Source organism: Microtus pennsylvanicus, chromosome X, assembly GCF_037038515.1.
Source record: "Microtus pennsylvanicus isolate mMicPen1 chromosome X, mMicPen1.hap1, whole genome shotgun sequence".
Classification (NCBI taxonomy): Eukaryota; Metazoa; Chordata; class Mammalia; order Rodentia; family Cricetidae; genus Microtus; species Microtus pennsylvanicus.
The window spans coordinates 80,581,168-80,653,256 of NC_134601.1; the positions used below are offsets into that span (position 1 = coordinate 80,581,168).

At 37.7% G+C, this 72,089-nt stretch overlaps 2 protein-coding genes and 1 non-coding gene across 4 annotated transcripts; 2 read left to right on the forward strand and 1 right to left on the reverse strand.

The window, feature by feature from the left end:
• The first annotated feature begins 23,497 nt into the window (after positions 1–23,497).
• Positions 23,498–50,521, forward strand: Cysltr1 (cysteinyl leukotriene receptor 1). Of its 2 annotated transcripts, none has more exons than XM_075957131.1 (3): positions 23,498–23,971; positions 43,976–44,061; positions 48,299–50,521. In XM_075957131.1, the coding sequence occupies exon 3, from the start codon at positions 48,325–48,327 to the stop codon at positions 49,345–49,347; it is 1,023 nt and encodes a 340-aa protein (XP_075813246.1). In that variant the 5' UTR covers positions 23,498–23,971; positions 43,976–44,061; positions 48,299–48,324; the 3' UTR covers positions 49,348–50,521. The 2 variants fall into 2 exon arrangements, with proteins under 2 accessions (XP_075813246.1, XP_075813247.1); XM_075957132.1 differs by having other exon boundaries at positions 23,498–23,895.
• On the forward strand, positions 39,365–39,527 carry LOC142841913 (U1 spliceosomal RNA). Its single transcript, XR_012909149.1, has one exon. It is a non-coding gene; the product is annotated as a U1 spliceosomal RNA (small nuclear RNA).
• Positions 50,522–51,843: 1,322 nt separating the features above from the next.
• On the reverse strand, positions 51,844–52,666 carry LOC142841531 (AP-2 complex subunit sigma-like). Its single transcript, XM_075958485.1, has 3 exons — positions 52,554–52,666; positions 52,370–52,371; positions 51,844–51,947 (listed from the first exon to the last, which is right to left on the reverse strand). Exons 1-3 carry the CDS (start codon positions 52,664–52,666, stop codon positions 51,844–51,846), a joined length of 219 nt encoding a protein of 72 aa, XP_075814600.1.
• Between the last annotated feature and the right edge of the window lie 19,423 nt (positions 52,667–72,089).

The window sequence follows — 72,089 nt, forward strand, 5'->3', positions numbered from 1 at the left end:
ATTCCGACATATTTCTGGCATGACTCTGCTCCCTTTCTACTAGTTGATTTTGATTGCTTTGTTGGGGTGCTGAAGATTACAGGACTTAGAGTAATCGGGAAGCTGTGTTTCCAAGCGTGAACTTGACAACTACCTTCCTATGAAAATCCATGAATTACAAAAGGAACATGGCATACATCATTTTTATCAGTGAAGGAATAACTGTTATAATTTTAAAAACGGCAGATCCCAAGGGCAGGCCAGTACAGATGCCTGAATACTAACAATAACTCAAGGAAAATTATAGTCTGTGTGTATCAGTGGTGTTGTTTTTGTCTAGATTCCCTATATAGGCCATGATTTCACTTCTCTAGACCAGTCTGATTGTGGTGTTCCTGAAAGAGATGAGGGGAGCACTCTCTTAGCTCTCTCCCCTGACTTCAATATATCCTTGGTTTATTGTGTTCTTCATTACTTTTATAAGAGTAGATGGACACAGTTATCTTCCTCTGTTAGAGGTTTCTTGAAAGGCCCCAGGCTAACAGGTATAATTCTGCTTGACTCTCATAGTAATATCAAGCAATACTCTTAGACCAAAATTTGTGCCTACAGTAAATGTATATTAATTGGGCACATACAAATATGAATGTATCCTTGGGGTACTAGCAAAAGCTTCCTTCCTCAGAGGAGTATACAATTAAATCATGATTACATTGCATGTGCATCTAAAAGAATTGACATTAAAAAATACAGCAGCTTGTAGAGACCCATTCTAGGATAAGAGAGATATATAATGATAGTGGAAACGTGTTTATTGCAGCATGATGTTAAATAAAATATTGGAAAAATCTAATGTTGAACAATATAGTACTGTTTAAATAAAAAATTCTGTAAGACAAAATAGAAGAGTACTATTAAGATTAGATTATGCAGCGTTATTTTTGATATCTGAAGACTAAAAATAACTAATTGTTCCCCACTCCTCACTCCCCTCCCCCTCCCTCTCCAGTCCAAAGAGCAGTCAGGGTTCCCTGCCCTGTGGGAAGTCAAGGTCCTCCCCCTCTCCATCTAGGTCTAGGAAGGTGAGCATCCAAACAGGCTAGGCTCCCACAAGGCCAGTACATGCAGTAGGATCAAAACCCAGTGCCATTGTCCTTTTAAGTAAAAGAAAAAAATAGCCGATATGAAAGAGCTCTATATGCTATGATTCCAACAGTATATCATTATGGAAGAGACAAACTATACAAATAGAAAGACCAGCAATTACCATGAGGTTATAGAGAATAAGGGATGAATAGATAGAGCCCCGAGGATTTTCAGAATAACAAAAACAATCGGTATTGAATAATAATAATGGATAAAAGTCTATACATTTATGTCACACCATAGAATACTCAATTTCAAAATTAATCTTAAGATAAGCTATCAACAATGAGGAATGGCATATTATTCAAAATTTGACAGCTTCAATGATGAAGGACATTGCCTATGATATATCAGTACATCAAGACTGAAGGCGCACGCACGGATACACACGCACAAATTTTCCTACTTCAAAGGGTCAGGAAGTAAAGAAGTGGAAGGAGCAAGCTCTACAATCCCCCTTCAGAAACACATCCCCATTGGGAACATTTTGAGTCTCAACTCTAGTATTCTGATGCTGGCCCCTCTGTTCCTGCTCACTTCATAATGCAACATTCATTTGGTCCTTGTCTAAGAATCCCAGAAGTCTTATCTATTCCAACATTGCTCAAAAGTACAAATCAAAACTCTGATCCTCTAAGGCACAAGGCAAATACAACTGGGAGCTCCTACAAAAACAAAAGATCAAGTTCCTTATTTCCGGGATACAGTGGCCAGCACAAACATTCTAGTACAAAAGGAAGAAACAAGAGCATAGGAAGGTGATACCATACCCATATAAGATTGAAATTCTGAAGACAAACATGAAATCCTAGGTCTCTGTGTCTACAAAATATCATAGCAAGGAACAAGTAAGCCCCTCAGAGCTCACAAAACCTGACAGTAACTTGCTGAGTATAGCACACATAGATAGATACTCTATTGGGCTGGCTATGGATGATGCCTACATGTCCCTCGACAGACATTCCAAATCCCTTGTATCTCTGCTTCCCAGAAAATATTCACGGCTTCTTTGGCTTCACTATCACAGTTACATCATGTTGTTAGTTACTCTTTCAAGGGACTTTAACCCAACCACATACACCACCTGGCCTGCAATGCTTTTCTTTGAAATATTGGTGGAAGCTTCCATGATCCAATAACTCCTGCATTTTGCAGATCTGTGAAATGACTATCACATAGATGATGTCAAGGTTTGCTCTTATAAGGTACACATGAAGATCTTTGAATGTCAGCTACAAAAGCCTCTGGCAGAAGATGGGGCATTCCCTGAAAGCTCCTCTGTGAGCACATGTCCCAGAACTCTCTTCTCAAGTGAAAATCCCTACAAATGTGCACCCTGAGAGCTTTGAGCTCACCTTTGATAAGTGTGGTCATGCCAACTCCTAAGGTACCTTCAAGGCAGGCATTCTTTTCTATTTTTATGTTGCAAAACTAATGAATTTGTTTTAATACATAGGCATTCAGTGGACAAGTGCTAAGCTCTTTAGCAACTACATCCCTCTGTGATGCCTTTTGTTCATTTAAGAACGTACTGTATGCAAATCACTGAGTGAGGTGATAAGCATACAAAGCTGAAGCAATGGAAGTTCCCCTCAAGTTCATGGTCTACCAGAGAAGCCAAGTGTTCTTGTAATTAAGCACTCTAAGTGCTGTAACAGATAATGTAAAGATTCCTTTGGCATGTTATAATGTCAATATATGCCTCAGAATCTTTTGATACCTTTGATTAGTAGAGTAGATAAAAATGTGAATACAAAAATATTATATAATATAAATATAATAGAAGGAATCAATCAAAATTGGAGAGGCTCGATTAAGATCATTTAGGGGGAAAGCACTACCCACACTGGTGAATGATTGAATGTGAACCTACACCGCCAAAAGTACAGGCTGAAACATGCAAAGAAACATTGGCCTAATGACAATATATCATCATCATCGTATATATGGAGTCAGACAACCCAAGGTTAAATAAGCAAATCAGCTCCTATCCAAAGAATCAGTGAGTCAATCATCAAAAATAGAAAAATAATAAAGCCTAAACAATAAAAAGAATGACAGTCTCCCATCCAAGTACTAACCAGGCCCAACCATGCTTAGCTTCCAAGATCAGACACGATCAGGCGCGTTTAGGGTGGTAAAAATGGTATGTACTCATTCAGAAGTGGATATTAGACATGAAGCAAAGTATACCATAAAATATCTGCCATGGTCCATATCGGTTATAGGAGTCCAGCAAGAAGACAAATGAGTTAAAGAACTGCAAGAGGGCATCAAAGAATTGCACAACCTCTATAAGATACTATGCATGTATCAAAGGCAAATGTTAAATTGGTAATTTCAGGCTGATGAGATGACTCTAGAGGTAATGGTGCTTACCACAAACTCTGATGACCTGAGTTTAATTCTCAGAATCCACGTAATGTGAGAAAATAATTGAGTCCCACAAGTTGTCTTCTAACCTCCAATCATACTATGGCACAGAGCACACATACATGCACACATGCACGCACATGTATACACATAATCCCAAACTAAATAAGAAATAAATATAAATAAAATATACAGCTAATGGCTATAAAAAAGGGTGATCCAGGTATAATAATAAAGTAACTATGCTATAATATCAAAATTTTAAATTATACCTTAAAATACAAAGAAAAATAATGAAGTTAAAAAAACAACAATCCAAGGTTGACATGGTACACAGTAACAACTCCAAAGGAGTCTTTCTTGAAGCACATAAACATAGATTTGAAGCTAATTAGAGCAAATCAAGCACTTAGAACTTAATCATAAGGAGTTACAGGAACTTGCTAACTGGACAACTGAAGAGGCAGCAGTAATGTGGAACCATTGAAATGGACAAGCAATAGATTGCAAGGGACAGTAGAAAATATTTCAACTTCAGAAAAAAAAAGTCTTCAAAGAAACCCTTCAAATAATTACAGAATCATTTTTGAACTTTAAAAGGACTGGCTCATGAAAAAGTATGCCTTTGTTCACGTTAATAGCCAATAGTTACCTGAGTCTGAAGCTAAATGGCTTCCAAGTGTTGAGTTTTGTACAAGGCTCCACATGATCACTAGGATGAGCTTATAAGTGACTGAACAAGTAACTAAATAAGTGGACATAAAGCTCCATTGCAATCAGTATTTCTTGCTCTCTACAGTATAGACAAAAGCATAAACTAAAAGACAGCAACAGAGAAATATGAAGTTAATGACCATAAATTTTATTTAAAAATATAACTGAAAAGCAGAAACTGAGCACTTAACTGGTACAAAAATGAAAGATCATCTCCTAATAGTTTCTGAACCATTGTATGAAATATTATTTCCAAAATGAAACAGAGTGAATATTACTTTTAACAAAAAGATAGTCATAAACTCGACACATTTAGTGGGTTCAACCCATGGTTGGAAAAAATAAATTTTAGTTCTCATTCAATAAGAAAAACAACTTTAACTCCTTCCTCTCTTGTTGATTGACATGTAAAGGTTATATAGTTCATGAAGTTGACAGAGTTGACAAATTTCTTCTCTGATGATCACTGGATAAAGCACTGATGATGTGGGATTCCCCTCTGTATGCTGTGAATATCATTGGTGAATAAAGGAACTGCCTTGGCCTGTTGATAAGGCAGAACTTAGGTAGGTGGGAAAAACTAAACTGACTGCTGGGAGAAAGGAGGCAGAGTCAGAGACAAACTGTGTAGCCCTGCTGGAGACAGATCCCAGAACATTACTGGATAAGCCACAGCGACACACAGATTATTAGAAATGGGTTAAATTAATATGTAAGAATTAGCCAATAAGAAGCTAGAGCTAACGGGCCATGCAGTGTTTTAATTAATATAGTTTCTGTGTGATTATTTCAGTTCTGGGCAGCCGGAACAAACAAGCAGCCTCCTTACTACACACTGATCTATGAGTATAGCAGAATATCATTAGGAATCATCTTACTGATATTCTTTTTAGATCAGTAGTATTGAGGTTTACCCTAGGTCTCTAGGGTATCTAGTCTCTGGTTCTTAGTCACCCAAGCACTATTGGATATGAGTTCCATCTTGTGGAGTGGGTCTTAAGTCAAATCAGACATTCTTTGGCTTCTCCCACAAGTTCTGTACCATAGTTGCTCTAGCATATTTTGCAGGAAGGACAGATCAAAGGTCAGAGTTCTTGTGATTGGGTTGGAGCTTACATTTCTTTTTTAGTAGCCTACAAAATATCTTCCTGAATCAAAGATACTATATGTAGGAGTGAAGGTGTCCATGTTCAATGAGTTGGATGGGTGCTGTCCTTAACAATGGGGCTCCACTGTCAGTTTGTTAAGAGTAACCCATTGTCTTAACAACAACATGGGTTCTTCAGGAATTTCCATGGAACCCCTTTGGTCAACAACTCAATTGAATGAAACCCAATCCACTTCTGAAACCCTTGTTTGGTGACAAGAGATGACCAATTGGGATTTCATATCCCCTATTATTAGGATACCTCATTAAGATCACCTTTACTATATTTTAAGAACTTTCCACTACACTAGATTTCTATATCATCCTTCAAATGCCCAACAATTTCTGCTGTCTCTCCCTACATTCCTTCCTTCAACCTACTCTATCTCCCTCCCTGCCCCACCTTATCCTCCCATTTCCGTCTTCCCTTGACCGCAGTCCACCCATATAATCTACTCTATTTCCCCATCTCAGTGAGAGTCATATATTCTCCCTAGTCCCTTCCTCTATACCTAACTTCTCTGGTGTGTGGACTGTACCTTGGTTATCATTTATAAAAATTTATAATTATCATTTATTATAATTTATGAGTGACTAATGTCCACTTATAAGTAAATATATACTGTATTTCTCTTTCTGGGTCTGGATTACCTCACTCAGGATGATTTTTTTCTAGTTCCATACATTCACATGGAAATTTCATGATGTCATTTTTTAACAGTTGAGTTATACTCCATTGTGTAAATATACTACATTTTCTTTATCCAGTCTTCTGTTGAGGGCTAACAACTATTTTTTTGATTGGACGTAAGGCCTACTCCAAGAAATAGAGCCCATATCTAACATGTTAAAATGTCTAAGAACCTGAGACTAGATAACTCATAGGCCTCTGGAAAACCTCCTATTGTTCTGCTAAAGGAATATAACAATAAAATGACTCCTAATGACAAATTGTAATACCTATAGAACAGAGCATTTCTCAATCCTCAAAAGAGAAGTTTCTTCTTGCAATAAATGGTAATTAACAAAGAGATTCACAACTGAACAGTGGTAGAGAGTGAGAGAATGTGAAAGACTCAGTCTTTTTACCAGGCTGGTATCGAATTCACAGAGATCTGCCTGCCTCTGCCTCCCAAGTGCTGGGATTAAAGGCGTGCGCCACCACCGCCCGGCTGAAAGACTCAGTCTTAAGGATGTCTTTGTCAAACCATTCCTGTCAAGGCTCAGGAATTGTTACAAAAGAAAGGGTGGAAAGACTGTAAAGAGACAGAGGTGGTGAGAGACTCCAAGGAAAAAGCCCTTTCCAGATAGAACAGAACTAATACTCTTGAACTAGAGAATGTGGCAGAATGAGCAGGGCCTGCACAGGTTCAAAAGGACTAAAAAAAGGAAGTAGACATAGACCCCCATCTCTCAACAAAAAACAATTATATTGATACCTACAGGAAAGAAAAAAAATCAGTATTCCCCGGTGGAGGGTTGCTCGATGTATCAACCATATTTCAGGGAAGGCCCCATGCCCAGAAGAACTTTTTCAACACAAACAGACTCCATGATTTTTCTGTGTGTGTACTATTTGTTTTGTTTTATTTTGATATTTTTATGTCTGACTTAACTTCCAGTTTGTCTTTCTGTTTTGATTTTTGGTATTTTTTAGTTCTTTCCCAGGGAATTGTTGTTTCTGTTTTTGATTTTGAGAGTGAGGGAGAGAAAGGACATAAAGTTAGGTAGGTAGGGAGATAGGAAAGATCTGAGAGAAGTTGAGGGAGGGTAAATATGATTGAAATATGTTGTATAAAAATATAATAAAATTTTTGAGGGGACAAATAATTATACTAAACTACATCATAAACCATAAAACAAACCTCAGCTAACTTAAAATAATTCAAGTAATAGAATGACCTCTGGTCACAATGATTTCAAACTGGAAATGAATAACAGAATACAACAAAAAACTTTATTAGCACTTAAAATTAATACACATATAAGAAATCAATTGACCAAAGTCTATAATTAAATTTAAAAAATCTTCTGTATGTGATTATATCAGTGTCAATATTCTGATTGTCATATTGTACTATAAACTTTCAGATGCTACCAATGAGGGAAACTTTATAAAGTATATACTTTTTGTTATTTTCTAAAACTACTACAATTCAAAAAAATAAACATTTTTGCTGTTCTTTTTTAAATTGATTCTTGTTGAGCTCTACATTTTTCTCTGCTCTCCTCTCTGCCTCTCCCCTCCCTTCAGCCCTCTTCCAAGGTCCCTGTGCTCCCAACTTACTCAGGAGATCTTGTCTTTCTCTACTTCCCATGTAGAATAGATCTATGTATATCTTTCTTAGAGTCCTTACTGTTGTCTAGGTTTTCTGGAATTGTGATTTTGGGGCTGTTTTTCTTTGCTTTATGTTTAGAAAACACTTATGAGTAAGCACATGTGATAATTCTCTTTCTGGGTCTGGGTTACCTCACTCAAAATGATGTTTTCTAGCTCATTCCATTTGCCTGCAAAATTCAAGATGTAATTATTTTGTTCTGCTCTGTAGTACTCTGTTGTGTAAATGTACCACATTTCCCTTATGCATTCTTTGGTTGAGAAGCATTTAGGTTGTTTCCAGGTTCTGGCTATGACAAATGATGCTGCTATGAACATAGTTGAGTACATGCCCTTGTGGCACAATAGAGCATCCTTTGGATATATACCCAAATGTGGTATTACTGGGTCTTGAGGAAGGTTGTTTCCTAATTTTCTGAGAAATCACCACACTGACATCCAAAGGGGCTGTACCAGGTTGCATTCCCACCAGCAATGTGGGAGTGTTCCCTTTACCTCACAACCTCTCCAACATAAGTTGTCATCAGTGTTTTTGAGAAAGAAGCAAAAAAAAAACCAATCAAATGGAAAAAAGAAAGGATATTTAACAAAAACATAAACTTTTAATAAGAAACCTAGTCAAGCCTGAAGAAATGGCTCATGAATTAAAAGTATATACCATTCTTGGAGAGGACCCAGGTTCAATTCCCAACCCCCACAAGGAAGCTAACAGCCACTTCTAGGCACTCTGATACCCTTCTCCTACTTCTGGAGTGTCTTAAACATGTGATGAACATACCTACACTTGCACATACATATATACAGATAGAATAAATAAATATTTTTAAAATAAATAAGACATACAGAAAAAGTATAAGCAACTATTACAGTAATGTACAAGGTAGGGGACTGCTTGTTCTTCCCAAATGCCCGGATAGCTTACACCCAAAATAATTACACAGAAATGGTATTAATTAAATCACTGCTTGTCCCATTAGCTCTAGCTCCTTATTGGTTAACTCATATATTAATTTAAAGCCATTTCTATTAATCTGTATATTGCCACATGACAGTGGCTTACCAGATAAAATTCCCAGAGTCTGTCTCTGGCAGATCCATGGTGTTTCTCTCTGACTCCACCCTTCTTTTTCCCAGCATTCAGTCCAGTCCTCCCCGCCTACCTAAGTTCTGCCCTATCAACAGGCCAAGGCAGTTTCTTTACTCAATAATGGTAATCACAGCACACCGAGGGGACTCCCACATCACAATAAGAAACTGATAGTATGTGTTAAAGGGAAATAAGAAAGCAATATGTACTGGCTAATCCCACTTGGTTAATATATCTATGTTTATATATAAGAAAAAAATGTAAAAGACTATATACATATATGTTAAGACTGGGTTGCAAAACAACAAATATGGTATGGTATGTAGTCACAGATACATTTTTGTTAGATGTTAAATCTTTGATAAGCAGACTACAATTCACAGAACCAAAGAGGTTAGGTATAGAATAAGGGACTAGGTGGAAATGATGGGTCTCCCTAGAAAAGGAAAATGAAGTAGTTATGGATGGATATGGAAGACTAGAATAGGTCAAATGGAAAGGGGGAAGAAAGAGGTAGGGAAAGGATAGTATATGAGAAGTGACAGCTAAAACTAAGGGACATTTAAGGGGCCATAAGGAAATATAACACAGTAGAAGTTTCTTAATATATTTACAGATATGAAAGAAATCTAAATAGAGTCATTAAATAATGGGGCAGACAAAGCCCCAACCAGATATCTCTCATCACCAAATGAAACCTCTAATGCCTGAAATAGCTTACATCTAATTAACTTATTGGCCAAAGGGTCCCAAGAAAACCATCAAACAACCCAGGCTATCACCAAGCCTATTGGTGACTCTCCACAAACTGATGGTAAGCCCTATTACTGAAGACCACACCTACACAACTCATTGAACACAGAAAAGTCAAGATGACGCCAACCTAGAGTTTTCAGCACTACTGACTATTTACTGTTCCCGGCACTGTAAGGTACTCTGCATTCTACCAAAGGATAAAGAAAAACACCAATCCAGCTATAAACCCTATGATCTACAGTGGTGAACTGCCTACAAGATATTCTGGTACAATAGTGGCAAAAGGGTTGTGGAAGAAGGCAACCACTATCTGATTGGATGTATGGCTCACTCCATGTTGTGGGATATTTGATCACACTGTGAAACCCCAAGACTGTGTTAATAAAATTTAATGTGGGATGCCCTTCTGCATATGTGTTGCTTTTATTGGTTGATGAATAAAGTTATTTTGGCCGAAGGCTTAGCAGAGTAAAGCCAGGTGGAAAATCTGAACAGAGATATAGAGAGAGAGTAGGCAGATTCAAACAGACACCATGAAGGAGAAGGATGCCAGAACCTTACCAATAGGCCACAGCCTCGCACTAATAAACAGATTCATAGAAACAGATTAATTTAAGATATAAGAGTTAGCTAGGAATACGCCTAAGCTATTGGTCAAACAATGTTGTAATTAATACAGTTTCTGTGTAATTATTTGGGTCTTGGAAGCTGGGAAATGAATGAGCAGTCTCTCTTTAAAAAAAAATTAACCTTGGATCAGTGAACAAAGCCAGTGACTAGTTGACAAGAATTAGCCATGAAGAAGATGGAAGAGCCAGGAATATACATAGGGAGATGCACAGAATGCAATAGGAAGAGACTTGGATATTTGTGGTCTTTTTTGGTTTGGGATGAGTGGAGAGATGCTCTCTTGCTGGTTTTCTGGCTTAAAAGGAAGGTCACCTAGTTGTTTCTTGGTCCCTCTTATCCAAGGTTGGTTTTAACATAGTCTCAGGGTTTCACAGTGCAATCAAATGTCCCACAACAATCTCCATACCAAAAGACTTGAGACTGCATAGGTCATGGACCTAGGAGAAGAAATACTACTGTTCTGCTAATTAACATTCTGCCATACACAAAGATCACTATGTCCTGCTCAGCCATCATCAGAGATCTTCCTCTTATAGCAGATGAGAACATAGAGACCCACAACTGGACAATGTGCAGAGAGTGGGAGACTTTGTAACAATCAGCCCTAAATGGGATGTCTTCATCAATTCCCTCCCCCTCAGAACTCATGTGGAAAAGGAGATAGAATGAATGTAAGGGACAGAGGGGATTTAAGACACCAAGGAAACATGCCCTTCTAAATAAAGAGGGCTGATGTACATATGAACTAATCAAGACCATGGCAGTATGCACAGGGCCTTTATGGGTCTGGACCAGGAGGGTTCTAGTGCTAAAGGAGGAAGTAAACACAAACCCCTATTCCTAAACCAGAAGCTACCAATTGATAATTGCTAGCAAAGTAAAACTTAGTTTTTTTCTAATGGAGTCACACAGATTTTGTGATCTTATGGAATTTCTCTGTGTACAAACATGTGTGTCTCTGCATCTATATGTGTTTCTTGGGATTTTTCTTTAGTTCTTGCTTGGTTTTTGCTTGTTGGTTTTGTCATATGTCATATTTTAATTTAATTTAATTTTATCTTATTTCATTATTATTTTTAGACACTTGTTGTGGGTGGAGTCAAATGGGAGAAGAATTGGAGAGGATTTAGGAGGAGTTAGGGAGGAGAAACCATAATCAGAATATATTGTATGAAAAATATCTTTTCAATGAAAAATAAAAAAGTGGGTTAATTCAACATGGTAGAATCATGGAGGTTATTGTCAATTTTTTCATGATCTCTCAGGATTTCATATAACTGAAGTAAAATGAAGTCACTTCAAAAAAGAATTTAAATATGCATTTACACTGAAGTGTTAGTAACTCATCACATTCAATTTCATTTAGTCAGAATTTCATTCTGCCTAAGAAAAGAACTCATAGTTGAGACAATAAGACCATCGTCGAGAATCAGAAAGCCCACTATTTGTAAATAAAGCATAGAAGTTGTACAGAACAAAATAAAAGCAAGAATCATCTAGATTTTGGAAATTTTTAAGCATCTACTTTTAAAGCAACATCTTGTAGCAAGAAATACTAAAATAATTTAAACCAGAAAAAGGATATAGAGTCCAAAAATTATATTGTCATAGTTTCTTGTTTTAACCAATGTTTAAATTTTTAATATTCAATGTTAAACAGTAATATTGCATCAGAATATGTTGTATATGTTGTAAATTATAACTTGATGAATATGACATAAAATCTAATTATATATATCTAACATAATTATATATATTATATATATATAATTAGCCTCAGAAAAGAAGTCCGTTTTATAAACATTATCTTATTTTAAAGAAAATTTGAAATGGGGCATGGGTTTGGAGGTATTATGGCAAGCATGATCAAAAGAGAATGCATTATGAGAGGTCTCTGACTCATTTATTAGTTTTTAGGACCTTCCTCTTTATGTTGGGTTGTCTTGCCCAGCCTTTAAGACATGGGGAAGTACTTAGTCTTATTGAAATTTGATATGCCATGTTTTGTTGATACTCATGGAAGACTTCACCTTTTCTAAATAGAAACGGAGAAGTGGATTAGGGGTGAAAACAGAGAGGAGTGAGTTGGGAAGAATTGGGAGGAAAGTAGGGAGGGGAAACTGTGACTGAGATGAAAAATAGTGATTTTTTAAAAGAAAGAATATATTATATTCTTGAAGAGTTAATTTGTTTTTATTTCTGATAACCCAAAGTTAAAAGTACAGAAACCTACATAGTCATATGACATAACTCTTTGCCTCTCCTCCTCCTCTTCTTCTGAAGTCATATGAAGTCACTTCTCCTCTTCTTCCTTCTCCTCCTTCCTCTTCTTTTGCTTTTAGAGATTTAAAGCTACACAATTATCAGTAGTTATAAAATATCATTTCAATATTCATGTAAAACTTTAACATAAAATATTTTAAATAAATGTGTATAAATTCTGAAAGTACTACCTTCAATAAACATTTTGGGGGCATTTAAGACAGCCCTAACTATCCTGGAACTCACTTTGTAGACCAGGCTAGCCTCAAACTGACAGAGACCCAGCTGCCTCTGACTTCCAAGTGCTGGGATAAGATGTGCACCAACACCATCCAGGTTCAACTTTCAAGGTGACATCTCTACAATACTCTGCTTAACTAACTGAGCTATGGAAGGGTATTAACGGACAATAAATAAGCCTGGGTTTCTAAGTTCAACAAGGCTCTCAGCAGTATTCGCCATACTCAAAAATGAAGCAGGAGGTATGCAATGTGGAATAGCTATTTAATATAGAATGCTCAGCACTTTCCAAGTAAAACAGGAAGGAAGGAAAGGACTTATAGCTAAGAACCCAAAAAGGGTCAAATAAGAGGGTGTTTTTTTATCTTGGGAACAAAAAGGCAAGCTCTTCCAGTGTCCATTTTGACAGTTCATGGAATTCATTTGTTTGATTGATTGTTTAAACTAGACTGGACTCACAAAAGCCTAGATAATGAATAGTTATTTGAAACAAGAAAGTGTTTCATTTAGAAATCAAAGCAGATTAGAACTATTTCAGACGAGGGAGAAACCATGATATTTTGGTGCAAAAGAGAAAGCTCAAAATTGCCATAGCCAGCACTAAGATGACAGCAAATAATAATCTCAGAATTATGTGCTCTCAGATTCAAAACACTTTAACAAACCTCCACTGGTTAACAGTGAGAAAGAGAAAAGTAATACTTCGTTCTCCGTGTTAAGAACTTTAGCAAATACAAACAGGTAAACTTCCACTTTTTCTTGAAAATTTGACATTTTATTTTTTCTTGTCTTGTGAGGAATGTGTTCAACTAAAAAATAGTTATCTGTTAGTTACTCTCTTAGGGTTTTTTTTATATTGGTTTGAAAAGACACCATGACTATGAAAACTCTTACAAAGAAAGGGGCTTAGCTTACAGTTTCAGAAGTTCAGTACCATATCATGACAAGGAGCACAGGTAGACATGGTGGTAGCTACATCTTGACCAAAAGGCAGCAAGAAGTCAACTGACTGTCACACTAAGGGAAACTTAAGCAAAAGAGACATCAAAGCCCACCCCCACAGTGACACACTTCCTCTAGCAAGGCCATACGTCCTAATGGTGCCACTCCATATGGGGGTCATTTTCTTTCAAACCACAACAGTTATCCACAAAATTTTACCCAGCTTGTAAACTAAATACATTTGAGATTGATGTACAGTGGCATGTCTTAAGTTAAGAATAATGAAACTAAATAAACTGAGACCTGATTTCATAAGCCTATCAATTGTACATCTAGAGACCCAGCTGAGGCATGTGAGGCACACATCATCTTTTCTGTTCTTTAAAATTTAAGAAGAAAAATTTGGTCATGGGCTTCTTTCTTTTAATTAAAGTCAAAACCACAATCATGAAATCTAGTCTCCAGCTGGTCAAGCATAAGATGCCTCTGAATAGAATATAGACCCACATATTTGTTAAAGTCAGCTGGACTGGGACTGATGGAGCATGAGATCAAACCGGACTCTCTGAACGTGGCAGACAATGAAGGCTGACTGAGAAGCCAAGGACAATAGCACTGGGTTTTGATCCTACAGCATGTACTGGCTTTGTGGGAGCCTAGTCTGTTTGGATGCTCACCTTCCTAGACCTGGATGGAGGGGGGAGGACCTTGGACTTCCCACAGGGCAGGGAACCCTGACTGCTCTTTGGACTGGAGAAGGAGGAGGAGGGGATAGGGAGAGGGGAGGGAAATGAGAGGAGGGGAGGAGGTGGAAATTTTTTATTAAAAATAAATAAATAAAAAATATAAAAATAAAGATGATAAAGAAAATCATTGCTGACCATCTGCAAGCAAAAGTAAAAATATGTCCCGAAAAATCAAGTGGCTATGGAAATATTTTTAAAAGTCAGAATCCTATTTTGTATTTAAATTGATATCCAATATTATCTGAGAGCTTACTTGTTCAAATCACCAAACCATCAAGTCCATGATGTGGAAAAATTCTTAGGACTTGAAACCATATGTTATTTTTTGACACACTATCTATCTATGGGCTAATAATTTTACAATATAAATAATTTTGAAAGAACAAGAACCATAATGTAAATAAAAAACTACATTTGTTGAAAATATAATTTGTGATAGAAAATATTACATTTGATCCTCATAAGACAGTGGTTTCACTTTGCATAAACCAAGGTATCTGAGGAGCCACGAAGTTGAATCAGTTATCCAAAATCATGACTAGTCAATGGTGGAAAGAAGATTCAGCCCAGATCTTCCTCCAGAGTTTAAGGTGTTAACTATCCACTCAAGTAACCAACATCTTGGAGTATAATTACACTTTCTTCTGTTTCCTGCTCCATGCTCTTTGGGAGCAGTTCTAAACAGAAAAAAAATACAGACACTGAATAATTGATTTAATTAAAATCTTTTCCCATTTCTATTTCTGTTTCCATTTTGGTGCTAGAGATGGTACAATGAAGCTTGTGTATGCTAAGCAAGCACTATACAGGAAGCTCCAAACCCAGCCTTAAAATGTAGGTGCATATTTTGTCTTTTTTAAATATATTATAAGCTTTTTATTGCAAGCATAATAATTGGACTCAGTGCCTTGCATAGTGGTCTATATCCTGTTTGTATTCTTTTGAAAGTCTGGGCTTCTTGTCAAGAGGTTAAGGACTTAGCCACAAATCAAATGTTAAACAAATTTGCTAGTTTTCTAAAGAATTTACTGGTTGCTGATGAGATAAAGGAAACAGGTCAAAGATAATTTATGGGCACATCCCTGGGGGGACTCCCCAGCTACTAGGAAATAACCATGAGATTATTTTTATAGCTATTTTCAGTTCACAAAGGCTTTAACATGAATTATCCTACTTTGATTCTCATCCTAGTGATGAAGTATCATTATTTCTCTTCTTAGTTTCACTCTATACAATTGGAAAAAGTGACAATTATATCATTTAAGTTATCATTTTATTTTTATTTTATGTGCACTGGTATTTTGCCTGCATGTATGTCTCTGTGAGGATGCCAAGTCCCCTGATGCTGGAGTTACAAAGAGTTGTGAGCTGTCATGTGAGTCCTGGGAATTAAACCCTGGTTCTCTGGAAGGGCACCCATGGCTCTTAACCACTGAACTATCTCTCCAGGTATTTATTATGTACTAAGTCACACCAAAATGGATACAATAAACCTTCTTTGACTCAAATGAATGCCTTTATTTTACCTTCATGCACTAGTTTTTACAAATAGTGCTTCAATAGTCCTTAAGCTACAATTAGAAAGAAGAGCAAAGACAGAGAAAGACAAATACAATTGGCAGCTGCTGGTTAACATAGTTCCAGACATAAAGAAGTTTCTCAGTCCCTTCCACTGTCAGTGTAATGTTCTCCATAATCCCAAGTCATCTCATTTCAAAACCTTATAACAAGTCATGTAACATTTGGAATGAAATAAGAAATTTAATAGGAAGATGAAGAATATTTTTTAAATGAAGAAATGTATCTGCACTGTCCTGCTGTGGGACAATGGTCTTTTATCCTATCACTTGTATTATTTTCTTAATAAAAACACTGATTAGCCAGTAGCTAAGCAGGAAGTATAGGCATAAAGACCAGGCAGGAAGTAGAGGTGGGGCAATGAGAATTCTGGGAAGAGGGAAGGTTCAGTCTTCAGTCGTGACCATGCCTCAGAGGAAGCAAGATTTGACTGCTTCACCAAAAAGGGTACCAAGCCACGTGGCTAACTCAGACAAGAATTATAGGCTAATGTAAGTTATAAGAATTAGTTAATAAGGAGCCTGAGCTAATGGGTCAGTTTGTAAATAATGTAGACCTCTGTGTGATTCTTTGGGACTTTATGGCTGCAGGACTGGGTGAGACAGAAAAACCTTGGTCAACAAATGGCACCCAACATGTGGACAACTGCATCCACATAAAGCCTGATAGAGCTTGGGAAGTTATTCTAGACAGAAAAAGAATAGAGTTAAGCATGGTTTCTTCTTAGCAACACTTTCTGGGGTGGGCCCTGGTTGCTAGAGGAAAGCACTCTCATTTAAGATAGGCTTCCTGACTCAGCTTTAGCTACAAAACTTTGAATCTCTTTTAAGAGATCCTGCCATGAAACACTTAAATGGTGTTGATGAAAAGCTGATTTCATGCTTTTGGGGGGTGGCAGGGACCTTGAAACACCATAGAATTGTGGTAATAAACATGGCTCCAGCCAGTACCTCTGCCTTGAGAGAAAAAAAGCTAACAAATGGGATAGATCCATCCATCAAAGCCACAGCTTTAATCCTAGCCATATTGCTTAGCTAATTAAAGACTCCTGTAGTCAGATAAAAAGAAATATATAGTAAAGGTATATTCAAAGGCAAATAAAACTCCTAAATGGTTTATAATGTGTTTAAAAATATATGTAGGCTTGGAAGACAAAGGAAAAGGGTAAAGTCCTTAAAATAAAAAAGAAAGAAAGAGAGTAGGTAGGTGTAGTGGCACACACCTTTAATACAAACACTTGAGAGGCACACACTTTGAGTTCAAGGTGTGGTGGCATACACCTTTAGTCCCAGCACTTGGGAAGCAAAGGCAGGCAGATCTCTGTGAGTTCAAGAACAGTCAGGTCTACAGAGTGAATTCCAGGACAGCCAAAGATACACAGAGAAACCTAGTCTCAAAAAACCAAAAGTAAATAAAAGAAATGGAGTTTAAAATAAAGCCACATAAAGATGGAAAATACACAGAGTGTCTGGATACTGTGTTTTATTGTGTGGTCTTTGAATTATTTGATGGTTGAGAAAGGAGCAACAGCTGCTAAAAGATATTTGTTTATAAATGCTGCTGAATTAATCCAAGACAGGTATTTTGGAAATAACTTGACTTCAAAATTGAAGTCAAAAGATATGTTACTTTGGAGAAAAGGGTTTGTTTTTGTTTCTACAGGAAACGAGAGGCTTTGGATTCATTCTGGGTTAAGAAAAATAAGGTTTGACCAAGGAAGACCTCCTGAGAAATCTCCAATAGGAGCGGACGGCCCAAATGTCTGAGTTATACATCCAGAACAGACTCAAGACTGCTGTCTGAGATGATTAAGCCTCACAGGATATTCCAGTCAGTCAGGACTTGATTAAATTCTAAATTTTGTAGGTCCCCATAAGATTATCAATGCCCCTAACCAGCAGAAAGTAGCCTAGAAAACTATACCCACATTCCTCTAAAATGAATTACGAATGCTTGCCTTTGTTTAGAATGTTGGTTACAAGATGTTATGGATAATGGTTTGGACGAAAATCTAAACAAAGGATATTAGATTCAGAATTCTTTTTTTTTTTTTTGAGGAGGGGAAGTGCTGTGGGACAATGGTCTTTTATCCTGTCACTTGTATTAATTTTAATTAAAATGCTGATTGGCCAGTAGCCAGGTAGGAAAGATGTATAGGCAGTGCAATGAGAATACTGGGAAGAGGGAAGTTTCAGTATTCAGTTGTGACCCAGCATCAGAGGAAGCAAGATTTGACTGCCTTGACAAAAAGGTACCAAGCCACATGACTAACTCAGACAAGAATTATGGGCTAACGTAAGTTATAAGAATTAGTTAATAAGGATCCTGAGATAATGGGCCAATCAGTTTATAACTTATGTAGACCTCTGTGTTATTCTTTGGTACTTAATGGCTGCAAGACTGGGTGGGACAGAATAACCTCAGTCAACACTGTCCTTTCTTGGCTCTTGTCTTTAGGAGAGAGAGAGAGAGAGAGAGAGAGAGAGAGAGAGAGAGAGAGAGAGAAATGAAGAGAGATAGGCAGACAGACAAACATAGTCTTGCTTCATTCAAACTTGGTATGTAGCTAAGGATGACCTTTAGCTCATTATGTTGCCTCTGCCTCCTGAGTGTTGAAGTTATAGATAAATGCCATAACACCTACACATGTGGTTCTGAGGATGAAACTTAAGGCTTTAAACATGCCAAGTAAACACTCTACCAATTCCATACTTTCATTGGTTGAATTTTAAATTCTGTGAAATAGGCATAACTGGTGATATTATCCTTTTTTTCTAATAAGAACACTAAGACTCACATAAAAGAAATAGTTTATCTAAGGATGAAAAACTCATTTTTGGAGAGCATGGACTTCATTTCATCTGCCATATAAAAACATTGAGCTAGATTTAGTCTGCAATCAGACATGTTAGCACTACAGCTAATTTTCATCATAGTTTACTCCATGGTTCTATCTACCTCCAGCATTCTATAGGAATGGAATCTATATGACTACAAATTCATGAGTTATGCCGGGCTGTGGTGGTGCATGCCTTTAATCCCAGCACTAGGGAGGCAGAGGCAGGTGGATAGCTGTGAGTTTGAGGCTAGCCTGTTCTACAAGAGCTGGTTCCAGGACAAGCTCCAAAGCTACATAGAAACCCTGTCTCAAAAACTAAAAAGAAATAATAATAATCATGAGTTACAGTATAAATCAAATCCAGATCCAAGTTCTCTATCTCCTAAACCTACCTGCTGATTCACCGTGGGAATCATACTTTAAAATCATAACATTTTCTCTCCACATCCCCTTAATGAGCCATTTTTCCAGGAGAATAAGCTTCCCAGTTCCTCTAGCCCATCCTTTAATAATCCAGAGCCTGATTTTTACATACAATTTCCCCCACTTAGAGTGGGTGACATTCCCTGTGAAAGTTAGTACTGTTTCTTCTCTTCAGAGAAGTCTGAGTTAAAGTCATCTGAGAGGACCTTTGCCATAAATCACATAAAAAAAGAATAAGTAAGTAATGCCAAGTCACTTTAAATGTCAAGATATTTGAAGAGCTCCAGACTTAAACTCTCCTAAAATAACTCTAGCAGACTTCCGTTATAGCATCACGTTTACTGGGAATTGATAGCAAATTACTAGGAATTTAAGTGGTTGTCAGGCAGATAATCCCTCTAGCTAATGAAAAGCCCCTAGTCATTAGGAGGTCTTTGGCTAATCCCATTCCTACAATCACCAGTTTGGAGCAAAGGCTAAGATGAAAGCAAGTCCAGCTGGCCCTGTGCTGGCTAGTTTTATGTCAACTTGACACAAAACTAGAGTAATTTGAGATGAGGAAACCTCAATTAAGAAAGTGCTTCCATAACACTGAGGTATATGCAAGCCCGTACGATTTTTTTTAATTAGTGCTTGATGTGGGATGGACCAGCCCATTGTGGGTGGTGCCATCCCTGGGCTAGTGGTCCTGGGTCTATAAGAAAACAGACTGAGAGAGACATGGGGAGCAAGCCAGTAAGCAGGTTCTATTTTGCATAACTTGTTCTTTGTATTACAATGTGTATTTATTCCTTTGGGTCTATCAGGGAAGAGAGAAAAGAACTATACAAAGGACCTCCCTCATGCTAATCAAATACCTTCCTCCATCATAATCTTCAAAGTCCATGCAAACTCCACTTTGAGTAGTGTTCACAGATATGCACTAAGAAATAAATACATAGTGGGTTGAAATAAAATTGTTTACTCTTGATCTGGATTCTTTGGGAAAATTTGTCAATTACTTACATATAACCTTATACTAGTGATGTCTTCTACCACAAACCAGGTATTAGTTATAATACTTGTTCAAAATCATGATTTTAAAATACAGTAGTCACATCCACATGTAGCTATGCTACTGATCACCTGAAGTGTAGCTAGGAGCATGAAGAATGGGTTTTTGTGTTTTATTAACTTAAATTCAAGTTTATATATCTACATGTGGCTAGAATAGAAAAATGTATGGAGAATTAGCTTAGATGATCAGCATCATCTGTCCTAAGTTGTTTATGCTATTCTGTTCTTCAGGATTTTCAGTTTCACTCTAATGCAGTCACACTGCCCTTAACTCACTAGAAATAACAACTCAACACTGCTTTGTACTTATAGGTTAGTTCCTGTAGGAGAAAGAATAAATTAATTGCAGGAGACCATGTTTCAAAAGCCAGACTAACTTGTTCTCCATTTTCTGTAAACAAAGCATAAATGCATTATGCCTTTCCAATGTGTGTGTGTGTGTGTGTGTGTGTGTGTGTGTGTGTGTGTGTGTGAGGAAATCTGTTGGTAAACTTACAGGACAAGCAACCAGGAAAGCTAACTAAATTGTAAGTGGCTGGAGAGAAGTGTGTACAGACATCTTTTATATTCTTCATAGTATGAGTGTATATGAATTTCTCAGATTCTTTCTGTCCCTTTAATTTTCATTAGTTTATTTGGTTCTGTTTTTTATCCTTGTTTGTCTTTTTATTTGCCTCTGTTTTCTTAAGAGAGGGAGAAGGAAGGAATGGAGATGGAAGCACAGGGGATTATGGGGGATCTGGGAGGAGATGGGGAGCAGAAACTGTCATCACAATATATTGCATAAAAATAACTTTATGATAAAAATAAAGTTTTTAAAGGTGAGCCCATAGGGGACATCCTGTGAGAGCCTCTTTTCCTTTGGCCTAGTTTCTTCTCTGCAATATGAGAAAGCTGAATTGCATTATTTATGAAACAAACTAACCAAAGCAATGAGCTCACACCTAGAGAAATCAATAATAAAACAGGTGTGTCATGTCTGTTTGAATTAAAATTAATATGAAATCTAAGGCCCCTTTCATTTTAAGACCCCTTTTTAGCTCTGAGTTTGTGTAATCTCCATAGAAGATCTGGTGGCTTACAGTTATTATGTGAATACCACATACTGAAAAGCCTTTAACCTTCTACCCAAGTAGTCCTTTACTAACACAGATTTCCTCATAAACACATATGCAAGTCCCCATTTTCTTCGGCACTTCCTACTTGGTCTTCTCTACCATTTTTTAAAGTCAAAACGAAAAAGATCTAGGAAAATTGTAATGGAAAAGTTAAAAATGCTTCAGGATCCCCCGTGGCAGCACATAGCAGAAATGCTGCAGGTCCCCAAGCAGTGGCAGCAGGCAGCCGACCCTGAGAGCAGCCAGTCCCAGGCAAAGACAGCTGCCGGTTCTGGAGCAGTGGCTGGTCCAGGACAGGGAGACACATGGCAGCGGTGGTGGGCGAGAGACAGAGACATGGATAAGCATGCCATGCAGAGTGAGGTTGAATACTTATTTAGTCGTTACAGAAGGGAGGGAAGAAGAGCAGAGAGAGGGAAAGAGAGAGAGGGAGAGAGGGAGGGAGGGAGAGAGGGAGGGAGAGAGAGAGAGAGAGAGAGAGAGAGAGAGAGAGAGAGAGAGAGAGAGAGGAGAGAAGGGAGAGACAGAAGCTGCCTCTCCAAGAGGGAAACAGAAAAGAGAGAGAGACTAAGGCTGCAAGCAGGAAGGAAGATCTGCCTGCCTCAGCCAATGGGGGAGGGAGAAGGCGTGGCTACACTCGGGGATCTGCAGCTGACCCTGCCTGGGACTGACTGCTTTCAGGGCCTGCTGCCTGCCGCCACATGGCCCACTACCACTGCTTGGGGACCTGCAGCGTTTCTGCTGCCTGCTGCCACAGGGATCCTGCAGAATTTTTAATTTTCCATTACAAAAAATGTGAAAAGGTAGGGAGATAACAGCAGAGAAGGGTCAATTTGCCCAATTCACCATTTTCAGACAGCGTGGGGAGATAGATGTGATGAAATTGAATGGAGAAGAAAATGAAGGATTTTTGAGGGGAAGAAAGGAGAAGTGGAACATAGTCAATTATAGAGAACATGGTAGGAGTCAAGCAGCTATATAAGACCCCATGGAGCTGAATGTAACACTGTTTTTCTCATCACTCAGAAACAGAAAAGTGAACAAGTAGGGGAGCACCCTCCAATGGGGCTATTTTACAGCTCTTTTCTTTACTATCTAAATATAAATCCCCTCTACCGTAAGTCGACATGTCTGTAAATGACTCACACTAGAGGAAAAGTAAAAGTTCATATTTTGTGTCTCTTACAAACTTCCTTATAGATCTCTGGGGAGCCCAACTATACTGAAGAAGTACTAATGGAAATACCAGTTAGTAAACTTCCCCAAAATAGGATTAGAGTCTGGTCTTGAATCCAAATATTATCGTGTCTTTTAAGTGTACTTGGATGACCTTTTCTCCCAATCATCATCATTGCCACTACGTGCAAAGATTCTAGGGAAGAGAATGAAGAGTGATGATAAAGTGATTATAAAGACTATGAGTACTATAAGAATCGCTATAAAATCACTTTGCTACCTAAAGAGACAAAATTGGAGTGATTTTTTTTCTTGAGGCCCATTAAAGGCCAGAATGCTATTGTTGAACCATTATCTGACAATTTACAAATCCTTCAAACTAGTTATTAATAATGAGGGTATGCTTACAAAGTGTATATGTATACTTGTTATTAATAATGAGGGTATGTTTAATATATATAATATTTAATATATATAGTATATATATTATATCCCAACACAGAATTTTCATAGGAAAATTCAATGTATTTTATTTACCCAGTTTACTTTATAGTCTTATCAATTTGTTTCCAATATCAAAATTTGGTCTCAGGCTCTTATGAGCACACACTAGATTGGCATATCCATTTTCTCCTAGGACATAAGGCAACAAAAATTAATGAGCTTTTAAATTTTTTTATAGAATTGCAAATGTCATGAAGAAGGGAAGCACACACAGAGAGGGAGGGAGGGAGGGAGGGAGGGAGGGAGGGAGGGAGGGAGGGAGGGAGGGAGGGAGGGTGGAAGGAGGAAGGGTGAGAGAGAAAGAAAGAGAGAAGGGAAATATATCTTATCTTAAGATCGAGTTTCACATAATGCCAGTTATATTAGCGTATACTACTAGGCTTATCTTTCCCCGCCTACAGATAGCCTAACCACCCTCCAGACATAAAAATCAGCCAGAACTCGGCTCAGCAGCACACACTCCTCCTTACTTCCCACCTCAGAGCAGCTGCATGACTTCCTGAGGATTCTTTTGCAGTAGCTAGAGATAAACACTCATTTATGCATATAACCTGCAAGTCTCCAGTTTCTATTCTTTCTCCCTCTCTGTTTCTTCCCTTCCCCCACTTTGCACCAGGGAAGTTAAACTCTGGCGTGGTTTAAGCAGCTTGAGGACTAATCAGAAAGAGGAAGAAGAATCGGTATATACTGGCTAGCAAACGTGCCACGTCCTGACGTCTCTCCTCTTGAAAAGAAGCTTTTCCTAAAGAGCAGGCACGCTGTGAATGGATTGGACCATCCAGAGGATCAAGATTTGCTCTGCAGCTCACTACCCAGGGCTAGCTCTCCAGGGGACTTACAGGTAAAGCTTTCTGAAGATTTGCATCTTAGGAAGCAAACTTGAAAGGACCTTAAACTGTGACGCTTAGAATCAGCAGGTAAGGAAATTGGGTGTATGGAGTAAAGTTCAGCTGATGGCAGATTTTACCAAATACCTCAGAGTTTGGAGTAACTGCTCTGCCTTATCTGCTTTAAATTAGACTGATAATCTGAATTCTTTCTGCTTTGGTTCTTGGCCAGAGATCTGATCATCTGTCAGCACAGCAAACTGTCAAGGCGACACTCCCCATGCCTCCAGCGCCTTTACAATTTAGCCAGAAGTGCAAAATAGACTTTGAGCTCTTATGTAAGGCTGCAGGGGAACTTTTCTAGGCAGTGGTCACTGCCTTTAAGGTAGAAAGAGAGTGTACAGTGACTGCTGCTGGTAAGCCGAACAGTAAAGGCTGACATAGAATTTTCACAAGGAAGTTTTCCACGTTTAAACGTCTCAGCATCCTATAATTGAGGGGGAACGTTTCTCCCTCTCCCTCCTTGCCCTCATTCTCACTCTGGTCTTCATGCTCCCCCTCCCTCAACCCCCTTGTTTTGACAAATGAAAAGAGACTCAAACAAGTTAAGAGATTTCCTTAATGCACACTTCACTGCTAGAAATTGGAAAGTTGGCTAAAGACTATAAAAAGAAACGCATCTCAGCTGCAGATAAATAGAAAAAATACCTATGATCTACTTTATAACAGAATAAAACTCACTCGATTAACACAGAGCTAAGAAACCATATGACTTAATCAAATGCTTGGGGCAAGAGCATTTTTTCTTCTGAGCAGTCAGAATTACTGACTATTTTCAATGGTATCCAGATAGATTGGCAAGCACTGCCTCTTTAAATCCAGTGCATCTAATTCCCTGTCTCTACAATTGTTTTGAAATCAAAGCTGCCATGCCAAGTATATTTAGAGGGCAGCTAAATTGGATTTGTTTGTAGAGTGTTTTTAAGAATGATACAAAACACTTTATAATATTTTATAAAGTACCATGACCAAAGTATATTTTAGCTAAAATTTGTGTCTAAACAATTGTAACTTTTTTATTGATTTTATTGAGCTCTACATTTCTCTCTGCTCCCCTCCCTGCCTCTCCCTTCCCTTTCTACTCTCTTCCATAATCCCCATGCTCCCAATTTACTCAGGAGATCTTGTCTTTTTCTACTTCCCATGTAGATTAGATCCATGTATGTGTCTCTTGGGGTCCTCATTGTTGCTTAGGTTCTCATTGTGATTTGTAGGCTGGCTTTCTTTGCTTTATGTTAAAAAACAAACTACTTATGAGTGAGTACATACGATAATTATCTTTCGGGGTCTGGGTTACCTTACTCAATGTGATGTTTTCTAGCTCCATCCATTGGCCTGCAAATTTCAAGATGTCATTATGGTTTTCTATTGTGTAATACTCCATTGTGTAAATGTACCACATTTTTTTATCCCTTCTTTGGTCGAGATGCATTTAGCTTGTTTCCAGTATCTGGCTATGAGATTACATCTTACACCTGTAAGAATGGCCAAATTCAAAAATACTGATGATAACTTATGATGGAGAGGTTGTGGGGTAAAAGGAACATTTCTGCATTGCTGGTGGGGGTGCAAGCTGGTACAGCCCCTTTGGATATCACTGTGGTGATTTCTCAGAAAATTAGGAAACAACCGTCCTCAAGACCCAGTAATACTATTTTTGGGTAGATATCCAAAGGATGCTCAATTGTTCCACAAGGACATGTGCTCAATTATGTTCATAGCAACATTGTTTGTCATAACAATTGTAAGTTTATCATAGCTGTGGCATCAAGTTTAAGTTACCGAAATACTATTTCCAGTCAATATTTTACAATTAATACGCCAATTGTGACTAAAAGCTACCTGTGCCTACATAGTAAATAAGCGCAATCTAATATACTATATATACATCTATCTCTCTCTTTTAAAGATGCTGTTTCCCATTCTCTGCAAATCCTAATTATGCTAGCCATTCAGGTCCTACAAAAAATAATCTAGACCATGATCCAATCAATCAAAACAGAAAAGTTCACAGATCAGGGCAAGGTTGAATCTGCCATATCAATGTCTTCCTAGTTTATTGCCATCCATTTTCACTTCCCATTACCTGCTTTCTCCTACCTTTAATCAAACTTCTGATGCACTTACAAACTCTTTATTTAAGAAAAAAGAAAGATTCTTCCATGGCCCATGAACTTAAATTTTCCTTTGGGGTATCAAGGAGTGATAATGATGAAATCTAATGGGAATACACTGATACTCAAGGGACATGCACAACTTTGGGACTTTGATGCCATGAATGGTAACTATAATAAATTCTCAATTAGCATAGCTCCCTGTGGACTGCAACTTTTATCTTTTGAGTGGGGGCAACAATAGGAATTGAACCCAGGTTTCTGAGTATGCTTAGCTACCACGGAGCTACTTCCTTTCGTCTATTTTACTATTCCTCCTTTCCTACCTCAAATTTGCTATAAGCCAATAAAGCAAGTATTGTTCAAGCTCAATACAAACAAAATCTTACCGCCAAAGTAGGTAAGACATAGCTCCTATGTTTAGGGAAAATTCCAGTGCTGCTGTGACTATAAAACATAAAGAATGTAACAATGTGAGATAATTAAACCAGTAAGTTCAGAGGTACCAGGTTATTAATTTAGTTTTTTAGAAATTAAAATACAATTAGATCATTTTCCATTTCCTCCCTCTAACCCTCAAATATACCATTCCTTACTCTATCTATCTATCTATCTATCTATCTTTCTCTCAAATAGGTTATTTATTTTTTAACTCCCCCAACCAGAAATAACTAGCAGTTTGTCTCATACACATTATGAACACAAATATGACCATTAAATACTCTAACATACTCAAGCACTGGAAAGGTCTGCCTCAAGGTATCTTCCAGCTGGAATTCGTTAAGTTTTTTTTGTAGCCTACCAGTAGGTACTCCAAATTGTCCTGTGGCTATCTCAATAGGAAGAAATCTAGACCAGAGAACTAGGAGTTCATCCTAGCTTTGGATTCGGCATTCAACCAGTTTTGTTCTTTCTAACAAGTTACCGATTATCAGTATTTTTTGGTTTCTTTGCATATCAAATGCCATAGGGGTGTTTTTCCAAATACATTACAATGACATAAGTGAAAGCAACTTCACAATTCAAGTCATCATCCAAAGGGTTTTGCTTAAAAGCGCATTCAATTCAGAAACAGAAACATATCACACAACCGAATGCACATGGGAGAGCACAGGGCTCGTTGCTTCCCACTCTCTATTCACCTGTAGGGCAAAGGCGTGCTGCTATGATCTAGCCCCAGGTTTGCCATTAGAAGTGCATGCCAGTAGCTGTATGCTTTAAAGTGAATTCTGAGAATAAAATAGCATTTAAGAAGTATTTACTTGATCATACTACTTTTTATTAGCCTACCTTCATTAAACCTGCTGATTCTTAAAATCAAAATCTAAGTATCAAAATAACATTTTCCATTACATTTTAGAATGTAATACAAGTACTCCTCTACTGTGTCCTAAAGCTATTTGTATAGCAGATAGTCATAATGCAAACTGTTTTCATACAAATAAATACATACATTTATGTATTTATGTATATAATATACACAAATATGTATCATATATTGAATAGCAAAATAGAAACACCTTACAACTACATTTACCCATAACTCAATGTCATCTGGGTTTTTGGCCGTGTGAACACATATATAATATGATTCAAGGACTGCTGAGAAAAACTTTCCTATCATGAGCAAACACCTAACAAATATACTATTCACCTCTATAGAAGAGATTGATTCACAAAGTGGAGGGGCAATTTGTTGGTATTTACTGAGGAAATACAACTTCTATAAAGTCTGGCAGATTCATTGCAAGTAGTGGCATATCCTCATGCCCAGAAAAAACCAATAGAGGAAGCCATTTAATCCAGTTAGATAAATATGGACATCATAAGCACATTAATCCATATTAAAATTGTGATCCTAAAACATCCTCAAATTACAATTACCTCTGCTTTTCAGAATTCTTCATAGATTAGTAGAGGGCTCTTGTTTAAACATAGCTTGCACTGCAACTTAATCTTGTACTCTGCTCATTCGTGCTGTTCTACCTCGTGTTATTACATCATGGTTGGTTTCCCTTTTGATGAACGACATATTATTTTTTATTCTAATGCTTGTGGAATGAATACATTCCAAACATTTGAAGTTCCACTTTAACCAAATTGGCAAAAAACAAAAAAGAGTTGAGATACAGACTTAAAGAGTCTTGGAGCCAATCAGGGATTTTTGTTTGTTCAAAGTTTTTGGTTTGTTTGCTTGGTTGGTTTTTCCTTTTTTATTTTTCTTCAATTCCATATCTATAGACACGAATGAAGAAGGAAGGGAAGCAGAGAAAAATGTATATCTCAATAAAAACAATAAAAAATGAGTGAAGAAGATAATTTGGCATCACAATTTTCAGTTTTAAAGCCCAAGATTGAATAAGTATTCTCATCTGTCAGATCTGTAGCCTTTGCTTTTGCATAGGATTGTACTTGTGCTGTCATGAACTATAACAGGCTAAATGAAGCTGAGCTAACAATAACAATGCAAAAATAGCTCTGGCATATCCTATGTACTTGTTCCAAAGTTCTTAGGTAGTCTCTGGGTGTCATGCTGCTTTTCAGCCCAAGCTGATTAACCTTAATGCGTGATCTTAACTTGAATTTTTATTTAACATAAACTATTTGCTTCCAAGAGTCAGAGGTCCAAATACTAAGAGGCTAAGAGCATGACTGAGAACTAGCTGTGAGCAACAGTGTTTCAAGGGATTCCAAACTGTGGTGAATTGGCGCAGAGTTATTTAAGTCTGGAAGACCCTGGTCCATCTAGCTTGTCCTTACAAAATGTTCAAAAAGATGTAGATTTTCTGTAACATATTTCTATCATTCAATTAAGGGGTAGATATACCCACCACCACATACCAACATTTATGCACTCATCAAGATCTCGGTAGCCTTTCCATTCCTTGCATTTCCCTTCTGGTTAGGTCTTGCCTACAACTGACCTGACTACTGTGTACAGTATTTTCAACTCTGAATGCCACCAACTAAGGCTCTTTGAAGCTTCATAATGTCCTGTGTTTACATTTCAACTACCCAACAGTAGAGCTGCCTGTCTTAAAATAAGCTCTTGTTAAAGCAACATCTGAGAGCTTTTGCACAGCCAGTGCAGTCTCGGCACACCTGGAGCTTTCAATAGCAGTGGAAATGCTGTCAATCATATTCTTGGAAATACCAAGAGGGAAAAACTTACTTATTGGAATGATAGGCTAGGTACATTATTCTCTCTCTGACCCAAGATCTTTTATTATCACCGTGGAAAAAAACATGGAATCATAGCTACAGCTTACTTTATATAGATAAATCCTTATGAAAGATGGGTTACCTTGCTCCAAACAATCAATAGCCTACCCCTCAAGAAGCATTTTTAATCCATACTTTTATAAAAGCAAAGACTGGGATGGGGCCTTGAGGTCATTGTGCTCAGGAAGACAACTGGCTTTTTTTTCTGCTGCCCAAGAGGATTTCACTAGGAACACAAGATTCCTACATGTTGAAATACATGATATTAAAATATTGATGGCTATATTATAGGTACAGATAATAGGCATAATGTAAGTACCAAATGAGAGAAGTGAAGGATTAGGCAGCCAAAATCAGTATCAGAAAGTAAAACCTAAATTCATTCTTGTATGAGTAGGAATAATCAAGACTTTTGTATTTCTATAGTTTTTTCAGTTTATAAAACACTCATATTTGCTGCTCTTCCTATTAGTTTGCATATCCATCTAATATTAGTGAGTGGCTGCTCTATCAAAAGATTAATACAGCAGAATTCTGACCTCAGACTTACAAGATGAGCAACACTACAGTATTTTTCACGTCACAGTACTAAGTTACATAGAGAAGGAGAAGGCACTTGGAACTTACTCAAACAAATTGGGGCTATGCTGAGCTGCATCTTCACAAATATATTACCTAGATCTTGCCACTGCCCAGCAAAAATGAAGGAAGTATCTGTTGGAGGAGACTGAGCCCCAAGTCTCAGCCTACTCCACTTCCCCTTCTATTTTGGCCCTAGCCTAGCCACCCCACCCCTGCTGGCAGACCTCCAACAGCACACACACAGACCATCATTTACTAGAAAGGTAAGGGAAGTCTTTAGGAAGCATTGAACCCAAAACAATTATAAAACTGCACCCACCTACTGATTTAATCTTTTGATATTCTCTGTTTTCAATTTCAAAACACACATCATAGGCCTCACCCAGGCTCATAATCAAAGACATCATTGTATCTTTAGATTCTTATCAACTTCAGACCTAGTCAGTTTTGAACTCATAGTGCTCTTCACTTTTTAAATATTTTTCAAGTATTTTTAATAGCCTCTACCCCTTTAGAGGCATCCAAATTTCATTTCTACTTTACACAATTATTTATATTTCTGCACAACGGCACTCACATTCCACCACCCAAAAATGAGATTCTTGCTTTGCTCCCTAGACATCCATCTTTAGAAGTTAAGTGCACTAATAAAAAGGCACTCAAAACTTTTGTTACTTTTCTGAAATTGACCAGTTAGGAAAAAGCAAAACTTAACAAAGCACATTCACTCTTATTACTGGGTTCATATCTGCCTAAGTAGTCATGCAAACAAGAGTACACACACACACACACACACACACACACACACACACACACAAATTACTGTACAATGATAGATGAAGTAGTAGAACATGGACATGGATACACTCACAGAGGACCCAAGGACCTTGAAGTATAAGCAATGATGTCTCATGCTCCCAGGCTCATCTGGGATGTACAAAAAAGATATAGTGTTCAAGTGCCTTCAACACAACAACAAATGAGGAGGAAAAGATCCTGAACTAAGGTGATAAAACAGAGTCAAAGATTTATTTCAAAATCAGACCCAACAGAACTTGATGAAAGATAAGGGTGGGGTGGCATCAAATATGACTACTAGATTTTATGCACCCATAATTATAAAGCTACTTATATAATAAAGAAAAAGACAACAAAAAAGTCTCTTGGGGAGATAACTTGAGAGGGAACATAGTTGAAAAATTTAAAAAGTCAAATGATTCATGCATAGCAGTTGAATAGAAAGCAGAAAATGAGAGAGTAAAGTTTAAGCAAGTAGATTCTTGGTAAGAGATTTCTGTCATCCACATAAAAGTTGATAAATACCACAGAAGAAAAGCAAATAACAGAAAACTGAGCCAGGACAGTGGTGCATACCTGTAATTCCAGTACTCAGTATGCTAAGGCAGGATTATGAGTTCAAGTCCAGCCTGAAATACATAGTAAGACCATGTCTCCAAATCAAAACAAAAAGAACAGAGAACCAAATGCTGGCATTTTGCAGGTCTTGATCACAATGATAACCTCAATAGGCTATCTGCAAAATATCGCTGATGAGATTAAGAGCAACAAATAAGGATGGATGCAGCCTTGTGGAAGCAGAATTGCTCTGGTTGTCATTGTATGCGAAACCAGGGTATGATAAACAGCTACCTTCCAATGCTGGCTTTCTCAGTAGTTGCTTGCCTGCCTGTCTGCCTGCCTGCCTGCCTGCCTGCCTGCCTGCCTGCCTGCTTGCTCACTTGCTTGCTTGCTTGATTGATCGGTCGATTGTTGAGACAGGGTATCATTCAGCACCCCTGGCTGGCCTGGAACTATCTACATAGCCTTTCTCTGCTTCCTGAGTACTGGGGTGAAAGGTGTGTGCCACTATATTGGGCTAATTGCGTGTTCTTGAGCAAGTCATCACCACACTATTACCAACTCCAGGCTTCAGTTTTGACACATGTTCCACTGGAACATGATCTCAAAGATACCTGCAACTCAAACTAATGACAATTCTTGGAATAACTAAGGGTGTATTGCCCACAGATTAGTTAATAACATAAGTTTCTTTTAAATGTATGGCATAAAATCTTACCAGTTATGCATGTGTTTCTGTTGCAAATACAAAAGATTCTGCCACCACTCAAGAGACAAACTGAGGAAGTAAAATGAGAAATTAAGTAGTTGAAAGAGGAAATGTGAAGATGTAACCTCTGTTTCTAAGGAACTTGCAATACAGTCGAACCTACTGCCTCAGTTCCATCTATAGTAAACCATAATGCAGCTGCAACACTTAGACATTTTCCTTTTCTTTCGTCTGCATTCCTTTTTCAGTATGCATCCTGTTGTAAGCATCTCATTACTCGCAAGATGAACTTAACTCTTCTAGAATGGTGTTCAGGATCCTTATCAACTTTCTGTGACCTAGTTCCTGTATTATTCCCCAAAATGATTTCTCACTTTTGATTTTCTTACTCCATTCAAGCATACCCACACTACCAAACATATGCACATGCATACAAATAACCTGCAATTTCAGATTTTTTTCAGTATATTTCCATTACAATTCAGTTCAATCAAATTTCCATATCCACTAAATGTGACATGCTCTGTCATACCACTGTGCCTCACTCATTCTTCTTTCTTTTTGTTGCTTCCCTTCCAATTCACTTTTACAAAAACTTTTCTAATATAGTCACTACTCATAAATTATTTTATTATGTTTCATTTTCAATTTTTGGAATTTGGTTTTCTAAGACAGGGACTACCTGTATAGGCCAAGTTGGCCTGAAAGATACTATATAGCTAGATTGGAGTTGAACTCACAATCTTCCCACTTTTTCAAGTTTTATGATTATAGTTATGAACCATTCTATTCTGTTTATCTGTGTATCTGTATATTTCCAATGCAGCAGCTTTAATGACATTGTACATTAACTTGATAATATATCTGTATCTTTCTCTAGAAAGTAGAAAAGTCTTAATGGTGAAGGTGTATTATTGTTTTTCAAAGACCTAACAGAGAAAGTAGATGTACTAAATGGCTAATAAAGTATCTTTCAATATAACTATCATATTACCACAAAGATAGAGAAATATTTTTTGAGGATATAAGAGATTGGCTTAAAGATGGTTTGAATTACATCTGATATGAAAGAGAAAAAGAATACTTCACATATGGCAATGTGGTCTGAGCAAAGGAAAATAAAGCAAAAGACAAATGGAGCTAGTCAGAAGGCCATGTTTATAAGATGTCCATATAATTAAAAGGGAAAGTGACTATAAGGCTAAAATGGAATATTTTTGTATTATTGAATAGTTCTTTGAATTGAATTGAGAGCTCATTTGATTCCCTTGAAAGGATAAGTGCTGGCTTTGTCTTATGCATCAATGTTTAGTGAAACACCTTGAGGCATTGGAAGCATTCACCGTGTGCTGCTGTAGAGGATCACCAGAACATTCTAGTGTCAAGCTTGGCCACTAATTTCCTCTGCTACTTCCAGCAATGCTTTTGCCTTCCTGGGTCATAAAGAAAATGGGGTTCCATTAGATGTTCTCTGCATGCTCTTCCGTCTCTAATCAAGAAGACAAAAATCATTCCAAACAGTTTTAATTGAAAATGGATTCTTCTCTCATACAATACATCCTGACCACAGTTTCCACTTCCTCAACTCCTCCTATCTTCTCCTTCCTCCCCATCTCCCCAGAACTACACCCCTCTATCTCCCATCAAAAAAAAAGCAGGCCTCTAAGAGACAGCCAAACACTACAAAACAAGATACAATAAGACATGACAAAAGCCTTCATATTGAGACAGGACAAGGCAATCCAACAGGAGGAAAAGAGTCCCAAAAGCAGGCAAGAAGAATCAGAGCTACATACACTCCCACTGTTAGGAGTGCCACAAATACACCAAGCTAACAGCCATGACATATACGCAGAGGGCCTGAGCAGATCCATGCAGGCCCTGTGCCTGCCACTTCAGTTTCTGTGAGACCCTATGTGCCTTGGTTAGTTGATTGGGTGGGCAATGTTCTCTTGGTGTCCTCCATCCCCTCTGACTCCTTCAATGTTCCTTACCATTTTTCACAGGATGCCCCATGTTGCTAGGTGAGGGACCTGATGGAGACCTCCAAGTTAGACTCTCTCTGCATAATTCCAAACATTTTTAATTGTCAATTTTTAAATTACTATATAAAGTTTTAAATGTTGTTATGACATTTTGGAACAGAGTGTGATTTAGTGATCCTCCTTTCCCTCCATCTCTACCACCCTGCTAATACTCTGATCGCCACTTGTAGCTTCCTAACTCCAATCTTTTTTCCTCTTTCATGAACATCGAATCCCTTTTTACCGCCTCTTCCAGAAGCTTCCCTTTTACTGAGTAGCTCTGAGATTCCTTTTAATATTCTCATATTTGTTTCATTTTCATTCTCTTGTTTAGTGATCTCATTCACCTTATAGTATGTAGAAACAGTTGTCATCCCTTTAGAAGCCAAGGACAATGGCACTGGGTTTTGATCCTACTTCATGTTCTGGCTTTGTGGGAGCCCAGCCAGTTTGGATGTTCACCTTCCTAGACCAGGATGGAGGGGGGAGGACTTTGGACTTTCCACAGGGCAGGGAACCCTGACTGCTCTTCAGACTTGAGAGGGAGGGGGAGAGGAGTGGGGGGGAGGGGGAGAGGAGTGCGAGGACGGGGAGAAGAGTGGGGAGGGAGGAGTGGGGGGCTGGGAGGAGGCGGAAATTGTTTTTTTCTCAATAAAAAAAAGAAAAAAATTTCAGACAATGTTTTCAGATCATATTCTTTCTTCTCACATACCTCTTTCCAGATCCTTCCTACTCAATTTCATGTTCTTTGGAAAGGGTAGATTAAAAAATATCAATTTAAAACAGGAATCTCATTTTAAAAGAGCCTGTTTTGTCCTGGCCAACTATTCCTAGACATGGGGTCTGCTCTGGAGTATGATTTATATCCAGTGGCATTCCATTAGAGAAAGCTGCTTTCTCATTTATGACCAGGCATCAATTCCAAATAGCTTCTTGGATAGGGATGGAATTTTGTGTTCACCTCCCTTTCTCAGGGCAGGACCTTTTTCTGATTTAAACCTGTGAAGGTCCTGTGCGTGTTGTCCCAGTCTCTGTGAGTTCATGTGTATTAGTCCTGTTCTGTCTGGAAGAAGCTATTTCCTTGGAGCCATACACCACCACTGGATCTTTACAGTCTTATAATCTCTTCTGCCTAAATCCTTAAAACCTTGAGAAGAGGGGTTTGATAAAGACATCCTGTTTAAGGCTGAGTGTCCCAAAGTCTCTTGCCCTCTGTCACTGTCCAGACTGTTAACTGTCATTCACTGGAATAAGTTTCTCTCCTGAGGATTAAGCAATGCCTTGATCTATGGATATAGAAATATGCCATTAGGAATCATTTTATTGCTATGTTCCTTATGTCTCATTCTATGATCATGTCTGGTCTTGGATTCTCATGACATCCTGAAGCATGACACTATTTGGTTACTCTTTGAGTACAATTTTATAGTAGTAGAACACACATTAGAGAAGCAAATTTGATGTTATGATAACATATTTATAGTTCTTTCAAAAGTTATCACTGAGTGAGACTTACACTCTTGCTAGAGGCTATCAAGAGATTCTGAGATAGAGAAAGTATGATGAATAACTTTGCATTTCTAATTTCTAAGCAAGTTGAAGTTTGCATTCTATCCCTACCTACCTCCTTCCCTTCCTCCTTTCCCTTCTCTTTCTCCTCTCCCTCTCAGTTGCCCCCTCCTCTTCTCTTTACTTCTCTCTTCTTCCTCTCTGTCCTTCCTTTTTCTTCCTATCCTCCTTCCTTTAATCAGCACATTCTTGACTGGTATCTAACAAATTGCATATATATACTTGCTAGCAACCTTAGGAATATCACCTATCTCACTTAAGTTTTTCAGAAATCTAACCCTACCCACTATTTGAAAACATCCACATAACTTTCTTTTCTTTTATTCAAGATATGAATAGCACAGAGGTAGCTAGGGCTAACTCAGTTGCTGTATTATTCTTGGACCAATGATGCAACATTTCTGTATATGACGGGGCTGGCTTGTTGTGGTTTTTGTCCTGCCCAGTTTCCCACAGCTGTTTAGCCCCAAAGAAAATCACATAAAGATCTCTATTAGTTATAAAGCCTATTGGCCTATTAGGTCAGACTACTTATTAGCTCTTGTAGCTTATATTAACCCATTATTCTGATCTATTTTAGCCATGTGGCTCAGTACCTTTTTCAGTGGGGCAGATCACATCCTGCTGCTTTGGTGGTTTGGGTAGGAGTGGGAAGAATCAACTTCCTCCTTCCCAGAATTCTCCTGTTCTCATTGCATCATTTCTACTTCCTGTCTGGTTTTCCCACCTATACTTCCCACCTGGCCAATCAGCATTTATTTAAAACATGATGGACAGAATACAGACAAGTCTCCCACACCACTTCTCCCTCTTTAAAAAACAGGAAAATATCCATAGTCCATTTTTTGGGAATGTGGGTATAGTATTCCAAGCTACTTCCAGTTGGTTGGAGGCACTGATAATCTTATGGGGACCTAAAGAAAATTTAGAATTGTCATCAAGTCCTGACTGGAGTATTCTGTGAGGCTTGATCATCTCAGGCATCAGTCTTGAACCTGTTTTGAATGAAGAACTTAGACATCTGGGCCATCTATTCTTGCCGGAGATTTCTCAGGTGGTCTTCCTGGATCAAAGCTGATTTTTCTTAACTCTGAATAAATCCAGAGCCTCTCTTTTTCTGTGGAAACAAAAGCAAAATCTCTTCTCCAAAGTAACATACCTTTTGACTTCAATTTTGAAGTCAAGATATTTTTAAAATACCTATCTTGGATTAATTCAACAGCATTTATAAGCAAATATCTTTTAGCAGCAGTTGTTGCTTCCTTGGGATTTAAACAATTTAAAGAGAGCATAATAGCATATAGTATAAAGATTCTCTGTGTATTTTCCATCTTTATGTGGCTTTATTTTAACCTCTATTTCTTTTATTTTTACTTTTAACTTTTGGCTTTTTGAGACAGGTTTTCCGTGTATCTTTGTCCTGGAATTTCCTCTGTAAACCAGCTATCCTTGAACTCACAGAGATCTGTCTATCTCTGCCTCCCAGGCAAATCCTACTAGCATGCGCCATCACAACTGACAACTTTTTCTTTCTTTCTTTCTTTCTTTCTTTCTTTCTTTCTTTCTTTCTTCCTTTACTTTGAGAACTTTAACCTTTAGCCTGTATATATGTATAACACACTGTAAACCATTTAGAGGTTTTCTTCCTCTTTGAATATCTCTTTACTGTATATCTCTCTTTCTCTGACCACATGGGTCTTTAATTTGCTAAGGAATATGGAGAAGTTTTTTGCCACAACTCTATGGCATTTCAAGGTCTTTGCTAGCAAACAAGCTGCAACAGTATGTCCATAAACAACACTCAAAAGCTCCTATGGAGTTTCAGGGTCCTTGTCAGGAAGCAAGCTGCAACAGTATGTCCATCAGGACTGCCTGCTTGAAATAGTCAGAGTTTTTCCTGGCAGGAAGGCCCAGAAATCCAGCATTTTAAAACAGCACACCTTTTTTCCTTCTATGGCTGAAAACCGAAATGCTTTTTTCTTTCCCAAGCTTTCTCAGGCTTTCTGTGGATGCAGTTATCCACATGGGCACCATTTGTAACATGAAGGGGCCTGCTTGTTGGGGGTTTCTTTCCCACCCAGTACCCCACAGCTAGCAAGCCCCAAAGAAAATCACACAGAGATCTCTACAAACAGCCCTTCATGTTAAACAATAAGAATTTGTTGTCATCCTCAAGTGATTCCTACTGACAATTGAATGCCAAACAGAAACACCTAGTAAGGGGTTAGTGTGTCCTAAACTCTGGGTTTTACTTGCTATGAACATAAATAGATAAGATATACTATTTCCTAAATAAATTTGATTAAACTAGTCAAAATGCATAAATAGACACATAGGCACTTAGAAAGTGTTTTCATTACTATGCCATATAGCTATACTGTGTTTATTACTTTATTATTCAGGGGAAGTTTTTTTAATTGATTTTTATTGAGCTCTACATTTTTCTCTGCTCCCCTCCCAGCCTTCCCCCTCCTCTTCAACCTTCTACCAAGGTCCCCATGGTTCCAATTTACTCAGGAGATCTCGTCCTTTTCTACTTTCCATGTAGATTAGAACCATGTATGTCTCTCTTAGGGTCCTCATTGTTGTCTAGGTTCTCTGGGATTGTGATTTGTGGGCTGCTTTTCTTTGCTTTATTTTTAGTTTTAAACCAAGCTAATTGGGTTGTCTGTATAAAACTGATTAATTTCTTGTTAATACTCTTTAGCACTTAGTATAAACTTGCCTTGAGACTATATGTATAAACATCGTTCTAGAATAAAGCTAAATTTAGAGAGTCAATATCAAACCTTATCCATTAAAAATTGAGCTGGATCTCAGTACATTTAGCAAAATTAAACTATCAGTTTGGAATAATTTAGATAAGCTTCAATGGGTGTTTCATATTATTCTGTTTATGATTACCCATAAGTTTTTAATTGTATAGGCAAAGCCAATTCAGCTCAATGCATGCTAATTCAATTTATAACTTTCATGTGCCATTTATTTACATAGCCACAGGGCTAACTTCCAATTTACCCTATCCACTAAGAACAGTTAACTGGTTAAGTGTGCCTGAGAGACACATTACTTGTTTTGCCACACTCAGGGGCATATAGTTCAGCTTGCTTCTTCAGATCAACAGTGCTTCCCTCTTTGGTTCTTCTTCAGTGGAATTCTATTACTTTTCTCAGTAGCTTCTTTCAGCACAGCAAAATCCCTGCATTGGAACAAACTTTCAGCTATATTCTCAGGTTTTTCTATCATTTAGGCTCCTTTGTCATCTTTTTAAATGTTTATGTTTAATTACTTTAAAAGATGATATTAAATATCATTATCACATTGTCAGAGTGTGTTTTAGTAATTATCTTCCTCCTTATCTCCCTCCCCACCCCCTCACTAATCCTAGCCCCTCCTTTTATCTTCCCCCAAGTCACTTTTCTTCTTTGGTATCCCCTGTGTCATTTTGTGGATCCCCCTGTTTCTTCTTCATCACCAAATTTTATCTTGTTTTGATGTCCTTTTATATTTTACTCAACTTATACTCATTGACACAGAAAGAGAGAGAGAGACAGAGACAGAGAGAGACACAGAGAGATACAGAGACAAAGATATCCTTGTGTTTGGTTTTGTTACCTTATTTTTTCATAAGTGACAACAGAATATCGGAAAGATTAAGCAACTTGCCCAAGATCACATAGTAAGTACAAATGCAACTATGATCCAAATGTAGAACTTTTCTCATTCAAAGGCTAGTATAATTTGATCTCTATATCTATTTTTCTTACCTACTTAGAAAATTAATTGAGTTTGTTTTCTATTTTCTTGAAAACACAGTGGTTTGCTGTATCTGTAAAAAGTAGTTATACTTACCAGTCAAGGAGGACATAATGATCAAGAGGGTGGTCTTTCTAGGGCTAGACACATCCATTGTACTCCTGATGTGCTGACCCTTGTGATTTCCCCAATGCGGGAAACTCAACTACAGAATTTGTGATAGTGGGAGACTGTGTTGCCACTCTTCCCAGTTAGTATAGAAAAGAACAGTCTTCCTTCATCAAACAAGGAACTTATTATAAATAATACTATAGAATATAACTGAAAACCTCCATTGGCAAAAGGAAGGATAACTAAAAGACAGAAACTACTTGAAATAGAGCAAAATTCAGCCTTAGAAAAGAAGGAACTTTATATGGCATGATTGCATCCTGAGAGCATTATGCGAAGTAAAGTAAGCTAGCCACAGAAAGACATCATTTCACTTACACAAATTACCTAAAACAGTTGCATTCACAAAATAGAAAAGCAAAAGGCAGTTGTCAGGGAATGGAGTACAAGAAGCTAATAGTCAACAAACATGCTGTTTCAATCAAGCAAGATGAATACATTACATAGTCATTTTTGAACACAAAAACATTTATTTTTATTGTATTTATTTCATCAAAAAATAGCTTTGCTTTCTTACAAGAAACATTTTCAAAAGTCGTCAGATCCAACTAACAACTGAAGAGATGGCAGAAGCCACTGTGCTGAGCAGAGTGAACTGAGAGCAAGTTTGCTTGCTTCTAAGCAATTTGAACTCAAAAGTTACCTATAAAAATGACCTAATTCTGCACTTTGGATCCCAGAAAATTAAGAAATTTTCCAGAAATACACAGGAAATAACAGTTGTCTTAAGTGAAATGTGGAATATTTACATCATTGATTCTACTTAGTTTAAATAAAACAAAGTTAAAAACATTTTAAACTTGGGAATAAAATGATTCGTTTATTTAGATTTTTAAGGCCCAAGAACAAATATTGCCCACATTCAGGAAAAGTCACACTTTCCCAGCAACCCAAGCAACTGCTAAGATCTATATGAATGGATAAATAATGAGTCATGGAACCCTAGTGCCATGTGATCAAGCAAGATGGGCACCTGATACAGGGGATGATAAAAAGGAACAAACAAAATAACTTCAGAGCTTAATGAACATCAAAGCTAATTGTTTCTCCTTGTCTCTGCATTCTCAAATGTAAAACTGGGCTAACAATGGCATGTACTTTACAGAATTATCTTCAAGTTTACAAAGTGAATGTATATAATTGTGTAGCCTATTTTAGAAGGTTCGGTTTATAGAGATAACACTACCTGTATACAAGCATGTGTTATCAAAGCTATTTTCATACTATCAAAACCCGAAGGGGTAACTTTAAAAGGGGTAAGCACAGAGAGGAGGATTGGTGAGCCCTGGCAAGCAGAGCAACTTTTAATCATAATTATCAACCAGTTTAGAAAATAGCATCATATCTAGAAGTATCTATCATGCTGCCTTTAGAAAGCCTGAGCAAGCCATACATTCTAAACACAGCTAAAGTTGCAAACAATTTATGTCCGTGTTCTTTACTGCAGCTATAAATCACATATTACATGCTCTCGAGAAAAAAATAGTCCTGATCTTTACAGATTTATTGAATGATAAATTAGAAGGGACTTTAGAGGTCATAAAATCTAACCCTATTGTATTGCAAATAAGTAATGGTTTGACAGAGAGGAAGTGTTTTTTTCAAAGTTCACTTAATTAATCACCCACCACAAACTGAGGTATGGTTCAGGTCTGCAGGCACCTAGTCCTTCAAATTTCCAATCATGGTTTTTCTCCATACTATAATTCTCTCTCATTTTGAACACACATAATAAAATGATACAGCAAATGGATTAACTCAAGTCTACCAATATTTAAAATGCACTATATACCAGGCCCAGGAGGAAATATAAAACTAATAAAATGTGCTTACCGCTGTTTTTGATAGTGGAACTCAAGAAAAAGTAATGAGGAGCATTATATTAAGTGACCACAGATGACTATGACAAAGTAATAAATAAAAGTCATCATAAAGGTACAATTATTATAAACGTAAAAACAATATGTAGTATCACATCCATATCAGGGGAGAAAATATTAAATTGGGTTACGATGGTCAAGAACAACATTTTCTTTTACTAAAAATAGAAAAGGCACCAGTGCTATTTAATGGAAGATAGAAGCCTGGAGACTATGTAGGTTAAAATAATATATAATTGATTTATATATACACATGTCTACAGATTTGTGTCACATCTAAAAACCGGTAAGCAAGTAAGTTGGGTCCTTGTGTTGTTATATTTCTGAGTTCTCTTATTTACTTTCTTAATTTATTCTCTTAACGTTTTAATGTATTCAAAGTCTAGCAAGCAAATACTTCCTTATAGGAAAATACCCTTTCCTTTGTAAGAATAAGGGCCCTATAAACTTTACTGACTGAACATGAGTCAAGTAGAAGAATTGAATGATTTGAATCGGAATCATATATCCAAGCTGGCAAGTATTGTTCAGTGGGTGCACTTATACAAACAACTGTCAGTACCTGAGTTCAAATCCCTTGTACCCATGTAAAAACCCAGGCATAGTCACACACACCTATAACCCCAGGACTGGGGGTAGATAGATAAAGACAGGAGGATTACTTGAGCTTGCTGAGTCAGCTCAGTCAATAAGCCACATCCCCAGGTTCAGTCAGAGACCCTGCCTTAAGGGAATAAAAGCAAAAGCAGAGAGTGATAGAAGACACCTAATATCTTCCTCTGTCTCCTATGTATATACCACACATGGCATATGTATATACCACACACACACACACAGAGAGAGAGAGAGAGAGAGAGACAGAGACAGAGAGAGACAGAGAGAGAGACAGAGAGACAGAGAGACAGAGAGACAGAGAGAGAGAGAGAGAGATTTTATGAGGTTGCTGATAGAATACATGCATTGGTAAGGGCATGAAGTTTATACCCAGCGCACACACATACACACAAAAATTGCATAATTACTCTTTTACTCCAACAACTCCCCTGCATGTGCTTAAAAATGGCAATCCCTGATGCTGGCAGAAGTTGCTATCAGAAACAAGAGTCTGCAAGTAAATTAAAAGGGAAAGAGGGCCAAGATGTTTGATCACTGAGTACTGAATGCCTGCTATATGCAAAGCAAAGAACTCAAAAGGAAATGGAATTGCCTCACAATTGTGAACTTGAAGGAAAAAAAACGACACTATGTCCTAGACAATATGACACTTACTCATTTGTGCATATAGATTATAATTGCACAACCACCACAAAGACGAATAACTGCTTAGTATGCTAAATTTAAAAGATTACACTTCTCACATATGCATTTTATGAATTCATAAGCTTTCTTTTTGTTGCAATCTAAGAAGAAACTCTGTTTTTTTAAACGAAAATTTACGACAGTGCCGAAATTTTCTTTCTAGGTTAGATGAGCATAACTTCATAATCAGAAATATTTTATACATTTAAGATTCATTTAGTAAGTCTTTATCAGTGTGTTAAGACATGGGTGAAGCAAATAAAAAAAAACAGTTACTGCCTGATTAACAAAATTTAAGAGCCAACTTGAGTAATTCTCAGTCAGCAACAGACACTTGACCAGACTATAGCAGATTCCAAAGGTTGACTCCTTACCCGGAGAAAGGAGGACAATGGAAAAAGGAGAAGATATTAGAAATACCCCAAAAGAAATTGTTGCCGAAGTACAGGGTGAACACATTTTATATCTTTGAATTTCCTTTATTTTCTCTTTTTATTTCCATTTCTTTGTCAGAAGATTTCCTTTGGAAAGTTCCAGCCTGCATCTACTTTACAAAAATAAACTGGAAGAAGGTGTTTATTTTATTAACACTGGGACCACACATAAAGAAAAAGTGGCAGTCTCTGGGGAATATTTCTGGCACACAAGAATGAGGGTCACCATAACACAACAAAAATTGAGAAGTGTCAGGTTGCTACTGCCTCAGGAAAGCCTTTCTGTATTCATTTCTAACATATGTATTGTATCTGTTTGATTCATAACAGTAATTTTTTGAAAGGACACACACACCTTAAAGTTTAAGTATCCAAACTTCTAAAACTATTGCTCTCCAGAAGTATATATGTGAAATTAGTGACCAAAGCCAAGTACTATTTTGAATCTTTTGAGTCTGGGGATCTAGTTCAAGCCCCATTATCCATTCTTCTTTTAAACAAAATTGTGCTCCAAGCAAATTAAGAAAATCTTGTTTAATATTCTAATTCCTATTCCTAGAAAACTAAGTCCTTGGATGAGATTTTCCAAATTATTTCCTATTTAAGCTTTATAATTAAATATGTATAGAAAAATATCATTTCCTAGAAAAAATATTTTAAAATGTTATGTTCATCTTTGAATGCAAACATCTGTGACCACTCATGGTCCTTATTCCAAGTCTCCCTCCCCTTGGGAATGTAAAAAGATGAAGGGAAAGCAAGGAGGCATGGAAGCCAACGGGCAGCCCTAAATCTGTCAGTATAGCTTTGATGTGCCATCACACTCTGGACCTGCACTTAAGGCTGCTACGTTCCCATGACCCTTCCGGGCTGCTCCTGAGGTCACTAACTCCTTTCTGTAATTTATGATTTCAGCTTGAGCGTACTCTGACGTTACAACGTAAGAACAGGGGCTACAATAAGAAGAAAACTTTGTGGAGGTACTACGGTGCCAGAAAGAGGTATGGCTCCAGTTTCAGAATGAACTCGGTTTTTTCAATGTGCAATTTTCTTAAGGAAGTTGTGTTTCTCATCATCTGTACTGAAATAAAGTCGGCACCATTTGTGCTTACTGCTTCCTTTCATTAATCAATCCGTGATTCATTTGCTTTGTGCTAAAGTGACTTTTACTAGACTTACTACAACCTCTCCAAACAACTGAGTTATTACTCCTCAGCACCCACTTCCTTTCCCAACTGTGAGCTGTTTGAAGGCAGGACAGGCTTCCAAAGGAACTCTCAGTGTCCATCTCCTAGGGGTCACATCATTAGGAAAATCACAGTAAATTATGCAAAACCTAATTACGTGTTGCACAGACATTTTATGTCATTATATTTCTTTTTTTTTTTTTTTTTTTTGCTGATATGATCTTTTTTTTTTATTTTTTTATTGATAAAAGGAGGATAAAGAAAAGAAAAAACAACAAATTTCCACCTCCTCCCACCAGCCTCCCATTTCCCTCCCCCTCCTCCCACTCTTCTCCCCCTCCTCCCACCCCTCTCCCCTTCCCCCCACTCCTCTCCCCCTCCCTTTCCAGTCCAAAGAGCTGTCAGGGTTCCCTGCCCTGTGGTACGTCCTAGTTCCTCCCCCCTCCATCCATATCTAGGAAGGTGAACATCCAGACTGGCTAGGCTCCCACCAAGCCAGCACATTGCATAGGATCAAAACCGCGTGCCATTGTCCTTGGCGTCTCATCAGCCCTCATTGTTCGCCATGTTCCGAGAGTCCAGTTTTATCCCATGCTTTTTCTGGTAACAGTCCAGCTGGCCTTGGTGAGCTCGCAGTAGATCATCTCCACTGTCTCAGTGGGTGGGTGCACTCCTCGTGGTGAACCCAAGGAAAAACATATAGTTATCCTCTTGGATAAGGGAAGTAAACAAAATTGCCGGGGGGAAAAGTGGGATCTTGGGGGTGGGGTGGGATGGGGGTTAGGGGAGATGGGGAGAGAAAAGGTAGAAGGGAAGGAGGGTGGACTTGGGGAAACAGGAGGATCGGGATAAAGGAAGGTTGGATAGGGGAGCACGGAACCACAATTCTTAGTTAAGGGACCCACTTTAGGGTGGGCAGGTGACTTGACCCTAGAGGGGCTCCCAGGTGCCCAAGCTGAGGTCCCCAGTTAGTTCCCTGGGCAGCTGAGGATAGGGAACCTGAAATGACCCTACCCTAGAGCAATACTGACGAATATATTGCATACCATCCTAGAACTTGCATCTGGCGATGGATGGAGATAGAGACAGAGACCCACACTGGAGCACTGGACTGAGCTCCCAAGGTCCCAATGAGGAGCAGAAGGAGTGAGAACATGAGCAAAGATGTCATTATATTTCAAATGGCTACTTTACACTAAGGGATTTCTACCCCTTTAAAATTTAGTCCTTGTTTGAAAATTCTATAATTTTCTTTTCATGGCTTAATATAAATAATTGGTTTCTGTGTAAATAAAGATTCCAACCCGAATACTGAAATTTATAAGGAAGTCCATTCTGTTTCAAAGAGCTCTGCTGGTTGTTAATGGAATTAGATAGCATTCATGTCTTTGTGTTCTTTTTCATTGTTATTTATTAGCTCTATTTGGCATCTTTTGTTCAAGCAGCAGAGAACTTCAAATTTATTTGTAATGTGCAATGAATGAAGAAATATTTGTATGTCAACAGTATGGGTATTTTAACCCTTAAAATTAAGCTTTATAATTTAGTTTCTTAGTACTTTAGGAAGCAGTTTGTTTACTTCAGCATCTTTAATCTCCAAATTTGAAAAGACTTTAAATTATAGTGCCAAGAAAGATCACTCTAAGTGGTTTCAAACGAATAATTATGCTTTCAAATGGTAAGGTTTCTATCATTCCAATTAACATTGAATATTTATGGACAAAGAAGATGAGTAACTGGTCCTGTATAAAGCGCTGCCTTATTTATCAACCAGAGTTCAGAAGAGAAGAAAACACACCACTGATGTGCAAGACACACTGAAAATTCTCCAGGAGATCTACAAGGATAGAACTTTCTTTGGAAGGACAATGAAAGAAGGCATAGTTAAGAAGGTGCAATTCAATCTGAACAATGAAATAGAAAGGACATGAGATGGTAGATGTATTTTTTATTTGGTCTGTTTACTGCTTTTGAGCCAAGGTCTCCCTATGTCGCCCAGGCTGATTCCAAATACATCTTCTTCCTGCCTCAGCTTTCCCAGTGTGGAGATTACAAAAATGTACCACCAAGGTGGGCTTGAGACAGAGCTGTTAACCTACTTTCTAGTGGAAGTCAGTTCACAGTATATACAGATATCAAATCATCATTCATAACGTCATTAGTAATTATTTCATGGCAACAATATAAGATCTGCTGTATATCATATTATAAAAACATATTTAAAAGCATGCTACATTGATTTCTAAAATGTTGTGAATAAAACTAAAAGGGGAAAAGCTATATAAAAAATCTCAATAGCACCATCTAGTGCCTCGTGGCATAAAATGGCTCAGTTTGCCTAAAATGGTATCAACAAAAATGTTAGGATTAATTCGGAGAAGTTTCCCTTCCTTTACCTGAATTCAGGAAGCCAATACAAAAAGAAACCTGGAACACAAATTGAAAACTAATGCTGACGTTAGAAATGGTGGGCTGGTTTTTTTCTATAACCTTAGAATTATCCCTCTTCATTTTTAAAAATCTTATATCAATAGCTCTTGTTGAAAGTGGCATTTTAAAGGCTAGAAAAATATAAATAGCTGGAATGGCAAGATGGATGGCTGACACATCATGAACAGCAGATGAAACTGTTCCTGGATGGAAGCCTGGCAAGTTCTATTCCACCTGCAACAACCACCAGAGCTGTCTGCTTCCATATTCCTGCTATGTTGACAAGATCCATCCTATTCCACACTAGCAGTTCTTCAACTCTTAAGCATTCTCCGAGACACCTTGTTTACCAGGGAGCGAGAGATAAAGAAAAGTCAACAAATCAATAAAAGACTAGGTATTGAACTGCTTCCACTTTGAAAAGGAAGTGACAAGATCTGTAGAACCCTGAAGAAATGACTATATCTATGCTATCTCATCCCTCACTGTTTCTAATCAGAGGCTGTTAGCTGCCAGGATGAATTTGGATAGACCAAATACTAATCTTTTGCTATGAAAGAACTGAGTATGGCTAAACACAAAGCTTTGAGTACAAGTCTGAGAAGAGAACGGGAATGAACAGCTACAACTATTTCCTCACCCAAAAAGTACATTCTGACTAACTATGCCATATCTTTCCTCAGAGCCTTACACTATGGCACAGCTTTTTCAACTATGGATTTCACCTCTCTGGTACTTTATTGTCAATGTTATCATAACTATGTGGCCACTAGATTTCTGCTGTGGTGTTCTATGGTTCTAAATAGAGTTAATCCCAGATTAAGAATCTCTTCTGCAGGAGTGAGTTTCATCAGCATGAATTAGATTGTTTTCCCTGGGCATGACCTACATCCAGAAGATGTGAAGAGTTTTCTTTTATGGAAAAGAAAGAATTGTTGTGCAGATTTTAGCCACTTACTAAACTTAAAGCTCTTATAAAGCAAAACAATAGTAATTAGATGATGATGATGATTGATGATTATAGATACATACATACACACCCATATATGTAAAACAAGTATATTTAAAGCTTTTTCTCTAAGTAAAAGATCATAAATTCATTCAAGGGCAATTTTATGGAATGGTACTGGAGCAGTACAATCTACAATATGAGGGAGATATTTTACTTAGGTCTTGGGAATTAAGAAGACTTCATTTAGGAAAACATAGATGAGAAAAGAGGAAAAAAGTTTTCTTCAGGTCTGGAGGACCCAGACCTTCCTCCTGGGGTCAAAGTTCAAGTGACTCTCTCCTCATTACCTGACAACAATTGCTTCCAGCTGTGGTAAATGTGCATGTGAGCAGCACTAATTGGAGTCAGTGAGTTATTTTTTAAAAGGAGAGAAAGAGAGAAGATGAAATTGGGAGGGAGACACGCTGAGAGAGGCTTGGATGGCAAGGCAGAGAGGCTGGGCATGATCAAAATACATATTGTGTATATGTATGAAATTTTCAAAAAATTATAAAAATCTATTTAATATTTTAATTACATATAAAATTATAGTGGCCCTATGAAATTAATTAGCATGCACTATGATTTAAAAAGCTAGTTTAATTGACAAGATCTTTTCATATGTTGTAGGCACCAAGCAGACATTCCTGGAGAACATGGATGAAGCTGAAAATCTGACAATATCTTCTGCCAGTAATAACACATGCCACGACACGATCGACGACTTCCGCAATCAAGTGTACTCCACAATGTACTCTATGATCTCTGTTGTGGGTTTCTTTGGCAATAGCTTCGTGCTCTATGTCCTCATAAAAACGTATCATGAGAAATCAGCCTTCCAAGTCTACATGATTAATCTAGCCATAGCGGATCTACTGTGTGTTTGTACATTGCCTCTCCGTGTGGTCTATTATGTGCACAAAGGCAAGTGGTTCTTCGGTGACTTTTTGTGCCGCCTCACCACATATGCCTTGTACGTTAACCTCTATTGTAGCATCTTCTTTATGACAGCAATGAGCTTTTTCCGGTGTGTTGCTATTGTTTTTCCTGTCCAGAACATTAATTTGGTTACACAGAAAAAAGCCAGGTTTGTGTCTATTGGAATTTGGATTTTTGTGATCTTGACTAGTTCTCCATTTTTAATGTCCAAATCTTACCAAGATGAGAAAAACAATACTAAATGCTTTGAGCCCCCTCAGGACAATCAAACTAAAAAATATGTTTTGGTCTTGCACTATGTGTCATTATTCGTTGGCTTCATCATCCCTTTTGTCATCATAATTGTCTGTTACACAATGATCATTCTGACCTTACTAAAAAATTCAATGAAGAAAAATCTGCCAAGTCGTAGAAAGGCTATAGGAATGATCGTAGTTGTGACAGCTGCCTTTTTAATTAGCTTCATGCCATATCATATTCAACGAACTATCCACCTTTACTTTTTACACAGTGAAGCTAGACCCTGTGATTCTGTCTTAAGGATGCAGAAGTCAGTGGTCATAACCTTATCTCTAGCTGCATCCAATTGTTGCTTTGACCCTCTCCTATATTTCTTTTCAGGTGGAAACTTTAGGAGAAGACTATCTACATTTAGAAAGCATTCTTTTTCTAGTATGACTTACATACCCAAGAAGAAAGCTTCCTTGCCAGAGAAAGGAGAAGAAATATGTAAAGAATAATTCAAACCCATCTCCAGTGCAGAACAATGACAAGTATTTTCCTAAATTGCAATTAAAAAATAGTTTCCCATTAATAATTTACAAATTATTAAATATATCTCATTTATAAATCCTATCATTTGATATTTTAAGTGTTCATAATTCAGTTTATCACTGTGACCTAAGCCATAGATTTTATTTTACTATTCCCCAGAAGGTAGAAAATATTTGAGGTTCTGACCTATAAAACTGAATATGAAATCAAGATATTTTCTTTTTAAATAAAGGGCTAATAACGGATATGAACTAGAATTTGAGCCGAGCTCATAAATATAGCTTTAAAATTAGCAAATAGTCATCAGTGATTCTAACTTGTCCCTTTGCATGCACGCCATCAGATGAGACCTGGAGATGACCCAGAAGCTACAGAAATGTAAGATCAGCCTATTTCTTTGTAGTACTGACTAGCGAGGCAAAGCAGGGTCCCATCTTCCAGAAGAGAATGTTCAAGTACTAGAACAGACCAGTATTCAGCCAAATGACTCTACATTCTGCATGCGATTTACAATCTGGAAACCAAGGGAGATAAATACGATCAAAAGCCAGCTTGTCTCCAATTCTCTTCTGTCCTTGCTTGACTCAAACCCCCAAAAGAGAATGGGGTTTTTCTCACTTATTGGGGTTCCTATTATGAATTCAATCCTAACTGAAAATATTGGATTAATGAATAAACCAACTGACATTGCTATATATGAACAGAAACAATTAAAATTCATCTGAAGAAAAAGAAAGAGATCTACCTTTCTACAGGAGTTTTATTCTGATTAAAATTTACTATATAAGATAGAAGAAAATTTAAATAGCTATCATTCTCTTAAGAAGTGCACTTATGTATATGTATATAAATATATGTAATCTATCTTGTTCTATGTTATGCATTTATAGTTAGTTAATTATGAGATTTATTGTTGTTTATACTGTCTGCTTTTTTATAGCATGTTGAAAACAATATCATTTATTTGCAGTGATTTTTATATTATAGCAGAAGCTTTGTTCTTAAAACAAACCATTGGAAACAGCTTGGTTGTGACTAAAATATGATATTTATTGGCAAAGTTTTGCTGAGGTTCATTCTGTTCTTAACTCTGAGTTTCAAAAGTCACAATACCTCAGAATAAATAAATGATAATAGAGATGGGAAAAAAACCGTGAGTGGAGTTCTGTTTTCATCTGCCACATGTGAGCCATTTCTATTTCACTTCTACTGCTTCACTCTTTTGGGAAATAAAAAAAGGACATAATGAAAAAAGAGTCCTAGGGAACAGAAATAACTGGAACTCTGTTGAACATATCTGAAACCTGGTAGTACCTATTACTTTTGCTCTATATTATTTCCTTTTGCTTGAGACAAATATCAAATACATTTGTCATAAGAAAACAGGTCTCATTTTCTATATTTCTGTTTTGGGGAAATCAGCATAGTGTGTTAGAAGGGCACAGTACTGGCAGTTAGAACACCTGCATGCTAATCTGGTCTCTATTAATAGTTATGTAACTTTAAGCGAGACCCATAAACGCAGAACCTCAATTCCTCAACTGTAGAATGAGAATGATACTTGTTTTGCCTTTCTTGTGAGAATTTTCAGGATTAAAATACAATTAGACATGCTAAAATTTTAACCTAAAATATGTAGTAAGGTATCATTTTAAAGTATTTAGGAGGGGGCTTTTAAATATGCTTATTCATATTTATTGTATCAGTTCTCAATTTTGAAGAATTAGAAAATATAACCATAGTTAAATTCTCTTGCATATAAATAATCATGTTGCTTATCTATTCTTACATCCATGCTTTTGTCTGTGTTTGCATTTTCACTCACATATGTACCCATGCATACAGGAAAGACAGACCACAAAACCTTCAGTCACCTGCAAACTCACAATGAATGGATTGTTCTTTCATGAATTACGTCTTTGTAGCCTACATCATACAACTCACTTCTTACTACTTTTCCCAGTTTTCTCCATGTGTGTTAATATTTTATCCCAGAGTGAAGTACTCCATGTAGAATTATCAATTCCGAGGTTACAAATTACATCATTACATGGAGGTATTTAACATTTAATGACCTATCCATATTATACTTTGTTTTTAGAGGGTTTTATTCTGTCTTGTTTTTTTTTTGTTGGGAAGTTTGTTTGTTTGTTAGCCAAACAGGACCATAAATTTATTGGGGAATGCTCACTCACAACATCACACGACTATGGCACATTTACTCAGGACATCAAGGTGGCCTCTGTCCTTAAAGTAGGACCCAATTCGTTGCAGCCTCTTTCCATACAACCTAGTCCCTGCTGGGTCCTTCCTCTGGGGCAACTGAGGAAGGGAGGGTGTTGCTGGGGTGGCCCTCAGACCTGGTGGGGATAAGCAGGCAGGTTAGTACAGCAGACTTGGCTGAGTGGAGGCCACCTCACTCCAGGGACTACAGCCTCAGCAACTGCTTCAACGCTCATCTCTCAGATTTCACCTGCCAGGAGCATCTCATCTACCATTGTATAAACCTTGTAGAAGTTGAAAACTAGGTCCAGTTCACAGACATTGTGGAAATATTCATTTAGTACTTCCACATAGTTGTAGATGGTTTCGAGATAGACCAGAATTTTTTTTAATTTATTTATTTCTTAAAGATTTCTGCCTCATCCCCGCCACCGCCTCCCATTTTCCTCCCCCTCCACCAATCAAGTCCCCCTCCCTCATCAGCCCAAAGAGCAATCAGGGATCCCTGCCCTGTGGGAAGTCCAAGGACCACCCACCTCCTTCCAGGTCTAGTAAGGTGAGCATCCAAACTGCCTAGGCTCCCACCAAGCTAGTACATGCAATAGGATCAAAAACCCAGTGCCATTGTTCTTGAGTTCTCAGTAGTCCTCATTGTCTGCTATGTTCAGCGAGTCCGATTTTATCCCAGGCTTTTTCAGACCCAGGCCAGCTGGCCTTGGTGAGTTCCCGATAGAACATCCCCATTGTCTCAGTGTGTGGGTGCACCCCTCGTGGTCCTGAGTTCCTTGCTCTTGCTCTCTCTCCTTCTGCTCCTGATTTGGACCTTGAGATTTCAGTCCAGTGCTCCACTGTGGGTCTCTGGAAAGACCAGAATTTTGTCCTTCATGACCACACAGATACAGAGTAGAGTCTAGTGTAGTGTAGGTAAAAGATCTTGAAGTTCCAGAACTCCACAAAGTTGGTGTGCTTGGCATCCCTAAGAGTGACCAAGGCATGTATCTCCTCAATCAACTTCTGTTTCTCATCATCATCAAACCACATGTACCACTTGGCCAAGCACATCTTGCCACTTGGTTCTGGATGAGAATGAAATGAATGACGGTGACCCCTGTCACTGTATTCTGTTTTAAATGCTTCACCTGTATAAATATATTAATACATATGCCCTTTAGAGTAAGTATTATTACCATCCTCATTGTGCCAGCAAGTTTCAGAACCAAGGTTCAACACAAGGCATTTTGTTGTTAAGAATCTACGTTTTTAATTTGCTAAATATCTGTGCAAACATTTTCAGGTACAAAGAAGAGATTTACTATACACAATTATGCCTTGCATTAGTAATATCTCTGTGCCCTTAATTTTTGTAATAGGACAGGTATGTTATGCCCTTACCAAAAACATATGAGAAATAAGTGATAGACAAAAAGAGAGAAAGATGATGATGATGGATAGATGATGCATTAAAGTGTGGTGTTTAAATATACAAATTTTATGAACACATGCCTGTGATTACTCAGAAGAATGTTATGAGAATATTATATAATAAATTGGAATATTGAAATTAGAAGGAGGTTCATATTTGCAAACCCTAATGGAAAAATAATAATAGCCTACAGCATTAACATTCCACAGTCTTCACAGAAATCCCTTTTGTCACCAGCAGCCCTGTTAAATCTCATAAACTAGCAGGATTAGTTCTCATTATACATTTGATTTTTTATTTCATTCATCAAGTATCACTTCTGTATCCTCAAAAACATTTCTGACCTTAAGCAAATGTCTCTATTTTAGTTTTCAGAATAAACATATTTGGTTTTGTGTATTCTTCTTAAACTGTAAGCTGGTTTTTCTTGGCTATAAATTTTCCTGGGTTTGCAGAAAAGTAAAATGATTATGCAATGATAATTTTAATTGGCCTTTAAGGGTAATAAATGTATCTTTCAATAACCCTCTCTTACTAAAACATCAGTGACCCAAAATGTAGAAAAAATAGATGCATGAAAGGTCAGATTAGTATCACAATAATATAAACTCAAGGGATACATTCTAGTAATCATCATAACACAAACCAGTAGGAAAATATTCTATTCTGCTTCATGTGTATAACCTGGGTTTAATTGACTTTGCCTGATAGAAAGGTGTTCTCTGACACATCCCAAAAGCTCTCTGTTACTCTAGATAAAAACGAAAGACAAATCATTTCTTAATCTTGTGGGTAAGATCAAGTATAGAAACAAAAGATGATTCCTAACTGCTCCTTTATTTGTTCATTGTTTAGCTTTTCTCTGCATTATATAGTTCCCCTTTGTATAATTCCTTCCATCATCCCTGCTAATGCATAAGAATATATTTCTATCGTAATTAAAACAGCATTACTTAATTTGTTTATTAAACAGATTTGTGTAATATACCTTCTCAAGCTATATTTAATGGAGAAGTGGTTGCAGGCATCCACATCTAACCAAGACTCTATCTGCATGTGAAACACACAGGCAAGGAAAAATCAGCTTTTCCAACGGGGTCTCACTTCATATATTACCAACTACTTAACATGTCTAGGAGTAGTTGATCAACTTAAACTTAATGACATTTTTGTAGACTTTTTGTCTCATTTTGCTTTGTTAGAGTATCTTTGTCAGAATGGTCTTTTGCTTATTATGATTTCTGTCTTTTTGTTCTGTTCTCTCTCTCTCTCTCTCTCTCTCTCTCTCTGTGTGTGTGTGTGTGTGTGTGTGTGTGTGTGTGTGTGTGTGTGTGTGTGTGTGTGTGTGTGTTGAATTTTTGGTTTTGTTTGTTTTTTGTGGGATGCTTGATTTTTGTTTTTCAAGTTTTTTGTTTTGTTTTGTTTCTTTTCAAGACAGGGTTTATCTATGTAACAGTCCTAGCTGTCCTTGAACTCACTTCATTTTGAATTTACAGAGACCTGACTGCCTCTGCCTCCTGAGTACTGGGATTAAAGGCATACACCACCATGCCAGGCTTTATTTCTGTTTCTTTTTTTAAGAGAAATAAAAAGGATATAAATTGGATGAGAAGAGAACTAAGAAGGATCTGGGAGGTGTTGAGAGAGACAAAAATATGATCAAAATATGTTGCATTTTCAATAAAAATACATTTAAAATGTATCCCAAGTACCTGATCTTATAGTTTCTCCTAATACCTAGTCAGTTTATCTAGGAAATTCATTGCATGTCATTAGCGCTATCTTGGAGATTAAATATTTAATATAGCCTAACTGTCCTTATAGAAAGTTGTCTTTTAATGTAGAAAGTTATATTGTTGAATATTGAATGGGAAAGGTTAACATCTGTTATTGTTCAGTTATACTGCACAAGGCAAAAATAAAAATTGCCGTGTCATTTCCTGAACATCAATGACTATGTGGATTTCATGTTTTTGTATTTAATATTCTTAACTGGGCAGACATTAACAATAAGTATTTTAAAATATCATTAAATACAGAAATAACATCTCCCATTCCATAAAAAGGAGATTCTGCTTTCTACAACTTTGAGAAAAACTGATGCAAATTATTATCTAATTATAATTTCCTTTTGAAAATAGCTTCAAAAAATTAGCAATAAAATGTTTCATTTTTCTAGGGTGAAGGCTATAACTTGCCAGGAGATTTGGTTCTTTTTAATGTTCATTGTTCTGGGATTTAGATGCCTAACTTCTATTTTATTGTTTTGCTTAAACTTTTATATGCGTATATTTTCCTGTTATATTAATTATTTCTTTGATTTTTTTTGATGATAGAATTACACCATTTCCCCTATCCATTTCCTTCCTCCAAACCTTCCTGAATATTTTTCCTTGCTCTCTTTCAAATCATGGCCTCTTATTTTTATTATGTGTTGTTATATACATACATGGGTGTATACATAATGTATGTATGATATATATATATACATATATATATTCCTAAACATTTAAATACAACCTGATCAGTATGTATAATGTCACTTGTATGTATATATGTTTTCGGGCCTGATCATTTGGTATTAGATACCCAATTGGTGTGTTCTTCCCCGGGGAAGACTTTTCTCCCATTCTTAACATTCCTTAGTTGCTGATATGGTTGAGTCCTCACATGGGCCTTATCATGTCTATTGTTGTTATCCTTGTTCAGCTCATGTTCTAACATTCTTAAAAGACATAATCTCACAGGAAACTCCCTCATCTTACAATTTTTCTGTCCCCTATTCCACAGAGTCCCCTGAGCCTTGGGTGTGGGAGTTGCTGTACAGATCTGCATTTTGTTTGACTGTGGTTTTCTTTAACAGTCTCTATCTGTTGCAAAAAGAACTGCCCTTGATGAGAGGTAAGCACTACATTTATTTGTGGATATAAGCACAAATATTGAGGATGTAGTTAAGGATTATGCTGGCTTAGTAAAGTGATGAGTTCAGCAGCCCTGAGTAGCTGACTATGTTTCCAGCAGCTGACATTATTTCCCTCTTGTTGAGCAGGTCTTAAATCCAATTAGACACCTGTTTGTTGCCACCAAGGTATGTATGACACGACTGTACCCTTGGAGTTAAAATGTCATACTGGTCATTGTTTGGTTCATTGGCATAAAATCTAAGTAAGACTGTAGGCTACTTTCCTCGTTTGGAAGGGCATCATGAAAGCTAGTCCTCAGGGAAGAGGGTTCTACAGAGGAAGTACATGGTGTCTTTGCAATAAAGACTTATCCTCTATCTCTAGGGATAACCAAGAACAATAGCAATAACCCCTGTAATGTTTTGGGAATCAAAAACTCAAAAGAGCAAGTGGTTGGTGCCTGTGGTTGATATTTTGTTAGATGATCTTTGGCTCTTGGTGTAAGAAATGTCGGCACCCTCGGAGTCAGTACAGGACACACTTTATTTCAAAATCTTGGCCAAAAGGAGATTTGTTACCCTGGGGTGGCAAGCAGCAGGGGAGGCTGCAAAGACAGATGGTAAGCAGCATCAACAGCAAGAAGCAAGCAAGCAGGTATGTTTTTGCAGGATAGGTCTTTTAGGAGAAAAAGGGGGAGTCTGTGCTAGGGTGAGTTGGTAAAACCTCATTGGACATATTAGCCAAATAATGAATTTTTATTGTTGGTCCTCAGTGTTTTGTCTCAGGAATGAGTCAGTGACCAAATAAGGGAATGGACCTTGGTTGCTAGCTTTAGGAATGTAATCTAATAGTTTAGCAAGGGGGAGAAGGGTAAAAAAACAAAACCTGTTCACACCATATTTGCCATGCTTGGGCTTGATTCACCATGCTTGGACCTGTTAGAGCCCTTCACTTGGAGGGAGCTTTCTCAGTACAGATGGGAAATTTTCATTTAAACTCTATATGTATGCTAATACACAGAATTATATGCATTATGTTTTTTAACTTTTATAGTTTCTGCAGTTACTTCAGGATATGTATTCACAACTCAATATTTGTCATGTGTTATCTGTATTGTCACACTCAATATTATATTTTCTAGTTTCATCCTTTTAACTTTAAAGTTCATGATCCCATTTTTCTTTAGAGTTAAATAGTATTCCATAGTGTATATGTGCCATATTCTCATGACCTATTGTCTCAGTTAGGGTTTTTATTGCTGTGAAGAGACATCATGACACCAGCAACTCTTATAAAGGAAAACACTTAATTGGTGCTAGCTTACAGTCCAGAGGTTTAGTCCATTATCATCAAGGCAGGTGGCATGCAACCATATGTGGTATTGGAGAAGGAGCTGAGAGTTCTATATCTTGATCTTCAGGCAGCAAAAGGACACTGTGCCCCATACTGGGCATAGCTAAAGAATAGGAGACCTCAAAGTCATCCTCCACAGTGACACCACTTCCTCCAACAAGGCCACACCCAATAGTACCACTCCTTAGTGACTAAGCATTAAAACACATGAGTCTAAGGGAGCCATACCTACTCAAACCACCATAACCATTCATCAGTAAAAGGACATGTAGATTGTTTTCATTTCTTGGCTATTGTGAATGGAGCAGCAATGAACATTGCTGAGCAAGTATCTATGGAATAAGATGTCAAGTCCTGTAGACAAAGTCCAAGAAGTGATATATATTTACTTTTAGTTGTGTTTTGTTGTTAGTTAGTTAGTTTGTTTGATAATTCTCCACACGTGTTCCCCACACACCAGATTATATAATATCCAAACTGGGTTAGGGCACAATTAGAAAATTGCATGCCAAATTTCATGATGTGTAATAGGAAGGGGGTCACTTGTTGGTTCCTGTCCACTTATCCCTGAAATAATCACACAGAAACTATATTAATTAAATCACTGCTTGTCCCATTAGCTCTAGCTTCTTAATGGCTAACTCTTACGTATTAATTTAACCCATTTCTATTAATCTGTGCATCGCCACGTGGCTGTGGTTTACCAGCTAAAGTTCCAGCATCTATCTCCGGCAGACCTACACGGCATCTCCGTTGCTCAGCCCTTCTTTCTCCCAGCATTCAGTTTAGTTTTCTGAATACCTACTGTCTGCCCTGCTACAGATCCAAAGCAGTTTCTTTATTCACTAATGGTATTCACAGCATACAAAGGGAAATCCCGCATCAATGATAAGCACATATGACAAAATTAGCAATAAATACTTGCCAATAGAAATCAAAAATAAAATGCCAGGCAGAGGTGTTGCATACCTTTAATCCTAACACCTGGGAGGGATAGGCAGGTGGCTTTCTGTGAATTTGAGACCAGCCTCACTTATAGAATGAGTTTCAGGACAGCCAAGGCTACACATGTTGTCTATTTATTACATTTCTTTTTTTTATTTATTCTTCTCTCATGCAATATCACAACCACAACCTCCCCTCCCTCCATTCCTCCTAGCCCTCCCACCTCCCCTCTCCCCCAGATCTACACCTCCTCAGTTTCCCTTCAGAAAAAAAGCCGGTTTCCCAGGGACATCAGTAGAACCCAGTACAAGATACAATAAGATTAGGCATTAACCTTCATATAAAGGCTGGGCAATGCAACCCAGGAGGAGGAAAAGGGTGTCCAAGAACAGGCAAAAAAAGTCAGAGACACTCTACTTCCACTGGTAGGAGTAGCATAGGAATTCTAAGTCATACACCCTTAACATATACACGGAGGACCTAGTGCAGACCCATGAAGGCCATGTAATTGTTGCTTCAGTCTCCATAAGCCCCTGTGAGTCCTGCTTAATTGATTCTGTGGGCTATGTTCTCCTGGTGTCCTCAACCCTTCTGGCTTCTGCAATACTCCCATGGGGCTCTCAGAGCTCAGCCTAATGTTTGGCTGTGGGTGTCTGCATCAGCCCCGATTGCTGATTGAGCAAGCCTCTCTGATGAAAAAATGGGCTAGGCTCCAATTAATAATTATAACAGAATATCAATAGGAATCATTTCATTGACATTTTTGCCAGTTGTATTTGGCTCTACCCTAGGACCGCCTAGCTTCCAGTTCCTGAACATCTAGGCAATATCAAGCACAGGCTTCCTTTCCTGGCTTGGACCACAAGTTAGACCTTTATTGCCTATTTTTTTTAAAAAAATTATTAATGTTTTCAATTCTGTTTAGCTCCAAAATTGGGTGATTCTTCCTTATAATTTTTATATCTTTGTTTATATTTTCCTTTTCTCATATATGATTGATTCTCCTGATTTCCTTTATTTCTTTGTGTATTTTTTCTCTTAGTGCTTTGAAAGTTTTTAAGATAGTTGTTTAAAGTGTAATAACATATATGAATTTCAATAATATAATGATACCCATTACATTGTATTTTGCTTCAAAAATAATTTAAAATGGGGGAAAGTTGTTTCAAAGTATTTGTCTTAATTCAAGCAAGGATATAGGAAAAGATGAAACTTTACTCTTGGTGGAAATGTAAACTTGTTTAGCTGCTATGTAAATAAATATAGAAGTTTCATAAAAATGATAGAAATATTATATGAATAATACTATTCTTAGATATATACCTGAAGGACTCTATTCAACATATCACAGAAATACTTGAATATACATGTTCACTGCTGTATTATTTGAAGTCTCCAGAAATGGAAGCCACTTAGACATACATCAACAAATAAATGGAAAAGATGAAATTTTATACAAAGGAAAATTACTAGACATAGGCTCTAAAATAACAATTATTTCTGGGAAATTGAAATCTCACTGTGATCCAATGCTCATAGAGTTTAAACTCAGGTCTATCAAAAGATGGATTCTTGAATATATGCTATGGCTATTTTTCACATTCTGAAATGTGTAAAGTGTATAGACATAATGAGCAACTCGTAGACTCCAAAACCTCTTCTACCAAAAAAACCCTCTACGAATAAAGTAATACTGGATTTATAGAGAGATTTCAGAGATTAATGCCATCATCAAGGGCTTGAGAGACACAAGAGAAGTGATTTCCACCACAACCCCACTAAACTCACATAGTCAGCCTGTGCAGAAAACAGATGGACCTTGAAGAATAACAGTACAATATTGTAAGCTTAACTTGGTGATGACTACATTGCAGCTGTTTTACCAGCTTCAGCTGGCTTAGCTACTTCGGCCAATTAACTCATCTCCTGGAATCCAGTCTGTAGCTATTTATATGCCAAGGCTTTTATCTTCGTATCTGTTCAAAAGACCATGAAGCAGTCCATTTTACAGCTGTCAAGCCTATATATATATGTGTGTGTGTGTGTGTGTGTGTGTGTGTGTGTGTGTGTGTGTGTGTGTATATATATATATATATATATATATATATATATATATATATATATATACCAATCCCTACTCAGCAATTCTTTGCCTTTTGTAGTAATTTAATCTAAAGAACACTTGATTGCCTCCACATTTCCAAAGTGATACTTTTCCATTCTGGACTTTTCCATTAGTGATACTATGCAAATTGAACTCAGACGGAAGCAATAACTACAGTAGATACATTGTCAAGATATTTGAACATCAGAGAATGGAGTGTAAATCTAACCCAGATTCAGAAAAGTCTTCCACCTTAGAAATTTTTCTGGAGAAACAGCAGTGTGAATCTGTCCAGCTACCCTTTCTAAATCAAGTCCTATAACTAAATGAGGAATAATGTTCAGTAACCATCTTTGTATTATGAAGGTGACCCTTTCTTGTTACTTGTGCTACTTCAGACTATTTACCATAAGACTTGAAAAGCTACTGGTTTTGAATGTATCCTATGACAGTAAAAGGCTTTGCAACAGGTCCTCTACCATCACAACTCTAACATCAAGAATCTTAGAGCGAAGCCCTACTATCCTCTGCACATTACTATGCTCCTTTTATGAACTAGTTTGGCACTTGCTACTGGACTATCAACATGGTCCACAGATGTAATCTAAGCTATCCATCATGATGAAGATTCTCTGACCATCGAGTCACACAATAACACATTTACAGCATAAGACTTCATCAAATTAATGTTGTATATATTTGAAATCAGGCTTAGCAAACTCTGAGACCCAAGTAGGTTACATGAGAAAGCAGACCAAATGTCCATGGTTTCCATTCCAACTATATTATAGTCATACCTATAAGAGTACGTAGGCTGAGATATTCTTCATGGAAAAGTCCTTCAGGAAGTTGACTGATGAGAAAAATAAGGTCAAATTTCAGAACATTCTAAATGATATTAAAATATAATATGCAGTGGAAAGTACTATATTAGCCATCTCTGGAAACAATCATGAAAGGAAACTCTCCTAATCAACACAGCTCCAACTAGGAAGGGGGCCAGAGCCTACCCAGATGCACAAGTCCTTGAATAGAAGCAAATTCAACACACAAAAAACAAGGCAACATGTCTCCCCCCAAATTACCAGGACCATAGTAATGACCCCCAAAAAGTGAATCAAAAGAGCTTCCAAACAAAGAATTGAAAAGAATGATTGTAAATGTAGTTAAACAACTCAAAGAAAATATAAACATATTCCAAGAGAACAAAAATGAAGAACTTAATAAAATAGAAAATCAATTCAGGATAGGAAAACAGAATCCAATAAAGAGATAGAATTGGGCCAGTAAGATGGCTTCTGTGGGCGAAAACACTTGTTGACAAGCCTGACACCCTAAATTTAGTCCATATGATGGTCTATAATGGAAGGAGAAATGCCGACAAGTTGTCCTCTGACTCACATACACATGGTGGGGCACATGTACATACAATTACACTAAAAAAAGTGAGAAGAAAGAAAGACTAATACAACTGCCTAAAAATCATTAACAAAAATTATGCTCATAATTAAAAGCTCAATAATCTAAATGAAAATCTCAATGGAAAGTCTTACTTAATAGAATGAATCATATGGGAAATGTAATACAGGTTAGAAAAATTTTATAATTCAGTAAAAGCCAATGATAGCTTTTTAAAATATGTATTAAAATGAAATAAACATAGGATCTCTTTGAGGTGCCATGAAAAGACAAAATATATGAATTGTGGCATATATCAACAGTATCATATCAAAGGCATAGAAAATGTTTTCAACTAATCATACAGCAAACTTTCCCAAACCTAAAGAAAGTGATGCCTGTTCAGGTACAAGATGCCTACAAAACACCAAATAGAAAAACCTGAAAATAAATTCTCCATGATAAATTACGGTTAAATTCTAAAAGTACAGAATAAAGAAAGGGTATTGAAAACTGCAAGAGAGAAGGGTCAAATCACATTAAAGATAAACCCATCAGAATAATAACAGATGATTATTCAATAAAACCTTTTAAAGCCAGAAGGACCTGGAAAGATGTATTACAAGTTCTGAACAATCACAGCTGCCAACACAGAATATTATACCCAGCAAAGCTATCTACTATAATAGAAGGAGAAAATAACAGCTTGCCAAAACAAAAAGAAACTGAAGCAATTTCCACTCACTAATCCAGTTTTACAAAGAATATTGGAAGAACTACTTCAGACTTAAGAGAAGGATAGACACACCCAAGAGTTTTCATAAGCATTTTTCTTACCTTTGTCACTCTTTTTGATTTCTTTCCAGCTGTTGACTTTCAAATAGCTTATCTTTGAGATAACTAATGCATTTTTCATTTAATCTGTTCTGATATTGCTCTGTTTATCACACATTTGATTTTACTTAATGTATTTTGGCTTAAGGATCTGTGTTTTCTTATTGTTTTCATATATGTAAACTTTCTGTTTTAGAGCATTAAATCTCTTCCCTAAACAAATTTAAATTCTCCATGGAAATGTTAACCCGTTAACAACTTGGACACCCTCAGTTTCTAGCATCTGATTTTGGCTCTTTGGTAAATATCATGACTCCATTTAAATCTTAATCATTGGTAGTATTAAACATCATCTGTACATTGAGGAATTGAGCATTTGTTCCCATCTCCATAATTTGGCTTTAACTTTTTTTTCTTTTTGTCTTCCAAGAAATTCTAAGCCAGGGCTTACTTTCTTTGTATCTGTAGTCACTTCCTCTATTTCAACACTAGGTGGCACCCAGGCCCAGGTTTGCCACAAATCTATTGTGGGTGTGTTGTTACCATTTGGGCACTAGAAGGCAACCCCAGCCCAATTTTGTCCCTTTGTTTGGTTGGTTTGGTTTTAATAAATTTTATTATTTTAAAAAAAAACTTGCAAAAATATTATGCACCAAAATTAACCAGACTCAATGAATTTCTATACAGTTAGAATAGGCATTCAGAATGCAATCTGTGGAGTGTCAAATTAAATTTTATGTTTTCAGTATCTAGCATGTTTTATCCACTTCTACACCACCAAAACAAAAGAATCCATGGCACACCTAGAACTAAAAAAACAACTACACATCGTCTTTCATATTTTGTGTCTTTTCCCAGCATTTATTACTTCATCTCCTTGTATTTCGCCTTTCTTATTATCTTTTCTTATGTTATATTTTAACCATATACAGATTTGTTTACATGCATGCATATGTTATTAGCTAGATTTCACATATTACATGTAGATGCTTTTCTTTCTAAAACTGTGGTATCACTTAATATTGTGTGTTGTAAGTCCATTGAATTTCCAGCAAAATTTTAACTCTTTTTATTCTTCTCTCATACACATACAATACATTGTGATCTTCAGTTTCCCCTCAATTCCACTCCTCCAAGTTTCTCCCTGCCTTTTTTAGCCCCCAGATCCACTACCCACCTTCTCTCTCCCCAGAAAAGTACAGGCCTCCCAGAGGCATCAACCAAATACTGTACAACAAGATAGAACAAGACTAAGCACAAACTCTCACATTAAGGATAGGCAAGAGAACCCAGTAAGAGAAAAAAGGTCTGAAGAACAGACGAAAGAATCAGAGACACCCCACTCCCACTGTTGGAATTCCCACAAAAAACATCAAGACCACAACCATAACATATATGCAGAGGACCTAGCACAGACCCATGCAAACTCTGTGATTTCTGCTGCAGTCTCTGTGAGCCCCTGTGACCCTGCTTAGTTGATTCTGCAGGCCTTGCTCTCTCAGTGTCCAAGACCCCCTGGCTGTCACGATTCCTTGTCACCCTCTTCCATGGGATTACCCAAGTAACAAGGGGAGGGACTCGATGAAGACCTCCAACGTACTCCTTTTCTCCATCTAATGTTTGGCTGTGGGTCTTTGCATCTGCTCCCATCTGTTGCTGGCAGAAGCCTCTCATATGACTACTGGGCTAGGCATATATAAGTATAGTATAATATCATTAGGAATCATTTCACTGATGGTTTTGTCAGTCATGTTTAGTTTTACCTTAAGGCTAACCATGTTATGGTTTCTGGCCAACCAGGCAGTGCCCGCCATTATCTCCCTCTTGTGGCATGGATCTCAAGCTGGACCAGTCATTGGTTGGCCTCTCCCACAATTTCTACTCCACCTTTATCACAACACATCTTGCAGGAAGGGCAGAATGTAAGTTGAAGGTGTTGTGGCTGGGTTGGTGTTCCAACCCTACCACTGGAAGCCGTGCCTGGTCACAGAAGATGGTCAGTTCAGTCTCTATTCTCTGCTACTAGGAGTCTTCACTAGGGTCTTGTTCATAAATTCTAGGAAATTTCCACTGCCAAAGGTTTCCACATCACCCCCAAATGCCTCCCAATTCCAGCCATCCCACTCAGCACTCTCTCCCTCCATCTCTCCCCCAATTCATAACCTGATTCCTCCTATCCCATCCCCACCAGCACTCAGTTGAACCCCAAAACCTAGTCCATTTCCCTTTCCTAGGAAGATCAATATGTGACCCAACTGTTGCTGTTCCCAGTGCCCCGCCCCTTGTTACTTAGCCTTTCTGGGTCTGTGGATTGTACCATGTTTATCATTTACTTTTTAAAATATTTATTTATTTATTTTAAAAAAACAATCTTTTCTCATTTTACACACCAATCCCAGTTCCCACTCCCTCCCCTCCTTCCACACTCTCCACCTTCCCCCATACCACCACCATCCACTCCTCATAGAGGGTAAGGCTTCCCATTGGAAGTCAACAAAGTCTAGAACATCACTTTGAGGCAGGACCAAGGCCGTCCCCAATATATCTAGGCTGAGCAAGGTACCCCTCCAAAGAGAATGGGTTCCAAAATGCCAGTTGAAGCAGTAGGAAAAAACACTGGTCCCACTGCCAGGGACCCCACAGACTGCCCCAGCCATGCAACTGTCACCCATATTCAGAGGGCATAGTTTGGTCCTATCCTGGTTCCCCCACTGTCAGTGTGGAGTCAATGAGCTCCCATTAGCTCAGATAAGCTGTTTCAGTAGGTATCCCCATCACTGTTTTGATCCATTTGCTCATATTATTTCTTCTCCCTCTCTTCAGTTGGACCTTGGGAGTTCACCCAGAGCTTAGCTGTGGATCTCTGCATCTGCTTCCATTAGTTGCTGTATGAAGGTTCTATGATGACAATCTGACAACAGAGGAAGGCCAGTTCAGGCATTCTCTCCACTATTGCATTTCCTTAACAGCTAATACCTATATATTTGTGAGCACATGCCCTGTTTGTCTTTCTGGGTTTGAGTTAACTTTCTCAAGACATCTTTTTTTTTAGTTCCATCCTTTTGCCTGTGCTTTTAATTATGCCATTTTTAACAGGTGAATAATATTCCATTGTGTAAATGTATCACATTTTCATTAAACAATTGATGATTGATGAACATCAAGGTTGTTCTCAGCTTCTGGGTTTTACTACGAACATTGTTTAACAAGTGTCCTTGTGATAGGATGGACTGTCCCTTGAGTATATGTCCAAGAGTGCTATATCTGGATTTTGATATAGATTGAATCCCAGTTTTTGATTCCCAAAGTGGCTATTCAAGTTTTCACTTCCCAATCTATGGAGGAATGTCTCCTTGGTCCACATCCTTGCCAGCATGAGTTGTCTTCTGACAGGTGTAATATGGAATCTCAAAGTCGCTTTGAATTGCATTTCCCTGGGGGGTAAGTATGCTGAACATTTCTTTAATTAATTTTATTGAGACATACATTTTTCTCTGCTCCCCTCCCTGTTTCTACCCTCCCCTTCAATGCTCTCCCATAGTCCCCATGCTCCCAATTTACTCAGGAGATATTTTCTTTTTCTACTTCCCATGTAGAAAAAGACATAAGAGAGACATACTTTCCATGTATGTCTCTCTTAGGGTCCTAACTGTTATCTAGGGTCTCTGGGATTGTGGTTTTTAGGCTGGTTTTCTTTGCTTTATGTTTTAAAACTACTTATGAGTGAGTAAAAGTGATAATTATCTTTCTGTGTCTGGGTTACCTCACTCAAAATAATGCTTTCTAGCTCCATCAATTTTCCTGCAAAATTCAATATGTCATTATTTTTTCTGCTGTGTAGTACTCCATTGTGTTAATGTACCACATTTTCCTTATCCATTCTTTGATCAAAGGGAATTTATGTTATTTCCAATTTCTGGCTATGACAAACAATGCTGCTATGTACATAGTTGAGCACATATCCTTGTGGTACAATTGAGCATCCTTTGGGTATATACCCAAAAGTGGTATTGCTGGGTCTTGAGGAAGGTTGAACATTTCTTTAAGTGTTTCTCAGGGATGGTTCAACACACTAAGAACTCAAGAAATTGGTCATCAAAAGAACAAATAATCCGATAGAAAATAAAGTGCAGACCTGAACAGAGAACTTTCAACATGTGATTTTGTTGCTTCAGATATCTGAGTAATATCTTCCAACAACCGAAGAGAGGGAGTATCCAAGGCCCATTCCAAGACTGACAAGTGAACCATACTGAAACTCAAGTGCATCCCAGGAGCACACAGTTCTCTGGTGTCAGTTCAGATATGGAGGCTCCACCTACAAACTCTGGTCAGTTTGTAGAGCCTTTATTTTTCATGTGGTATATGACCTCACTACAGTAAGCCCATCAATGAGCACCAACATACAGTCTTTTACTAGCATTGTTGCCTGTCCAGTTCCCCCAAGAGGCAGAAGGTTTGCTTCACTATAGCAGGCCTAGTCTAAGATCTTGATTTATTTTCCTCTTCCTGAAAAAGCAGGACATATCTCTCCACTAGTAGGATTTTGGAGAATAGTAATATAATCACTTATTTCATTTTCTGGCTTCTTCAATGCATCTGTCTTTTTAGCGTTTTCATGCTAAACCCAAGAATTATGGTCCATTCTCTGAGTTCCATAGCTCTTGTGAAGGTAGTATGATATATGTATAACTGTTCAAATTGATGATGTGACTCTGGTGTGAAATTATCAGAGGATATTGCTTAACTATCATCTCCTTATGTCTCCTTAGTCCATGTATTTTATAAGTATACCTCTAATATAATTTATCCTTCATGAAAATAATATTCAGAAGGGTAAACCAAGAAAACCTTCAGTTAAATAGTAAAGTTACACAAATAGTAAGCTTTTAAATTAAGGTGATATCCACAAAAATCAGATTCATAAGCTGGTAAGATGGCTTAGTTAGGCTTTCCTGACCATGGCTAAAAGCAACTTCGGGAAGAAAGGATTTATTTGGATTATGCTTCCACATCACAGTTAATCATCAAAGGCTGTCAGGACAAGAATTCAAGCAGGACAGAAACTTGGAGGCAGCAGGATATGACAAAGCCATCTTACTGCCTTGTTTTTCATGGCTTGTTCAGCCTGCCTTCTTATAGCACCCAGGGATGACACTGCCCACAATGAGCTGGTCACTTCCATATCAATCATGAATTAATAAACTTCACCACATGTCTGGCCATATACCAGTCTGGTGGGAGAGTTTCTCAGTTGATGTTTCTTATTCCAAAATGATTCTGGCTTGTGTAAAGTTGACATAAAAACTCGACAGCAAAATGGCTCAGCAGCTTGCTGCTTGCCACCAAGGCTGATGACCTGAGTTTGGTCCCCAGAGCCCATATGATGGGAGTAGAGAAAAGACTCTAGCAAGCTGATCTCTGACCTCAAAAGCATACCTGCATTCAAATGCACACCAACAAATACACATACACACAAGTGATTTTTTTTAATTTTTAAATAAACATTCAAAGATCAGTAACAGTCAAAAGATTAATGTCTGTCTTCTCTCATCACTCAGAACCAAAAGAAAACTATCAATTTTTACAGAACTCTAGAATCTAGTAAAAAATAATACTATAGCAGTCTCAGGGGGGTTAATGAAGAAAGTCTTTGCTATATGTAATAAGGGAACACTTTGGTCAATGTTTACCTTCTTTAATCCCATAGTTTCATGGTGGCCATTAAGAGAGCAACTCTCAATCAAGATAGCTAATAGTAACAGAAGGAACAATATGGGATTGTTCTCAAAGAATTGCACTTACATTTTTTTTTTTTAGTTGTCGGGCAGCTATCTCAAGAACTAGTGGAAAGTTCAGGACAAGTTAGATGCAGAAGCAAACTCCTGTAATTAAAGAGGTTTAGAAAGAAAATATCACAAGGAAAGGGAAATTTTTAAAGCTATGACATACACTAAGGCATTTAGAATGTTATGCTCATACACAGAGCTGAACCCATGCTCAGGAAAGACTTCATAACATCCAAAAGTACATCCTTTATATGACTCTACTAGTTACTCTTCTGTTGCTGTGATTAAAATGCCATAACCAAAAGTGACTTCCAGAAGAAAGAGCTTGATTTGGCTTACAAATTCTGAGTAAGTGTTCATAACAATAGGAAAGGCATGGCTACAGTCAATAAGAGCAGGAAGCTGAGATACCAAATCTCCAACCAAACACCAGAAGCAGAAAAAACTGTAAGGGAGGTAAGGCTATCAGTTCTCCAAGTCATCCAGTAACATACTTCCTCAAGCAAGGCTCCACATCCTAGAAGTTCCATCTTTTGAAAGTAAACATTTTAAAGGCTTTTATTTTTAAAGTCTGTGTTTGTATGGCTCTGTGCACTTAAGACTACTGGTGCTCACAGAGCCCAGAAGAGCACATAAGATGTTCCAGACATTTATTTATGGCTAGAAACCAATTATGAGTGAGTACATCCATGTTCATCTTTTTGGGTCTGGGTTACCTCACTCAGGATAGTGTTTTCTATTTCCATCCATTTGCATGCAAAATTCGAGAAGTCATTGTTTATTACTGCTGAGTAGTACTCTAATGTGCATATATTCCACACTTTCTTCATCCATTATTCCATGGAAGGACATCTAGGTTGTTTCTAGATTCTGGCTATTACAAATAATACTGTTATGAACATAGTTGAACAAATACTTTTGTTGTATGATAGGGCATCTCTTGGGTATATTCCCAAGAGAGAAATTGCTGGGTCAAGGGGTAGGTTGATCCGGAATTTCCTGAGAAACCAAAACACTGATTTCCAAAGTGGTTGCACAAGTTTGCATTCCCACCAGCAATGGATGAGGGTACCCCTTCCTCCACAACCTCCCCAGCAAAGGCTATCATTGGTGTTTTTGATTTTAGCCATTCTGACAGGTGTAAGATGATATCTCAAAATTATTGTGATTTGCGTTTCCCTGATCACTAAGGAGGTTGAGCATGACCTTAAGTGTCTTTTGGCCACTTGAACTTCTTCTGTTGAGAATTCTCTGTTCAGTTCAGTGACCCATTTTTTAATTGGGTTAATTAGCATTTTAAAGTCTAGTTTCTTGAGTTCTCTATATATTTTGGAGATCAGACCTTTGTCTGTTGCGCGGTTGGTGAATATCTTCTCCCAGGCAGTAGGTTGCCTTTTTGTCTTAGAGACAGTGTCCTTTGCTTTATAGAAGCCTCTCAGTTTCAGTAGGTACCATTTATTCAATGTTGCCCTTAATGTCTGTGCTGCTGGTGTTATACATAGGAAGCAATCTCCTCTGCCCATCTGTTGAAGGGTACTTCCCAATTTCTCTTCTATCAGGTTCAGTGTATTCAGATTGATATTGGGGTCTTTGATCCATTTGGACTTGAGTTTTGTGCATGGTGATAGATATGTCTATTTTCATTCTTCTACAGGTTGACATCCAGTTGTGCCAGCACCATTTGTTGAAGATGCTTTCTTTCTTCCACTGTATACTTTTAGCTCCTTTATCGAAAATGAGGTGTTCATAGGTTTGTGGGTTAAAATCCGGGTCTTATATATGATTCCATTGGTCGACTTCTCTGTTTTTATTCCAGTACCACACTGTTTTCATTATTGTAGCTCTGTAATAGAGTTTGAAGTCAGGGATGGTAATGCCTCCAGACAATCCTTTATTGTATAGGATTGTTTTGGCTATCCTGGGTTTTTTGTTTTTCCATATAAAGTTGATTATTGTCCTCTCAAGATCTGTGAAGAATTTTGATGGGACCTTGATGGGGATTGCATTGAATCTATAAATTGCCTTTGGTAGAATTGCCATTTTTACTATGTTGATCCTCCCAATCCAAGAGCAAGGGAGATCCTTCCACACTGCGTATATAATTTGTGATCCTAAAGAAGCTAAATAAGGAGGTGAACCCAAAGAAAAACATATAGTTATCCTCCTGGCTATGGGAAGTAGACAAAATTGCTGGGCAAAAAATTGGGATCTTGGAGGTGGGGTGGGATGGGGGTAAGGGGAGACAGGGAGAGAAAAGTGAGAAGGGGAGGATGGGGGGAACGTGGGGAAACAGGATGATTGGGATAAAGGAAGGTTGGATAGGGGAGCAGGGAAGCACATATCTTAGTTAAAGCAGCCACCTTAGCGTTGGAAAGAGACTTGAACCTAGAGTGGCTCCCAGGAGCCCAAGGCGATGTCCCCAGTTAGTTCCTTGGGCAGCTGAGGATAGGGAACCTGAAATGACCCTATCCTATAGCCATACTGATGAATATCTTGCATATCACCATAGAACCTTTATCTGGCAATGGATGGAGATAGAGACAGAGACCCACACTGGAGCACCGGACTGAGCTCCCAAGGTCCCAATGAGGAGCAGAAGGAGGGAGAACATGAGCAAGGAAGTCAGGACCACGAGGAGTACACCCACCCACTGAGACAGTGGGGCTGATCTATTGGGAGCTCACCAAGGCCAGCTGGACTGTGACTGAAAAAGCATGAGATAAAACCAGAGTCTCTGAACATGGAGAACAATGAGGGCTGATGAGAAGCCAAGGACAATGACATGGGGTTTTGATCCTACTTCATGTTCTGGCTTTCTGGGAGCCTAGCCAGTTTGGATGTTCACCTTTCTAGACCTGGACGGAGGGAGGAAGACCTTGGACTTTTCACAGGGCAGGGAACCCTGACTGCTCTTTGGACTGGAGAGGGACGGGAAGAGGAGTGGGGAGAGGGGGAGAAGGGCGGGAGGAGGGGGATGGAAATGGGAGGCTGGGAGGAGGCAGAAACATTTTTTTTCTCAATAAAAAATTTAAAAAATGAAAAGATGTCCCAGACATAGGATTACGGGTGAGTGTGAACAACTGGTGTAGGTGCTAGGAAGTGAATGCCAGGGCTCTGAAAGAAGAGTACAGATTCCTAACCATTGAGTGATGTCATTGAAACTATACTTTTTTAATATTTAAGTTTTAAAAGAAATTTGTACATGAGTATTGCATTTACATCATTTCCATTTTTCTCTCTCCCTCAACTCCTCTCATGTCTTCTCTACTTCCTCTCAAATTCATTACCTCTTCTTCTTTAAAATGACACACACACACACACACACATCAAAAAAAACCATATATACTGCTGAGTCAATTTAGTGTTCCTCCTATGTATATATGTTGAGGGCTGGCTGTGTGGGGTTGGATAACCTATAAGGAAGGTGTTCCCTAGGGAAAAAAACTGATTAAATATCTCTCTCTCTCTCTCTCTCTCTCTCTCTCTCTCTCTCTCTCTCTCTCTCTCTGTCTCTCTCTGTTTCTCTCTCTCTCTCTCCATTAGTCACCTATAGCTCCTCATGGGGGGGGAGGTGAAGCCTTGTAAGATTTACTCTATCCATGTTGGCATATTGACTGGTAATGTTGTTATGAAGATCTTGTTTAGGTGACTGCATTTTTGAGATTTCATGAATGCAGTCACCTGATCATGTACAGAAGATAATACCTCATAGCAGACATACTGGTCTCCTGGGTAT

Bases quoted from the DNA above. Each gene is read 5' to 3' on its own strand.
- Cysltr1 (XM_075957131.1), top strand. From the start codon at position 48,325: ATGGATGAAGCTGAAAATCTGACAATATCTTCTGCCAGTAATAACACA.
- LOC142841531 (XM_075958485.1), bottom strand. From the start codon at position 52,666: ATGTGCTTGGCCAAGTGGTACATGTGGTTTGATGATGATGAGAAACAG.